This window comes from Amphibalanus amphitrite, unplaced genomic scaffold (assembly GCF_019059575.1).
Source record: "Amphibalanus amphitrite isolate SeventyFive unplaced genomic scaffold, NRLGWU_Aamphi_draft 000664F_arrow, whole genome shotgun sequence".
NCBI classification, from domain to species: Eukaryota; Metazoa; Arthropoda; class Thecostraca; order Balanomorpha; family Balanidae; genus Amphibalanus; species Amphibalanus amphitrite.
Genome location: NW_024882158.1, coordinates 5,846 through 76,509, shown reverse-complemented (window position 1 = coordinate 76,509; position 70,664 = coordinate 5,846). Strand labels below are relative to the sequence as shown.

Sequence of the window (70,664 nt, the reverse complement as noted above, 5' to 3'; positions counted from 1 at the left end):
CCCCCAGTCATGCGCGGGTTAACTCGCGTCCTGCTGGGGGTGTTTGAACCCCCCCCCCCCCCCCGGTGGTTTTTAGCAAATATCTCAAAAACGGCGGCGCTTTTGGCACACCTTATCATACATCTTTTCTACATATGTTGTGAAAATTTTAGACCCAGGTCACTTAAGGTCAGCTCACCAGGTCAGTTCAAGTGGCCTCACTTCATCAAAAGTTTCACTGCCTGCCAAAGCTACACCGGGTGACCGATGGCTTTGAAACTTTCAGAGTTTGATAAGAGCAGCATCATGTACAAAATGTAGGTATATCTTGGAATTTTGATATCGATGACCTAAGGTCAGGTCAATTTTGCGACCTCCCCATTATAAGTCAATGGGAGAAATTTGAAAAACGCCTTATTTAGACAGAAGTCATTATAAAGACTCTAAAACACTGAATTACTAGTATCTTTGACACCCTGAACATGAAAACGGCAGCCGTGACCCTTTTTTATGCCCCTGAGATCATCTCAGGTCACCAATGGTATCTGACTGTTTTTTTCGCGAATAACATTTGATAGGGGCATGCTAGAGCGATGAAAACACCTCACTTGTGTTTGGCTCGACGATACAGATCGACTGATATGCAACTTGAGACCCTTACCGGTCAGGTCATGACCTTGACCTGAGGTCAAATTTTCAAGTTGACCTTTCGAGGTCAAGTGATAGTTCATTCCACGCGTCTTGGCGAGAGGAACACGATGCTGGTAAAAGAAAGTTCGTGCAAGGTTTGAGTCATAAGTAATGGCAGACAAATCGGTTTCCGAAAAAAATCGGCTATTTTGGCAGTTTTTGTCCCCTGCAGGCAAAACCGTTGAGGTAGGTCAAATGCGAGAGAATTACTCAGAAAAAGCGTTAATAGGGCTATCAAATGCGGCGCTGTAGCTTCATTAGTTTCTGAGCTATGCGTGATTTGTTGAAAATTGTCGACAACTGACCTAAAAGTCGGCGAATTTGGGCCTTCAATGACCTCTGGTGACCTGACCTTTTGACCTGACCAAAAAAGTGACCGATGTGATTTTTCCTAATTTTTGACGCTCTTTCGAATGGCGCCTTTCCCGTATCGCTACGTGGCTCAGGAGCCGAGTTAGAAGGGGGTGTTCACCCCCCCCCCCCCCAGCAGGGCGTGGAAATCCAGGACCCCCAGCAGGGCGCACGTTAAACGTCTAGACGATTAACAAATGTTTAACATCTTGTAGACAGTTTGTCTAGTCTGAAACATGGCGTATTTTTCATATATTATGTATTTTGTTAACAATTTACTATAAGCGCCCGAAAGATATCGGCGGCACTGGATAAAATTATTAAACCGCTCGTAGGTAGAAAAATCTTTCAAACGCCTCGCCTATCGGCTCGACGTTCAAAAGATTTGTTCTACCTACTCCCGGTTAAATATATATTATCCCGCACCGTAGACAGTGTTTACAATTGCTTCGCGTGCAAAAAGAAAAAATTATCAGATGTGGCAGAAAAAAAATCTGATCAGAAAATTATCAGATGGCATAAGGGGTGAGTCAATATCCCTTCTTCCTCCAAGGTTTACGTCTCTTCGATACGCACTACTTTTAGACATTTCATGAGGCATAAGTAAAGAATTTGCATGCATATCAGTGCGGTAAAAAACAATAGCGGTCTGGTTGAACCCACGTTCTGTGACCAGCCGACTCAAAATTACCACGCAACTTACATAAACATGAAAAGTATTCATTAACCTTTAAGTGTGTCAAGAAATTATTTTAGTCACTCAAAACAGAGTAGTTTTAGAGGAAGTTTCAATTTGTCCCAATTTATCTGGAACACCCTGTAGTTAATTGGCTTCCCGGCAATATTTTCCAATAATGTCATTTATAAAGTGGTATTCAGTAAGCAAGTTAAAGGGACCCTCCCACCTTAACATTAGATTTGAGTTGAGATAGTCAAAATGGGGTCCCTGGCTCACAATTACCGGTTTCGGCACTCACAACATCGAGAAATGCCTTAAATCGGAAATATTGAATTTCAAAATTGCAGCATTTTGATTCAGAGGGGCTAATGCATAGGAATACCCCTCTGAATGTGTGACGTCAGCGCAGATATCTAACGATTTTTAAATGTTTGACTAAAACGTTTTGTAGCACGCGGTGGTATATGCTGCGTTGCGCGCAACAAATGCCGCACTTTTAAATAAAGTCGCTAGGAACAGCGGAGATCCCAAAAAGTAAACAAAAGTAAAAGTCTAATATCTTGAAAACCGGTGAATATTTTTCGGTGAAATTTGGTACATATTCGTTTTCGCTCTTTCTGAACCGAGCGACATCACTTTCATGCCAATTCATAAACTTTTTTGAAGGTGGGAGGCATAAGCGTAGGAACCATGGGTGCAAGGGTGCAGCTGCACCCACAATATTTCTCCAGTGGGTGCAGACAATGTATTCTGCACCCACAATAATCTGAACCAAAAACCCCTTTTCTCATCAATACTACTTTCCATGCAGCACGGCAAATTCAGGATATGTTGCCCGCTATCCATCTTTCGAAGCATTTGCTTTTGTGATGGTCTTCAAAACTTAGGTACATTTGTGCTGAAGAAAAAGGGAAATGGAGCATGTGATTGAACACATACCGAGCCGATGACCCACTGTCAAAATGTTTAGCCCGATATCTTCGAAAATGGCTAAGTTGGCCGCTTTTATGTACTTGTTACTGTAGTCAATATTGGCAATTTACTAACCCTCGCATGTGTGCGGCGTTTTCCAGCTTCTCATGTGTAGGGGGAGGGGGGGGGGACTGATCGAGCTAGAGCTTCGCGGAAGAAAACGAGGGTGGTGCCCGTGACGAGAGGAAGCCGATGATACCCAATTTTAAGGTCCTAGGTCATTGGTTGACCTTCCATGTCAGGTCAATGTTCCAAAATTCGGGAAAATCGGACCTGCTAGAACTGCGTAAAGTGAAGCTGTTATCGGGTTTTTCGGGGTGCTGATCACGAATATCATGTTAGTTTTTATCACAGATGATTTCTTCATGCATTTAGGCCAGATCAGGTCAGGTCAGGTCAGGTCAACCATTAGGCGTCCTACCGGCTATCCATAGCAGGTGTCAACTACCACTGACGGCGTCGTAGGCTAGCATGTTACGAAGGCACGAAAAATACTTCGTAAACGTTCAAATGGATGCTAAATTCGAAATCAGCCCGAAAAACTACCCTAGAAACATGTAATACTCGAAAAAGTGAACCGAGGCCATCAAAGGTCCAATGACCTGACCTGACCTTCAAGTGACCTTCACACCCACCGTGATGCATGGGGCAAACATCATTTCACATGTTTGTACGTCTACAATCACAAAAAGAGTGGAAACGCGCGGATAATGTGAGCTGACATACGCCAAATCGCGAATCCGGCCGAACATGGTCTCGAGAATCAGGTCACAGGTCAAAGGTCTTTTGGGTCAGGGTCATGAAATTTTCAGAGTAGGTGTAAAACTGATCAACTCGAGGGTACTTAAAGTTTCGTCGCGATCAGCCGCTTTTTGCGCGAGTTATGTGCGAAAAGCCACGGGGGGGGGGTTCATCCGAAACCCCTACACATGCGAGGGAATTAATGCTTCCAAATGCACTTATCGGTCGGTACCTTTTCGACATGGTATATGTACAGTATACACCCCCCTCAAAGCTCGTAATGAGCCTTCGCTCGGGTGTGTCGCTCCCTACCCCCCCCCCCCCCGCTTCACCGGCCATGGCTGGATTTCTGCACCCATGCACCCACAATGTTCCAGCCGTTCCTACGCCCATGGTGGGAGGGTCCCTTTAATTGAGGCTTTGCTGAAGTTTACAATTTATTTATTTATTTTTCATTTATTTGGCCCTCCTTCTAACGGGCAGCTTGGCGACCCATTTACATTGGAGAGCTTCTGCTTCTCCTGGTCCTTCCCCCCCCCCCTTCGCTATTAATGAGTTTCTACGTATCGCTGTGTTGCTGTATACTAATTAATTACTAAAAAGCGAAAGGTTATACAAGTAGGTGTCTGCATGCATAGCGAAAGTGCCTGTGCAGGCTAGATATCTCTGCTTTCATTTTACTGCATGAAATATGCAACAACATTGCAAGTTGCAAAAGCGGATAGGATGATGACCTGAAAGTGACAGCATATAAGACCTGCGCCGCTGCAGAAAATATTAGCCTCGTGTCGGCAGAGCCAGAGTATAAGGCTAGCTCGGACGCTACCAAGGGAGTGGAAAGAGACGAGAGAGAGAGAGAGAGAGAGAGAGAGAGAGAGAGCCGGAGAGAGGATAGGAAGAGGGATGGCCTCGTCTCGAAGACTGGTGACGGTGGTGCTAGTGATGATGGTGACGGCTGTTCACTGATCGGATGCTAGAAGTCTGGCAGCATCCCCTAAAGGTGAGTGGCAGCGGCGTAATAATGCTAGAAATGTGTGGTCCACAGGTTATAGATAAACGGGTTACCAATGTGGGACAAATGCCCTGCAGCGCTAGAAATTGATGGACAAATTAAAGTGACCATCCCACCTTAACATTAGTTTTGAGTTGAGATAGCCAAATTGGTGGCCATGGCCTGCAAATACCAGTTTGGGCACTCACAACATCGAAAATGCTTTAATTCGGAGATATGGTATTTAAAACTTGCAGTTTTTGGATTCTAAGGGGCTAATGCATTGGAATGCCCCCCTTAGAATTTGTGACGTCAGCAGAGATCCAACGATTTTTAAATCTTAGACTAAAACCATCGTTAACACGTGGTGGTATACGCTGCTTTGCGCGCAACGTTTGTCGCACTTCAAGGCTGCCAAATTATTGCTTCCAAATAAACTCGCTAGAAACAGGAGGGATCCAAAAAGTAAACAAAAGTCAAAGTCAAATTTCTTGAAAACCGGTAAATATTTTTCGGTGAAATTTGGTAGATATTCGTTTTCGCTCTTTCTGACCCGAGCGACATCACTTTCATGCCAATTCATTAACTTTTTTGAGGTGGGAGGGTCCCTTTAAGTATACATTTTTTGGGGGATCCGGTATATATTGGGCGGGAGGGTGCAGGCCGGCGCACTATTGGTGTCGGCAAAATACAGTAGAATCCGCTTAATAAATCCTCGGATAATAAATCCAGCCGCTTATTGTGGCCGCTTGAGCTGTTCACGGATTTTCTCCATAGATAACCATAGTTAATAAATCCGCTTAATAAATCCACGAACTCCGCTTAATAAATCCACTTGGGAGTTTCGAAGTCCGTAGTGACGTCTCCCCACTCGAAATGTGGCATCCAGCCCGCTCCCAAAGAACCGCTCTGGAGCAGTAGCGGCGGAACACCTTCAATTAAGGGGGGGGGGGGCACTGCCGACTTTTGGTCCCATTCTTTCCATGCAACGCCCATAGGGCTAATGTTAAAATGCCAAAATCAAAGGGGGGCACGGTGCCCCAATGCCCTCCCCGTTCCGCCGCCTATGCTCTGGAGCAGCGGTCAGCAGCAGTTGGAGTTCTAAAACAGAAGTTCAGGGCTATAAAAAGCGCAATCAACATACACCTCAAACTCTGAAACGCACGCCTTTATAAATTAGGCTGCATTACGAAAGTCAAATTATTCGAGGTCCGGAGTCCGGACCCCCGCGACCCCACCGATGACGGAGACCCTTGTCACTTTCATTGGAATAAGTACCTAAGGCAATTAAGAATCATGGTAGCCTATACGCTTATATTTCACGGGAACGGAACGTGCAGCTGAAATACATGTTTTTTTAATGAAAATAGCTGACTCCGGTTAATAAAGCCACCGCTTTAAAAAATCCAAAACATCTTGTCAACAACGTGGATTTATTAAGCGGATTCCACTGTATTTACAAGTTATTACAGCCGGCCGCGGCGTTAGCCGGCAGAGAAGCCTTCCTACAAAACAAAATCTACTGGCACTTTGAGGTCTCCATCCTTTGACCTTAGATTTGACATTGAAAGTCAAGGTTTAGAGCGAAACCGATGCGATTTTCGTAATCTTCTCAGTGCAATTGAGAATTGACTTAGCGCTATGCTGAAAGAAATCGGAATTCGTCACTGAAAAGGTCGCTGACGTCGACACCAACTTCACGCACATTATCATGTAGGTATGTCATGCATCACAATATCACAAATGTTCTGTCCTATTTTCAGGTCATGCTGGGCAACCCACGACCACGATTCGCCAAGTACCTACCATCGGAGGAGGGCTTCGTTGGGTACTTCGGGGTCTCTCCTCTGGGTGAGGGTACTGGTGTTCTCAGTAACCAGGCTCAAGCGACAGCTGAGCGGCTGAGCCGGGAGACTTTCTCCCCACCCAGTGGCCTCCGTTATTTGCCGGTGCCGCCAGTGCCACGCGTACGGGTACTGCAGCGACAGTTGAGCCGGGAGACTTTCCCTCCACTCCGCTGCCTGTGGAGGCATTGGCCGCCAGTGCCACGGGATACCCACCACCATCACCATGTGACAACTATTGCGACCCCCCAGACGCAATCAATCATCACATTTTTGACACATTGGCTGGGGAAACCGAGGCGTTGGCTTTCGCAAGACTGTGAATTTTCGCCGGCCGTCATAGCAGAGTTCACTTAGCAGCCCGAAACAACCTACGGTGCAATGGGATGTGACTGGGTCAATATCGGCGAGGTGTTATTGTAACAACGAAACTAACACATTTCTTGTGTATCACATGAAATACATGCCAGTGTAATCGGAGTTGTGGTTTAGGATGGTGTCATCGGAAAACAAAATGAAGGCGTGACGACTGCGTTTTAACTTATTTGCCTCATTTTAAAGTTGTTTCGAAAAAAGGTGATAACACCGCCGGTAGACCTAAGTTATCATATATTTAAGTTATTTTTAAGTTATTAAGTTATATTTAAGCTTATCATAGCTCACCTACAAATCACTCTTTGCAAAATCCATGTAAGTACCTATAGGGAGACTCGGGAGTTATGGGCCCCCGGGAGGTATGCGCCATGGCTGTTTTGAAGAAGTGTTGTGTATTTTTACACATTTGACCGCGTAAACTGGTAGCAGACATTCCGTTATACAACCCACGTGATTTCCAAAAGCAGCTCAGCCTTCTTTGGCAATGAGCGGTGATAAAGCGTTTTTGCCCTCTTCGAGTAAAATACGGTAGTTACATACAGAAAATTCGTGAAAATTTTGAACCAGGCTCGTTGTATGATGTCACCCATCGCTAACATAAAGTTAGCATGCAAATTAAGACTGGATAGACAATTTGAAGCTTTCTTGCAAGATTATGAGCTGAGCGCGCACATTCCGGCGTCCTAGCTGGGAGGTTCGGGCCACCCACCCCCGTTGATCCTAAATCAATAAAATGATGCTTTCATTGAATGTCGTCTTCAATAAGTTTTATTTTTGTCGCGCAAGGTCAAAAATCAAACTATAGTTCGTTTTTTTTCAAAAGGACGCTGGCTCCAAGTATGTTTTTCGAACAAGCACGTGTTTTAGCGGGCAAAACGAGCAAAAACTGAACCTGAGAAAATCGAACGTTGACTAATTTTAGCATGTGATTTCTTCCCCATAATTTCCATATGTGCGTTTCGGAACCAGATAGGAGAACAGTGGTGACGTCATGCTGTCGAGCATGTATTGCAATGTAACGTATAACTTTCATGGACGGAATCGCTCAATCGATTATAAGGTCGGCATCAGTGAAAAACTAAGCTTCACCCAAATTCGTTGACACTTGTCCCATTGCACGGACATTTGGGTGCCTGCTGCCACCAGTGACGTAATCATAGCATGTTCATTTTTAACCTTCGCCCCAGTGGGGGGGGGGCATATGTTACCACCCTGTCGCGTTTTTTTCGTATAAATAAAAAACCGCGGCGCGTAGCGCCGCGCCGCTTGGGGTAGCTTTTGGTACATCAATTTTGGACAATGTGTGAAATTTTTGACCCCAGGTCATGTCAGGTCAGGTCACTAGGTCAAGTTAGCTGACCAAGCCTAAAAAAAATTTGCAATCATGTCCAGCCTGCAGTGTTTGTCAGAGAGGTTTAAAACTTGGTGGATTACATGATGTTATGGGTGCCTACAATTTGTATATCTCGGATTTTTTATATGCGTGACCTAAGGTCAGGTCAGTGGCGTGACCTTTCCATTATAAGTCAATGGAGAAAAACGAAAATGCCTCTAGATCCGTGTGTACGCATAGGAACAGTCCAAATATTTCAGGATAACAATGATTTGGACCACCCGTGACGACCAAGGTGTCTTTTTTGCTGATAGCCTCTTGAAAGGTCATCCGAGGTCATTTGAGGCCACAAACAGTTTTTTTGCCAATAACTCTCGATTGGAAAGAGATAGAACGCTGGGGTTGGCCTCATTGTGTTTGTCTTGCCAAGACGCATCGACTGATATGCAACATGACCTTTTCCGGTCAGGTCATGACCTTGACCTGAGGTCAAATTTTGAAGTTGACCTTTCAAGGTCAAATTATAGTTCATTCGACGCGTCTCGGCGAGAGGAACACGATTTTGGCATTAGAAATGATCTAGCTTTTTTTAGTCAAAAGTTATTGTCGAAAAACACTTTTCTTAAAAACAGCTATTTTTGGAGTTTTTGCCCTCTAGAGGCTAAACCGTTGACCTGAGGTCATTTTAGATGATGACCTTATCAAAAGAAGAGTTCAAAAGCTATCGATTGCTTTTCCTAGCGTTTTTCTAGCTATCATAGTTCCTGAGATAATGGCATGTTTTCTGAAAAATATAATGACAATTCGCAAATTTTGACCTTTGATGACCTCTGGTGACCCCAATATTGCTCTAAGATGAAAAATGACCGAAATACTTTCAAACGTACGCATTAATTGCTATCGACTGCTTTTCACCGCGTCTTTCTAGCCCTCTTAGTTTTTGAGTTAGAGGTGGGTGGTAACATATGCCCCCCCTCACTAGGGCGAAGTTGGCGGAGACCGCCACTGGGGCGCGGGTTAAGCAACAATTTCCAGCTACTTACCGTGCACAATTTGAAATCGATTATTTTTTCGCTAAGAAATTCTTGACCAGACACTGAAGCTGCCAAAACTCACGTGAGAGCTTCGATATTGAACTTGGAGCCAGCGTCCTTTTGAAAATAAACGAACTATACATACAAATTTCATTCGAACAGAAATATATTATTTATCTTATTTCATGGAGCATGATTGAGTTTACCAAAATACATATGTGCCCAAGCGACCTCCTTGAAGTAAGCTGTCGGCCATTTATGCAGTTCCTGGGCTCTAAAAGAGAGCAAGGTAGATACCAGCTACGAGGAAAGAATATGAAACATGGCACCGGCCCATACCTCCCGGGCCATGGCCCATACCTCCCGGTGTATTTTGATGGAACGAAAAAGCGCATGATTGTTATCTCGAGACAAAATAGTTGATCCCAGATGCCTATAGTTCGTTTTTTTTCAAAAGGACGCTGGCTCCAAGTATGTTTTTCGAGCAAGCACGTGTTTTAGCGAGCAAAACCATAGAGATCTTATATACATAGAGATGACATGCACTTAAAATCGTGGCGATTCAGTGGGTCTTTTTAAGCAGCTTATTTTCAGCCAGTAGCGTGCCAATATGGCTGAGGCATTGTTAGTCTGAAGAAATTATTACGTAGCGAGCGAAGCAAGCGTAGTCTTTCGTAGATTAACGGAAATTTCTGAGTATGAGCGACCGGCCGGCCGTGGTTACGCTTTTGCGAGGCTTATATCTCAGCAACCACTTGACCGATTTACATTCGATGATTTTTTTAGGGTAGCTTCATTCATTCTACCAAGTATTGGACTATTCTCGATGCATGTGGGTGACCGCTTATGCACGTGCCACGTGCAAAACGAAGAGGTGTCAGTTTTGCAATTGTTGCAATATCTACTCTACAATATCTACTACTTGGCCGATTGCGCTGAAAGTTGGCATGTAGATAGGCACCCACTAGGCAATGCATATCCATGTGCCAGAGTTGGGGTGCTGCTGCACGTGCGCACGTGCAGGGGTCGATTCCAGATCTCGAGAACGGCTTGACCGATTGCGCTCAATTTGGTACACGGTTACGGAGCAGTTAGTAGGTTGCCGTGCACAAGTCAGTTGGGACCCATTTGGCACGTGCGCACGTGCAGGGTGCCGCTTCCAGATCTCGAGAACGGCTGGGCCGATTGTGCTCAAATTTGGCACATCGCTAGGGACCGGTTAGTAGCGTGCAGTGCACAAGTTAGTTGGAGGTGTCCCTTGCAAATTCGCTTGTCCAAGGCCCACCTTCTCGCTCGCTCCGTTGGTCGCCCCAAAAGGCGTTTTACTCGTTAAAAATATTGCTGTTCTTTCCTGGCTGATTTCATTCCTGAGGTAAGCAATGAAATTGGTAGCATGATTTCATTTTGTGTTTTTATTGAATTCATTAAAAGCTCGCCTAAAAACATTCTCTCTCATTCAGGCTCTCATCAACCCGGCAGGCGGTGGACCTCCCGTCCACCTTCCGCGCGGTGGGGGGGGGGGGGCATTTTTTTGCCCCCTCCCGTATCTCCGAAACTACTGGACGGATCCGTAACATTCAAACGATGTTCGATAGTCCTGTCAAATTTGTCGACGGAACTCCAATTTCATTGACCTCGGGGTCACCGATGACGTCACAGGTCAGGTCAAAGATAAAATGTTTCGCGTACGTTAAAAATAGGGCGTACGTTGCCTAGTATACAGGGTGATCCAAAAAAATTGGAACCCCTAACTTAAAATGTCCGTAAATTTGAAAGTTTTCACATTATTGACAAATTGCAAACACCATTAGAAAGAGCGTTCAATTCTCTATAAAACCAAGTTGGTTGAACTTAACTATTACTATAAATATTGCCCTAGTTATATGCCTATAAAATTTGTGTCACGAAACTCACTGAAACGGTTTTGAACATAATGCGCAAATCAGTGATTTGCGGTTTGCTGTTCTGACCATGTCGCATGTTGGAGGTTCATGAACAAAAATAGCTCATTCACGTGCTATTGTAAGGAATTTAAATTTCAACAGGAGCAAAAAAAAAAAAGTCATTCGGTGCTCCGTGCAGCTCCGTGCCACACGGCCCACTCAGTGGTCGAGTTTCTGGAACAGGCCTGCCCGGCCTTCATCGAGCCAGATGCCTGGCCACCGAAGAGTCCTGACCTAAACCCTTTGGACTTCTTCGTGTGGAGCGAACTGGAGCGAATTATGTATAGAGGTCAGAGGATCAGCACCATAGAGGAGCTGAAGGAAAGGCTGACGGCCTGCTGGGATCAGTTGTCCCAGAGACTGCTGGCCGGCGCCGTCGGAGCCGTCCCGAAGCGACTGCACAGTAGGCCGGCCGGCCGCCAGGAGCGCTAGAAATGCCGAAAAATGAAACGTGCTCAGGGTGCAAAAAATTAATACCCACAGACTCGAAATTGATCATAGGATACGATGCCGTGCCGTGAATAAGTATGAGACCGATGTCACGGCCAATATTCAGCTCCGAACACAGTCTAACTGACGGTTAGGGAATGAAGCGGCTATCTGAACGATTTCGACTAGATTTTGAATTGCTCTTTTCTCATGAATGAACATCTTATTGGTGAAAATAAACGACTGCACATGATGCACACGGTTATTGTGATCATGTTCATAACCAATTTCATTGGGCTCACTCATCTGATTGCACTCTAAATAGTGAGTTTGCAACATGTTGCAGACATCTACATAAGCTTATATTCAATTAGACTTATATAAAAACGTTATTTTTGGCACCTAATTCTGACGGCATAATAAGATTGGGCAAGTGTTGTACTTTCGAACCGTTGTCGATTTTTTCTGCTTTTCGCTGCTAGTTTAGGAGCTATACTGGCATTTGCTGGGGTATTTTTATACCATCTGGTTGGGAGAGGGGTAGTGAACGTCCTTAGCCTATAACTTGCGAACAAATGGTCGCAGCGAGATGCGCATGGCAGCGATCGAAAGGTCTCAACAAGATGTGTTCGATTAGCATTTAAAACTTGTTTTAACCCGGCATTTGCTGGGGTATTTTCATAACACCACTTGCTGGGGGGGGGGGGGGGGGGGCCGTCAGACGTCCCCAGCCCATAACTCGAGAACGGTTAGTCGCAGCGGGACAGGCGAGGCGGCACACGAAAGCTCTAAACAAGACGCATCTGATGAATACTTAAATTTGGTTCTCAGGTCAAACTTGAGGTCAAGGTCAGGTCAAAGGTAAAAAATAGGGGTTTTCATTTTGGGCCCCAGAGACCGAACTACCGACAGCAGCGAGCTCAAAATTTCTTGGCATGTGCCCAAAAGATGTAAGAAAAGTCTCATTGTGTCTAAAGCGAATTGGAGCACAGGTCAAGGTCAAGGTCAGGTCACCAAAGGTCACACAAAGTCGAATTTTCAAAATAACATTTAAATACCGTGTGACACATGTTTTTGGGGTAGTTTTGGACGTAGAACACGATGGTGGCAAGAATTTGGAGATTTGACCCCCGCAAAATGGTGAAAAAGTGAAAAAAGGGGTTAAAAATTCGAAATTTTCAAAATTCAAAATTTTGAATTCAAAACATGCTATCTGATGCAGTTTTATCTCAGGATTCCAAAAATGTCTTTTGTTTTGCTCTACGACCCCTATAAGTACCAAAAATTTGAGTTTGAAAAATGAAATTGGATATTTTGTTACTTTTTGCGCCCTCTATAGCAACCAAATATTGAGCTACGGACTTGAATTTTTGCATGCTGATTCTTCTTTTGGTGCCCGAGGACAACTTGTCTCATTTTTTTGAAAAATTCAAATTTTTGAAAAAATCAAATTTTCCTCAAAATTTGGTTTGACATTTTGGACCCCTAAAACTCAATATTTTGAAAATCCGAGATAACCATCTTGTAGAAAATTCAATTTTCTATCGTTTGAGCCCTGAAAATTGCAAATTGCTTCATTTATATATCCTACAATAGGCAGGGGAGGGTCGATGCGAAGCCTTATATTCGCGATGGTGCAAAAACGGGGATGCGCATCGCGCTGAACTTTACAATAGCTTCTACAGGGGCATATTGTGATCGTATTCATAACCGAATTCATTGGGATCACTCACTTGATCCTATATATAGTAAGCTTGCAGCATGTTTCAAAAATATCAGAGGACATATTAAGGATACATTGAATTATATTTTTTTCAAACATGTGATTTCGTGCACCTAATTCTGACGGCATAATAAGATTGCGCTGGTGTTGTAGTTTCCAACCGTAGTCGATTTCTTCTGCTTTTCCCTGCTAGTTTAAGAAATATAGCCTTCAATATGAGGGGTTCTATATCCTACAACAGGCAGGGGAGGGTCGATGCGAAACATTATTTTCGCGACAGTGCAAAAACGGGGTTGCCCAGCGCGCTGAACTTTACAATAGCTTCTACAGGGGCATGTTGTGATCGTATTCATAAACGAATTCATTGGGATCACTCACTTGATCCTATAAAAAGTGAGCTTGCAGCATTTTTCAAAAATATTAGAGAAAATACTAAGGATACATTGAGTTACATTTCTTTCAAACATGTGATTTCGGGCACCTAATTATGACGGCATAGTAAGATTGGGCTAGTGTTGTACTTTCCAACCGTAGTCGATTTTTTCTGCTTTTCCCTGCTAGTTTAAGAAATATAGCCTTCAATATGAGGGTTTCTATATCCTACAACAGGCAGGGGAGGGTCGATGCGAAACCTTATTTTCGCGACAGTGCAAAAACGGGGATGCCCAGCGCTCTGAACTTTACAATACCTTCTACAGGGGCATATTGTGATCGTATTCATAACCGAATTCATTGGGATCACTCACTTGATCCTATATATAGTAAGCTTGCAGCAGGTTTCAAAAATATTAGAGGAAATATTAAAGATGTATTAAATTATACGTTTATAAAAATGTAACTTCGGGCACCTAATTTTGACGGTATAAAAAGATTGGGCTAGTGTTACACTTTCCAACCGTAGTCGATTTTGTATGCTTTTCCCTGCTAGTTTAAGAAATATATCCTTCAATATGAGGGGTTCTATATCCTACAACAGGCAGGGGAGGGTCGATGCGAAGCCTCGACCCTCCGATGCGAAGCCTCGACCCTCAGATAGAGAGAGAGAGAGAGAGAGAGAGAGAGAGAGAGAGAGAGAGAGAGAGAGAGAGAGAGAAAGAGAGAGAGAGAGAGAGAGAGAGAGAGAGAGAGAGAGAAAGAGAGAGAGAGAGAGAGAGAGAGAGAGAGAGAGAGAGAGAGAGAGAGAGAGAGAGAGACAGGGAGACAGGGAGACAGGGAGACAGGGAGACAGAGAGACAGAGAGACAGAGAGACAGAGAGACAGAGAGACAGAGAGACAGAGAGACAGAGAGACAGAGAGACAGAGAGACAGAGAGACAGAGAGACAGAGAGAGAGAGAGAGAGAGAGAGAGAGAGAGAGAGAGAGAGAGAGACAGAGAGAGAGAGAGAGAGAGAAGATTGTATCCTTGACCAATTCATGTGTCGGTCATTAATGGAGAAACTGTGAGTGCCGGGAAGTGTGTTAAAATCTTACCAGGAATGACGCCTTTTGAACTCCTCAGTAAACTAAGTGCAGTGTATGCAAATTGCAACATGCATGCATGCATGGTATTAGAAGTCTTGAATTTACATCTTATTGGTGTGGTATCTCGCTAAACGTTGTAAATGAAATGTTTTCACAGTCAGTTGAACGATAACTCGAGCGCAAATAATTTCCAGCGCTCCTGGCGGCCGCCCGGCCCACTGTGGACTGCAGGCCTGCGTGACGGCCAACGGAGCTCGGTTTGAGCACATGCTGGGATGAACAGCGGAAGCTAGGACGCGTGTATCTGTTCTATTTTGTGCTTCTGTGTAAACTTTTATGCAATGAAATTGAAATTGGATGTGGTGTTATTCTAAAAAAAAAAACATCAGATGGAGTGCTAACGGACTTCAGTGCATTGTTAACAATTGGCGATTTCGTTTCACTCAGTTTTCTGACGCTTATTCCAAAAGCTAATAGTGTGTCAATGCTTTACAACATACATGCACTAATTTGACGTGATTTTATAGAGGATTTAATGCTCTTTCTAATGGTGTTTGCAATTTTTCAATAAAGTGAAAACTGTCGGACTTATAGGCATTTTAAGTTAGGGGTTCCAAATTTTTTGGATCACCCTGTATATGTTGCTATTAGAAGTCACTGATAATACCATGTCAGGTCACAGGTCAGGTCACCAAGGGTCAGCACATGAACCAACTTTACTATTTACTAGGGTTGTGCGATGCATGTTTTATGGCCCCCTGACATGGTCCCCCCCCCCAATAAAAGGTTACAGGTCTAAGGTCATTTGGGTCAGGTTCATGGAATTTCAGGGTAGGTTCCTTGAGATTTGGTCAAGTTTGGCGCTTTCGGTCAACCGTCGTGAAAACGGCTGTTCTGAACCTTTCTGAGCACGGTGCAAGCTCAAATACACATATGTTGCATGTTCCCATTCAATGATACATTAACCCTCGCCGGACCTATTGGTTTTCTACATACGCGCCGGCCGGGGGGGGGGGGGGGTTGGTTGGTACGATTTCCCTCGCCGTTTCGCCCCTGATGAAGCTAGAGCGTCGCGGAAAAAAAAACAAGCGTGTGCGCCGTTACAAGACGCAGGGACTGGTACCCGATTTTAAGGTCTCATGAGGTCAGGTCAAGTGACCAATGGCCAGGGTTCAGTTTTTCATAACTTCGCAAAAAAGCGGTCGGAGAGCCGCGATTTTGGCATCATCGTGTTCGCCTCGCTCAGGAGCGTCGAATGGTATACTTTTTGTTCGGGTGAGGTCAACTTGAGGTGTTGACCTCGGGTCAAGGGCAGGTCACCTCCCCCAGATCACGAAGCTGGTTGAAAGAGGTCATGTTACATATTACTCGAATCGACAGGTGTTCCTGAGTTCATTGGTGGCTTTCCCGACTCGCTAACTCAATTTGATGGGGAGTTATTGATGAAAAACTCTACATAATGACCCAAGTATATAACTGCAATGAAAACCGTAAGCCTCATGCTGATAATTATATTCAAAATAGGGCCAAGAAAATAAGACATGTTGGCCAAACTGACAAACTGACTTTTGTCAAACCGTCTTACGGTTTTCATTGCTCACTTCATTGCTCACATTGAGCACATATACCTGAGATACCAGCTTTTCAGGCTCCCATCATTTGTGACCACACATATGTATATATTTGTATTTGTCGCTGTAAAAGCGGTGCATAATAAAGAATGATGATGATGATGATGATTGCAGTTATATATGTAATCATGAGCCTCAAAACCGCGCTTTCTTTAATCAATGACCCAAGTGACCATAAATGACGCCACGCAATGTCAACAATGCAAAAGTGAAGCATCGGACCTTGCAAGGCGTGCAAGAAATCACTATTCCATGTGCTGGAGACAGTTTGAGATAGTTCTCGGCGCTAACATAGCAGTTTTCATTTTTCCCCATTGACTTATGCCTAATGGTGAGGTCACGTGGCCGACCTGACCTCATGTGATTTTTAGGGAAAATCCGAGATATATGTACAAGTTGTGAGACCTCTGGATGATACTACATCCTGTAAGTTTCATCTCCCTGTGAAAATTCCTCTGGCACTGACGGCGTGTTGCGACATCTGAGGACTGTGCAGAGGTTCACTTATGACGTCACAGGTCAGTGACCTGACCTGACCTGAAAATGCGGTTGGTGTCACAAGATGCGGCTCGGATCAAAGGTCAGGTATGCCAAGTTTCAGCTCTCTATCTCCTGCGTGTTCGGAGCTATCGTGAAAAACCCTATGGAGGCGGCACCCGCCCCCCCCCCCGCCCCCACGTCGGACGGCGAGGGTTAATGATACATGCAATTGCAGTAGGTACTTGATACGAGCATAAGGTTAAAACATGCCTAATTTCATTTCAATAATGACGCTCGAAAACGTCACAGCTAGACGAAAAAGAAAAACTGTACTTAAAGATAAGCGGATGTGAACACAATCTCCTTGACCGAATTCTTACAAAATGCAAGTCACGGGCCATGGCACCCCAGAAAACCTTGCTTAAAAAGACCCACTGAATCGCCACGAAATCAAGTGCTTTAACATAGGCGTGTCATCTCTATGTATATAAGATCTCTATGAGCAAAACGAGCAAAAACTGAACCTGAGTAAATCGAACGTCGACTAATTGTAACATGTGATTTCTTCCCGATAATTTCCATATGTGTGTTTTGGGACCATATATGAGAACAATGGTGACGTCATACTGTCGAACATGTATTGCAATGTAACTTATAACTATCATGGACGGAACTGCTTACTCGATTATAAGCTCGGCAACAGTGAAAAACTAAGTTTCACCCAAATTCGTTGACACTTGTTCCATTGCACGGACATTTGGGTGCCTGCTGCCACCAGTGACGTCATAATAGTATGTTCATTTTAAGAAACAATTTCCAGCTACTTACCGTGCACAATTTGACATCAGTTATTTTTTCGGTAAGAAATTCTTCGCCAGACACTGAAGCTGCCAAAACTCACGTGAGAGCTTCAATATTGAACTTTGAGCCAGCGTCCTTTTGAAAAAAAACGAACTATAATACCAGGCACACTTTGCAGGCGAAAGGCAATTTCACGTACACAGAGTGAAAAACCGGGTCTATAGCCATTGCCCACTGGAAGAAAATTGCCTTTTTACAAAACCGGCCCATACCTCCCTGGTCTCCCCTACGTATCACCAGTATAACGCCTTTTTGTTTTGGGGCGACTAACGGAGCGAGCGAGAGGGTGGGCCTTGCACGTGCGAAATTGCGAGAGGGTACCTCCAACTGACTTGTGCACGGCACCCTACTAACCGGTCTCTAGCGATGTGCCAAATTTGAGCACAATCGGCTCAGCCGTTCTCGAGATCTGGAAGCGGCACCCTGCACGTGCGCACGTACAAAACGGGTCCCAACTGACTTGTGCACGGCACCCTTCTAACTGCTCCGTAACCGTGTGCCAAATTTGAGCGCAATCGGTCCAGCCGTTCTCGAGATCTGGAATCGACCCCTGCACGTGCGCACGTGCAGCAGCACCCCAACTCTGGCACATGGATATGCATTGCCTAGTGGGTGCCTACCTACATGCCAACTTTCAGCGCAATCGGCCCAGTAGTTACCGAGATATTGCAACTATTACAAAAGTGACACCTCTTCGTTTTGCACGTGGCACGTGCATAAGGGGTCACCCACATGCATCGGGAATAGTCCAATACTTGGTAGAAGGAATGAAGCTACCCTACAAAAATTACCGCATGTAAATCGGTCAAGTGGTTGCTGAGATATAAGCGTCGCAGAATCGTGACCACGGCCGGCCGGCCGGCCGGCCGCTCATACTCAGAAATTTCCGTTATTCTACGTAAGACTCCGCTCGCTTCGCTCGCTCCGTAATAAAAATATCCATGAACACGTATTGAAGCAAGTTATCAGTGCGAAGCATCGACTAATATAATTTTACAATAAATAGTTTATAATACAACGTAGATCCATAAACAATGCGCACACTCAAGACGCTCAGCCTGGCAAACAAAATTAAAGAATTCGACATTTGCATAAAACATTGACTCTTGACATAACTAACATTTAAAGCTAATCGACCGCAGCATATGCTCAGCTGTAACGGTAGGAAACACGTGTGATGACGTCACATAAAAAGTAACAATAAGGCTACGGAGCGACTAGACGTTCAAATGTTGTCACTCACGAGCGTTTATAAAACGCCACTTATCTACAAGATCACATACGGATTGAATTACAAATATTCACACAGCAAGTTTCGGCACACGAAGTCCCATTCTATAACCACCATTGGAACCAGTGACGTCATGACTGACGTCATCATCAGGAACTGCCGTCAGTAGGGGAGCCCGAGGTCCTAAATGACCACCCCTAGCCGGCTCAGAAGCGCCGGACTTGATTCTAATGACATCATCAAAGTTAGCCAGGATCGGAACACGAAGTCTCGGATTAGCATCGTAATTCTTGCCTGAGGCGTCTTTCGTTTGTTGTTTTATGGCCAGCTGCGGTACCCGCACTCCAAGGCGATTGAAGGGCGGGGTGGTCCCTTTAGCTGTGGTCCGATCAACTGCGCTGTTTGCCGTGCGCAGAGGTGGCGCACGACCGTAAATGCCCCGAGGCGCCGCCGAGGTCACAGCCGAGGTCAGGGCCACAGCCATCGTGTAGACCAGAAGCGACTGCTGCATCATGCCGAGTAGTAGAAGAAAGCCTGAAAAGAGGGAAAAATGTATCAGTCATCAAACGAAAAGTTCCCTTTGGCATGCATTTAAAACGCAATACACATTACGCATGCTAAGCTACCTCGAAATTTCACTCGCCTTACGAATAAAAAGCTTAGTTCGTGAATTGCGTAAAACGGCTCTGGAAGGGGCAAAATCAAGTATCTGTATCTAATTACGTTTAGGTACACATTGTGATAAATTCTAGTCAGGTCAGGTTACTAAGGTCATTTTCGAATCCAGGCATAGCAGCTTTCACCATCTGCGCTAACTTCTCGGCCGAAACTATTTGACGATTCGCTTTCCCTTTGTGGAAGGCAAACGTGGGTCCCCTTACCGACCCACACTTCCAAGCTCAAGAACACTTTACAACTCGGGTAGATAATCAGTGATGCCCCCTTACGCTATGTCTCCACTAACCTGTGTAGACGTTGACTTATCACGGAGAGGATGTGTCAAATCTCTCCACTGCTTCCAATAGGGAGACCGAAGACCTTATTGGGAACTAGTGGCACACACGTTTAACTCTCCAAACCGACCAGCCGCGGTAGACTCTATCACTGACGATGCCAGTGCTCGATAAAACTGTGCTGTCTCCCCAGCCGACTATGTTGAGCGGACGGTATGCAAATCTTAAGTGACTGAGGGTCGCACAGGACTGTTTATATATTTGTGAAGCGTCTTCGCAGTGCCTTGGTCGGTAATTCCACCATGGAGAGTACGGTGGCGCATGTTTACAGTTTACTTACACGTCTCGTCCATCGGAAAGCACAAGATACGCGTGCGCAACGATCAAATAAACATTGACGAGGGTAACGGATTTCACTCAGTGGATTTTACGCTCACTTGCGTAATGATCGGACCACTTCGCTTCTTACAAAATGATCTACCCCATGCGTAGAAATTAGGCCGATATCCTTCGGTGATTTTTTTATTTAATGAGGGTGTGCCTCAAACATTTGGATTTGTCTGCATAATTTGCCCCGTTGATTTGTAAGTTGACTTGCGGTATCAAACAGGCTAAAACTTCAACATTTTAATGGCACCAGTAATGTTTTTATATACACCACTAATCCGTCCTATCCACGCACCACACTTCATCCGGGAAAGTCGTACCAACGAGCGTATACATTTATTGTTTATAAAACACATACAATCTGGTAACTGCACAGCACTATAACGCAACATTTAGAGGGCAACATAACAGCAGAACAATACATAGGGCCGACTTATGCCCGGCAATATCATGTGAGCTCCCCGCTCTATAAAAGGTGAATCTGGGCTCAATGGAATGTCTCTCCGTCCATCCTCTGTAGACGTGAAGGAGAGGGTGAACCTGCCTCTGAACTAGCCGTCCGTCTTCAGCATCACCGCCTGTCTTTCATCAGCAGCGATTTTCGGACCTGAAAAATCACACGGGACATTGTTAGTCACGCTGAAAGTACGTTAGACCATAGTCTACAGCGCTGAAGATTCCATAAATACGAAAACACAGCTTCTGACTATAAAATACATTACTCATTTGACGCCTTTGCGATATAACGTTTTGCGACTTAGAATTCGTACAGATTGAAACAAATGACTGGGTCAACTCAGCTCCTCTTCCCACCGACTCACAGTCAGGCCTGTCTGTGCCTGTAGTGATCCGGTACATACGAGCACAAGACCGGTACAGGCCAGTCACTGATTCCAGCTGACCTATCATCCGTGACCTCCTGTCCCAGCTTCTATCTGACCTCCTGAACATTACAGACAAGTGATCTCAACTACCGCACGTGAAAGTTTGACCCATGTCTGACCTGCAGGGCGGTACAGGTCAATACCGTGACCTCTAATTTATCCGTCGACCGTCAGTGAGCCCGTGACCCATCAGCCGCCGATCTGAGCTGGAGGTCGGCACATGGAGTCCTCTGACCCCCTTGTCAGAATCAGAGAACACGCGCATCCTCTGCCGTCCTCGACCCACCAAGCATGCTTTATCCTCCATTGATCACAATAGTTGATTCGCCCTGTATGACTCATTTCCGTCTTCAATGACCCCTGACCCGTATGTCCGACCTCCAGAAGGACACACGACAGTCCCCCGACCATCATTCCTGACCCCTCGCCGCCTCCGTTTGACCTGGAGGGCGTTGCAGGTCAATTCCCTGACCCGTGAGGCGACCCATCATCCCCGCCCCCTCGCCCCCTCCGTGTCACTGACCTGCAGGGCGTTGCAGGTCAGCCAGGATCGCGGCGTGCCCATCTCAGTGGCGTCCTCCCAGCGGTCGGTGGAAGGCGTGTAGCGCTCCACGCTCTTGTGGTACAGGTCCCAGCCCTCCTCGCCGCCTAGTACGTAGATGTGACCGTTCATCACGGCGGCTCCTGGCGGTGGGAGGGACGGGGGGGGGGGCGGCGTCAGATACCGGGGAGGAGGGGAGAGGGGTGACAAATGTATGAGAAAATACACAGGATAGACATAATGGACGGGGGGGGGGGTGGCGATGTCAGACATAGGGGTTGGAATCGAGCTCGATGGGTGGGGGCTTAGTAATGTGATGAGTGATGAAACTAGGTTAGACATTTTAGGCAGGAAAAAAAGACTGCCGAGGATACTTTTACACAGGAAGGTGACGGGACAAAGTTAAAAAATATGACACTGAGGGAGGAAACAATTACGACTACTTAGGCTGAGCAAGAAGCTAGTAGGTAATACATTTGACATAAACACTGATAGAGAAAGGTTCCTTTTTCGCACATACGCTATTCCACAGCCAAATATATGCTGTGCCCTGGCGCCTTTAGTGGGTGTTAACTTTTTATTTACTTTTTGCACAATAGCTAAGCGACGATGTTGGACGAAGCTTTGCGAGATACAGACAGACCACGTACCGGGCTGGTAGCGACACGCCCTCATTGGCGAGCACGGGTTCCACTGGTTCTTGTGTATGTCGTAGCACTCCACCTTGTTGGTGTTCTCCGTAGCGCCGTGCCACCCGCCTGGAACACAGAGGAACACGGGAGCACGGTCAGACGTTTTAGAGAACACTATATTTGATACACTGGCTGGCTAAGTATTCTTCACGAAGAAACATTTATGAGGATTTCATCTTGCTTATCAATCTCTAAAAGATGTGCAACCAAAATACAGTAAAACACATTTATCGGCAGGTCTAACGTTAGGTTAAGGCCAATGACGTATTTAGACCTGTCACACCAGATTAACACAAATGTCTTGTACTGTCACAATTTGGATGCATCATAGACCAGATGAAACATTCATTCTGATGAGACCAAAGGATTTCTTCATCGTCGCTTTCCTTCATCGCCGAAATAACCATCAATATTTGTATCATACATGAGCACCTCTTCAAGCACCAGTTCCCCCTCTAAACTTACCGATGATGTAGATTTTTCCGTCGAGCACACAGGCGGCGGATCCGCTGCGGGGAATGAGCATGGGCGCCAGCTCTGCCCAGGTGTGTGTGCGCGGGTCGAACCGCTGGACACAGGTGATGCCGTCCCCATCCTCACCGATCGCGCCGCCTGATAGGGCGAGAGGGGGGTGTGAGGGGTATGGGATAGAGAAATATAAACGGATAAACGATGAGAAGAAAAGTCAAGATAGGAGATGTAAGTTACTAAGGAAAATACACATAAAAGGAGGCAGGAAGTGGGAAAAATTGTAAAGAAAGAGAGATTGGTCAGGATTAAGGGGCCAGGAGAGGGAGAGGGAGCAAGAAAGCGGAAAAGAGAAATGGATAAAAAAATGCCACCATACAGTATGACTACACCACATATAGAAATCCGGCACCCATCAGTGAGTCCTTGACGGGCTGATTCAACGGTAATTCAGCCTCACCTGCTACGTAGAAGAAGCCGTCGTGGGCTGCCACGGCGGCAGACGTGATCCCGACCTTCAGCGGCGGCAGCTGCTCCCACGAGTTGGTCTCCGTGTTGTACCTGATGGCGGAGAGAATGTGTTGATAATATTGATCAGTCGAAATAAAGCACAGCACATGATTGGTTGGCCACTTGGAATTACCCGTTCTAATGGTTTAGAAGCTGCAGGTCTATAAAAGAGAACATTCCACTTTTTATAAGCTCCACAACTTACAATACATTTTATTGTAAAACACACAACTGCCGTCCAAAGCCAAAACACCGCATCCCAGGTTTTTCAAATTTTACAGGAGAACGATTTTAAGCTTTCTTACTTTGAGGTGTGATTTCTATGTGAAGGAATCAACATTCCGTGATAGGAAAAAGACCATTAGAATTGTCTGATCTTGCAGAATTGATACATTTATTCAAATTTCATAGTAATCATTATCATTTTACTTAGCATTCGATATGGTGTTTTGGCTTGGTTTGTATGTAAATTTCGTGCCTTTTCGCGAAGCAAAAACACCGTATCGCGTTTTATGCCCCAATACGGTGTTTTGGCTTGGATGACCTCCAAGTTACGGTAAAGTTGAAGCATACAGTTTACATGATGGAATGATCCATCGACAATTGCCAGCATTCGGAATCATCGATGCTGCATCATGTGTAGGAAATAGGCGGGTCTATATGGAGTTGGCGACAAAATTCACGAATAATTAGGGGAATGTTCTAGGGTCAAAAGCATTTCAGCAATACCTGCCAGACTATCACGTGGGCAAAGTAAATAAGATCGAAGCTACTTTGAATGCAGCAAACAGACGGCCCACCTCACTTTAGGCAAGGAAGCCAGTGGCGAATATCGAAGAGAGGCCGATCGTGATTGGGCTGACGACGGAGTGACGGTGACGGTGTCATTATGATGAAAGAGGTGATGATACATACGATTAGGTCTGGTCATGCTCCTTCGTCCCTGGCTTACGTGTCTTCAACTGAACAGCGTGGCAATGCCCGAGAACACCCGCAGCGTCAGAAAGGACTGTTATCATGTGGTGTCCGTTTGCATCGTCTGGGACGACGGGTGTAGCCGGACGTGGAACTGGTGGAGATATCTGGACGTGGCTGCATCACTTTTTTGCTTGAAACTTGGGACTTTCACCCAGTCTACAAAGGGGAGAGCGGAATGTGTTTGATGACGGAGAGTCGGAGACTGAAGACAAGCCGAGGGGGCGAACGTTTGATGCGTACATCGGGCTTTTCTACAAATTGGCTACAATAAGAAGACGGTGCTAAAAATAGTTAAATGAAGCAACGGAAGTTTTGCCATCTTCTAGTTATAGGACAGTCTTGAGTTCCACGCATATTCAAGCGTTCACTGGCCGCTTTCACAGGTACCGAAACCAACTGATTTCTGATTCGGTTTTGAGTTAACTTACCTGGCACGGCTAAGACATCGGCATTCATGCCGGTGTTTTCAGGTTAGATCGACTTTAGCGTCAGTCTGGATTGTGAGGTGGTTCGATTGCACACTGAACACTGAACAGCATCCATCAGCGGCCACTTTTGGACTGTGTGAAAGACCCAAGTTGCAAGCAAAAAGTAAATACCAGATACCTCCACCAGTTCAACGTCCGGCTACACCTCCCACTCCCAGACGATGCAAACGGACACCACATGATAACAGTCCTTTCTGACGCTGCGGGTGTTCTCGGGCATTGCCACGCTGTTCAGTTGAAGACACGTAAGCCAGGGACGAAGGAGCATGGCCAGACCTAATCGTATGTATCATCACCTCTTTCATCATAATGACACCGTCACCGTCACCCCGTCGTCAGCCCAATCACGATCGGCCTCTCTTCGATATTCGCCACTGGCTTCCTTGCCTGAAGTGAGGTGGACCGCCTGTTTGCTGCATTCAGAGCAGCCTCGATCTGAGCCACTTCGCCCACGTGATAGTGTGGCAGGTTAATTGCTCTAACGGCTTACATCTTTAAATATTATTCCTCTAAAAATTGTGTCGTTATTATTCTCGCCGTCAATTTTGTCATGAATTTCATATTGGGTAGCTTATTTCCGAAACACGTTGAATCATTCGTGCCAAAAGAGTGTATCTCAAGGTGATGGGGATTTACCGACACCAACCTATGCCAAAATACCGCATATCAGTCAATACGGTGTTTTTGTCACTGGTTTTGTCGGAAATCTCGTTCGAAATCAAAGCCAGAAGACCGCATCGCACGTGAAACGGTGGCATGAAGTGGCATAGGTTCAGCGTCCGCCAAGGCCAAAAGACCACATCGCTGTGATACGGTGTTTTGGCATGAGTTGACGACTTGAAACAACTGATGAATTTCACAATCACACTCCATACGGCATTTTGGTGGCACCAAGTAGCTAAATCATGGTTTATCCACAAAAGCCATAATACCTTATCGAATATAATAAAAAATATATTTTTGATACAAAACTATAAATGGTACAGCTAAACGCAGCGTCAAAAATAGATTGTCCTGGTATCAAAAACCATATTTCGGAAAAATGGCCCATACGGTGTTTTGGCTTTGGACGGCAGACAACTAGGCACTTCGTGAAGTTCCACAACATCTATGTCCCCCGAATCGTATATCACCTTTCGACGGAGTCAAGCCGTGCTGATCCGTCCCAGCCGCCTGCCGCGTACAGGAAACCGTCCAACACGGCTAGACCTGCCAGGCACCGGACATATATCAACATCATAATCCATTTCATGCATTCAGTACCGGAACTCATCCAAAAGAGATGTGGGATGGCACAAAGAAAATCATTTTTTACCTATCCAATATTAACAAAATGCGGCCAACATCGCCAGATCCGTCTTTGCAAAACTGATGTAAGGAACACGGTAAATCATTAACATCAATATTTTTATTTCTAATGATGAGTACCCATTAAAAAATGGCATGCAGGTGCAAATGTTCAAAATCAGACCGCGTACATTCGTTGCCACTGACTTCTATTCGATTACTCAGAAGACAAGTGGTGATTTTTTCGTGCTAATACCACCCACCTAGTTCTGATCGGGCGAACGCCATGCTGGCCATTTCCTCCCACTTGTTGAGCTGCGGGTCGAACCGCAGCAGCCGGTTACTGGCGTTACCGTCTGGAAACTCGCCGCCGGCGAAATAGAGCACGTTCTTACCCGTCACCACGGCGCCGTGCTTACTGTAAGAAACGGACGGGGAGGGGGAGTTGAGCTTACTGTAAGAAATGGAAGGGAATGGGGAGGGAGTCAGAGGATCTTACCAGTCCTTCGCCGAGCTTATTGTAAGACACCGCGGTAGGTAGACGAGAAATGAGATTAAGAAAAATCACAGAATCGGATAATCAGGGACTTATCATTCAGGGAGTCCGTAACCACCGCGATACCTAAGATGATAAACGGTGACGTGAGGGGCGGGGTTCGATCAACGATCCAGATGACTTTTGCTCGATTTAATTTTAATCTGGTTTTGGCCGAACCACTGAAACAAAGTGCACAGAGCCGATTCCATGCGATGAACGAGACGCGTAATGTCACGTTCGTTACGTTTACTGACAGACTAACAACCCTGACTGCGAACGGTACCTAGGTTTCCAAGCGAGGCCCACCGTCCGTTTGTCATGTAAAATCTCGCCAATGTCCACACAAAACTTGGTGAGGTCAGGACGTTCGGCCGGGTCAGGACAGATGGTTGGAACTCCCACTGACCTGACAGCGAACGGCAGGTTACCCAGTGAGGCCCACTGTCCGTCAGCCGGGTTGAATCCCTCCATGCAGCGGAGAACCACACGGTCATCCTCGCCTCCCGCGCACACAATCACCTGAGGGATGGGTACGAGCAAAGTCGGATATTGTGACAAATAAAAACACACTATCACCTACTATGGACGTCAAACCGCTTGAGACCCCACTTTTTTGCGATTATTTTAAAATGCGTCAACTCTCGTTGACAATATTCTGGCAATGTGTGTTTCAGAACCTGCCGAAACTTTTATTACTAAGGTATTTTGACGCCGAACGAGTATGAAAGGTACTTCTCATTCACTCGTAATGTTAAATTTCACGGAACGAATCTGCTGTTTGGGTAGAGGCTACGCGCTCATGGGGCGGAGCCACGTAATGACGTCAGCGCTAAGCTCCGCCCTACCCCTCCGGCGCTCCTTGCCCGGCGACCGGTCACTCGCGTCCCTCGCTCCATTCAGGCTTGATGGTGGTCGGTAGCTGGTAGCGGTAGCGGGCGCTGGTAGATGGCATTTAGAGCAGATGGCGCTGGTGGCGGGGCTCGAGTGTGGCCGAGCGCAAGCCTCTGCCCGGGCCTGAATTGACCTTAGCATTACGAGTGAATGAGAAGTACCTTCCATAATCGTTTGGCGTCAAAATACCTTAGTAATAAAAGTTTCGGCAGGTTCTGAAACATACATTGCCAGAATATTGTCAACGAATGTTGACGCATTTAAAAATTATCGCAAAAAAGTGGGGTCTCAAGCGGTTTGACGTTCATAGTAGAGATTGACACAGGACGTATAGGCGGGTATTGCGAGTAGAAGCAGGCAGTAAATGGGGATAGATCGGGTTTAAGATGCAAAGTTAGGCAATGAAACAGTCAGAAATAGCAACAAATTTGAGCACATAATGGATTGACGTGAATAAAGTCAGGCTTGACCATCACTAATCTAGGCTTCATCGATGAAAATTAATGCATATGCAAAACTGGGACACAATCAGTGTAATCTAGCCTGCTTAACGAAACCATTTCACTAACTCAACTCTACTCCACCTGCACAACAGACCCCTATAACTCACATCCACGAGTTCGGCGTTTTTCCGGGGCCGTGTCCTGGCCCCCTGCATGTCTCCCCGACGGTCCGGCAGTAAGTGATATAGCCTGAGAACAGAGACAGAAAACGTGCACAGAGGTCATGTCAATGTGAAGTGATATATTCTTATTAATTCGTCTACGAAGACGGTATTGAAAAGGTAAGATCATGGTGATGATGGAGTTGATGATTACGATCATGATACTTTGGTTTTATAATTCAAATTTTACAGGAATCAAGAAGCACGTGAAGATCAGTAACAAGCCGCATGGGCGTGCTGCGGCGCGGCCTGCAGACTCCGGAACGACTTCAAAGTCGCACACGTCCGCATTACACAGATAAAAATACACATTCCAGCCGTTGACAGCCACAGACGTACCTGGCCTCCTCGAGCAGTGTCTGACACTCTGGCGACGTTCGTACCACCTTCTGTTTGGAGACGCAGTCGTGAAGGAAGTACGGCGACAACAGCGGTAGGCGGACGTTCTCCAGAACCTGGCCAACACACAGAATGTACAACACATGCTACTGAGAGCCGAGGTAAACATGTAAGCTAGTGGAAAAGCTAAGGAAAAGACACAATATAATAATAGGTACTTAACCTAATTGGCAGAAACTTAAAGCGCATTTCGGTAGCTGGTTGGTATTAATATCATTAATCTAGGACATGTGTAACCTTTCTCACTCGACAAAGGCTGCAATGAGGACAAATTGAAATCATCAAGAGCAATGGTTTTAACCCTCATACATTCTGTATTTCTTTTAGAGCAAACTGTTCTCAATCGCGTTCAAATTCTTCCCATTCAATTTATCTAATTTTTCCACACCTTATCCCACGCCCGTGAACCAGCGTCACCTAGCTTCTCACAACTCCTCTCTCGACCGCGGGCCCACCTTATAAAATCCCTCCTTCCTCGCGTCCGGCTGATGGTTGAACCAGTTTAAAACGGCCGTAAATACGTCCTCCTCTCGCGCCACCTGCAGCTCGTCGGAGGAGACGAATTCGACCACCTTGGGCAGCGACAGGTTCAGAAACTCCTCGTGAGACGAGACGTCCGGGAAATTGCTGAAAGCGGGGGGGGGGCAGGACTGTGTGATACACCGGGGCTGATGTGGAAGCTAGCTGGCTGTGCAGCTGTGATAGCCTCTACACAGGGCCACTGACAAGCCACAGTCAAATCTTGATGATAAGTTGAAGTCAGTTGAGTGCAGGGTTGTGCTTGACTCATGAGTCGAGTCAGAAATTTGACTCAACTCTGATTCAAATGAGTCAGATTTGAGTCGAGTCGGATAAAATATTGAGCTGTTGAGTTGAGTCAGAGTTGAGTCGGACAAAAATATTAAGGCGTTGAGTTGAGTCAGAGTTGAGTCAGTAAAATAGCTTTTGACATTGAGTTGAGTCAAACATTTAGGAACATGAGTCAGCTGACTCAACTTTACATAAACACAAACAATATATATATATATATATATATATATATATATATATATATATATATATATATATATATATATATATATATATATATATATATATATATATATAAAAGCTTTTCATTCCCCCTCCCCCCCCCCCTACTTAACAACTTAGCCCTGGCCCTGCTGCCGGATTTTATTCACCCCTCCCCCCGCTCAACAACTTTTTTATCTGAGTCAATTTTGAGTCAACTCACTTGACTCAACATAAAATTTGAGTCAAGTTTGAGTCGACTCATATTTTCATTGAACCGCTTGAGTCATGAGTCAAGTCAAAGGAAAAAATCAGCTCCTTGTTTGAGTCAGAGTTGAGTCAGGGCTTTCTGAAGTTGAATGATGAGTCGAGTCGGCAAATTTTTTTGAGTCGAGCACAACCCTGGTTGAGTGGGACAGGCCGTGTCCGGCTTTGAAGGGCACGTTAAACTTTGGCATCTAAATTCTCCCGTTGCCCGGAATTGCGCGATCGGACGGTAGGGGTCGGGGTCTACGCAACAAGCTCTGCTTAAGGCCGCCCCACACTGAAACTCGCATGCGGGTTGCGGGTTTTTGAATTTTCGGGTTTCTTCAAAATTTAATTATACAATATATGCTGAGTGACCCACACTACCATCTGCCAAGTGAGTCTGCATGTTTTTAGCTTGCGAGCTACCTTGCATCGCATTCCAAAAGTTGGTTTTGAGTCAACTTTCGATTTTCCTCGCTGCGAGGTCTGCGAGTTCTGCGAGGTTTGCGGGTTTTTCGTTGGAGTCGAATTTTGGTTCGTTGCGCTGGTAGTGCGACTATATGTAAGTTTCTGAAGGTGTACCGGCTTCACTGCATTCATAAAGTTACCATAAGGGAACGGTCTAATCACTCTATGAATTAATATTATGCCCGCAAACTGAAAACCCGCAAACCCGCAACCCGCATGCGAGGTCCAGTGTGGGGCGGCCTTTAGCGTGGGCTCCGGCTCTGTCAATCCGTCCATTCAAACATTCGAGCTAAATTTATAAAAAAGGACCTCAAATACGTCAACATATCAATTCGAGCTTCCAAAGTCAAGCTACAAACTGCTTAGCGTAGCTCACCCAAACCGGGGCATTACCGTTGCAATAAATTGTCGTCATAATAAAGCGATGAGCACTATGGGCTGAAAGACAACCCTCTATGGTGTTGGAGATCCTCTGAAAAAAACACGTTTTAAACGGCTCGATTAACCTAAGCTACGATATAATTCACGTGGTACAAGACTGTTCTGTAGGGAAACGTCGTTCCCTCTCGAACTGTTACGTCCTTCTCCACTCGGTTCATCCGCCCACCTGAGCGCAAACTCCTTGGCGAGTCTCTGCAGTCGCTCGCAGTTCATCGTCTCGGCGAAACAGTGGATTCCCAAACAGTTGGACGCATCCATGTGTTTTTCCATAAACAGCGAGCACGCGTCGCGAACAGACAGCACCTGGCGGACGAAAATGGAAGCTAAGTTACCGGACACGGCCGTTAGGTGACACTAGTTTGACCCGATCTGTATAATCGTCTAACCGACCACAATGCTTGTTTACGGATATCCCCGTAGATAAAATACATCATCGACAGTGAAGCAAAGTGAACAGCGAAGATCAGATAAGCAGGGAACTTCTCAAGACTATCATTTTCCTCGACTGACGATCATATTTGCTACTAGCATGCGGACCACTTATCCCCGTACCTCTGACCCCTCACCCCAGGACGCGCCCTCTGACCCCGGGTGACTGTGACCATCATCCCTGACCTGCAGCAGGTTGGAGGCGGCCATCAGGTTCTGCACGTTGCCCTGCGTGATGCTGACGGAGCCAGTGTAGGCGAACTGCAGCAGCGTCTCCAGCATGATCGGTTCGATGTCCTTCAGCGTCACCTCCCGGTCGTGACACTCCTTCAGCTGGCTGGTGAACATCGCCTGGGGGCACACGGGTCAGCGAGGCTAGAGCGGCGGAATTTCAGGCACGGTAGAGTTCCGAATTCAGGTTTCGAAGTGTGCTCAAATTTCTAACAGTCCACAATGGACGAATTTCAAGCATGACAAAAAAAAAAATTAATTCCGTACGATCGTGAAACTGGGTAGACAATGAAGTTCTAATAGCAATAAGGTACGATATTGTGGAAAATTTTATAGGCCGACAGAGCGGAAAATATTCATTTACGATACATACAGTTCGGGGCGAATACCTTGCGTACCTCAAGAGACAACTCCTACCCAGACTAGCCTATGCAGATACGTTCCAAGCGCGATTAGAATATGTATACAGACTTTCGTTCGATCACCTAGAATGACGACTCTCGACACTGATATCCGTTTACAAGACAAGGTGCTATGTTCATCGTGCAGTGGGTGTTTTCAGACAGATCGGTCGAGCCCAAAGAGCAAAGTTCCAAACGTGGGAGAGTGACAAGTGGCGACGTTGACACCGTAAAAGTGCGAAGTTAGGACAATATCGATGTGGAGGTTGAGAGTCGACAGTCGCCGAACGCTTTCATTCCGGAGAAATAAAAGAGCAAATGCATCTTCCAGTGCACCAACAGTCTGTGGTGTAAAAGAACCTAAAGTGACGTTTGCTACGATGCGAACATTTATTCCCCTCCCTTCACCACAAATATCTATTTCCACCAATTAAACGAGATTTCAGAGTAAAATGATGCCACGGAAAAGGGAGACGAGATAATGTAGAAGCTCATATTCACTCACCTTGAAGTAGGGACTGAAGGCGGCGAGCACACACTTGTGCGCCGGAAACGTCTGCTCCCCGACACGGATGATGACGTCACAGAAGACGGCGTCATCGCGCAGCTCATTGAGCCCCTCCAGCACCTACCGTACGATATATGACGTCATACAGTGGCACAGAGGGTTCAACGGTCTTGACTGAGCCTGTGAGCCAACATGTGCCCAAATAAGCATTCGTTTCCAAATACATCTTGCATTTGCATTCTAGTGCATTCCAATTTTGATTATTTAATACATCGCAATATATGCCAACCACTGAGTTTTTATTCTTTTTGCATGATCTAACGGAAAAAAATCACGCGCCATTATGTTCAGCAAATCGAAGGATACGTACCGCATCAGTTGTATTATACAAATGAATCAAACACTAGCAATCATCCTATCTATACCAATACGACATGGCTCAGCATACACAAGTAACAAAAAAGTCGAATGACAACCTCCTGTGGCCTGTAAACTAGTGAACAGAAGTCTACAACGGAAAGAGACCTTCCAGATCAGTTGTCGCCACATCTCACAAGTAACGCGCTGATCTCCTTTCATTCCCATCAATCTCGCTCACACACACACAAGTGCATCTCACGCTGCCCAAGGCCCCAACACAACCGTGCTGACTGCCAAGCTCGTCGTTCAGAGCCAACAAGTTCAGTGTGTCTAAATACACGCCCATATTTCCTACACTGCCGACGCCGCTTGGGTACGAACGCACCGAACGACTCGGGGTATATTTTACCAATACTGACAAGGCCTGACCGACGGATAGATAGATAGACATATATGTACAAAAAAAGAGTGTAAAAGAGTGTGTAGATAAACAGAGAGACAAACCAGTATCAGAAAGACAGGAGGACCTGACGGACGGACAGACGGACGCACAGAATAACAGACTGCTGACGCGGGTAACACCGGGTCAAAGTTCGCCAACATCGTCAGGAGGCCGGACACAGACCCTCCCTAAACAGAGCCCATTCTCACTGCGACTCGAAATGCAAGCTGGGGAGGGGGAGCGAGGGGGAATAAACCTACAACCATCGTCCATATCAGCATAAAAAACTCAGTAAGCAACGAGATTTGCGCTAGTTAAGCCAACTCTGCCGCAAAAGACGAGAATGGTCTCGTGAATTTTTAAAAGGCCGAAAAACAAATTCGGTTAACTGCTAGCTAAGTTGAATTGATAACACAGAAAGACTGATAAAAATGAGTAGGTAGATATGTTAAAAGTATAAAACCATTCTTTATATGTTTGGCCAAATTTTAACCCTAGCCCGTATAGGGAGGGGGGGGGGTCCAACGGACCCAATCGGTATTCCGCGAATAACTCGCGTAAAAAGCGGCCGATCGCGACGAAACTTTCAGTACCCTCGAGTTGGTCAATTTTACACCTACCCTGAAAATGTCATGATCCTGACCCAAATGACCTTTGACCTGTGACATATTTCTTAAGGTCATGTTTGGCCGGAATCGCGATTCTGCGTATGTCGCCTCGCATTAGCCGTGCGTTTGCAGTCTTTTCGTGGTTTCGAGCATTTAAACATGTGATATGATGTTCCCATGCATTAGGGTGAGTGTCAAGGTCACCTGAAAGTCAGGTCAGGTCATTGACCTTTGATGACCTCGGTTCACTTTTTCGAGTTTTACATGTTTCTAGGCTAGTTTTTTAGCTGAATTCGAATTTAGAAAATATTTGAACATTTAAAGGGACCCTCCCACCTTCAAAAAAGTTAATGAATTGGCATGAAAGTGATGTCGCTCGGTTCAGAAAGAGCAAAAACGAATATCTACCAAATTTCATCGAAAAATATTCACCGGTTTTCAAGATATTAGACTTTTACTTTTGTTTACTTTTTGGGATCTCCGCTGTTCCTAGCGACTTTATTTGAAAGTGCGGCATTTGTTGCGCGCAAAGCAGCATATACCACCGCGTGCTACAAAACGTTTTAGTCAAACATTTAACGGACGTTCGAAAGCCTGATGACGTCATCAGATTCCCGTAATGGTTAAGAGATAGGGACCACGCTGGTCCCACCCTGCAAGTAAAGGGAAGAAATTTCTTGAACACCATAAAGCTGCGGGGGTTGCGACCAGGATAAATGGTGGTTTCTGAGCCTGGCCGCAAACTTGGCTATCTCAACTCAAAACTAATGTTAAGGTGGGAGGGTCCCTTTAAGAAGTAGCTTTGGTGCCTTCGTAACATGTTACGAAGCTGCCAGAGGCGGTTGACACGTACCTACTATGAATACCCGTCATGACCCCTACTGGTTGACCTGACCTGACCTGACCCGACCTGGTCTAAATGCCTAAAGACATCATCTGTGATCAAAACTAACACGATATTCGTGATCAGCACACCGGAAAAACCTTAGCAGCCACACTTTACGACTTTCTAACAGGTCCCGATTTTCCCGACTTTTGGGTCATTGACCTGACCTAGAAGGTCAACCAATGACTTAGGACCTTAAAATTGGGTATCATCGGCTTCCTCTCGTCACAGGCAGCACGCTCTCTTTTTCCCGCGAAGCTCTAACTCGATCAGGGGCGAAATTGCAAGAAGGGGTTCAACGGACCCCCCCCCCCCCTTATACGTTCGATGCTGGTTCCAATATTCCAGGGTTCCAGGGGGAGGGGGAGGTACTCGTCACATACCTAAATGATAAAGCGGCAAGATGTCAGAAAACTATGCCTGTAGAGAAAGAGTGCGCCCCACACAAAGAAAACAATCATCGATTTTATACAACCTTTGACTAAATCCCTCTCAGAAGCCAATGCCATACCTCAGTCCCTCACCAATGAAAACTATACACACAAGGTTGGGCTGTCTCCCACCATTTTCCCTATTCCCAGAACAGTTCTCAACGTGATACCAACTCACCGCCTTTGGATGTCCAATGTTGTTGTAGTTGTACTCATCGGCAGCAGCTAGATCGTGTTCCAAATCCTCCAGGGATCCTTCTGAGAGACACAGCGTAGACGAGACGCTGGCACGGCGCGGCAGCGTGTTGGACATCCAGGTGATTGGCCGGAATGGCTGGAGGAAGCTCCCACTCCAATCGTCCCACTGGGGCAGGGGTGCGGCGGCAGCAGCGCCCGCGGCACGAGCTGCATATGCGCCGCCCTGTGCGTGCCGCCTCTGCCGCACTGAACGGCCCGGGCTGGGCAGCATCTCAACAACTGTGGGCCAACAGAAGTCACATGAAGACAGGCAGTTGTGATGGACTCAAATTCCAAGTGACCAAATCTAGTAACAAAATTCAAACAAACGATTTTTTTTTCAATAAACAAAAACCAATTTGCTTTAGTATTTTTTACATTAATGATTAGCTGTGATGTTTGAGTTTTGACATTCCTGAAGTAATGACAAGGTTACATCCAAAACATAATTCAAATTAGTTTTGAAGGGTAGGTAGAGGTAGTTGTAAAGCAGGCGTCACACTTGTCTTTTTCCAACCAAGGAGAGGCGCTATACCCAAAGATGCTTTCTAATCAAACCAAACCAAACCAAAGGGCTGTTTGGCTGCACAGCCAAAATGAAATATACAGTATGCTGCAGCATGCATGCGCAGTGAGGGCTACATCACTCGTTAGTCCCGTCCACACCACTGCGTCATCACCTGTGTGACGTCACCTACTGAAGCATACTTCTCTTTCCTGCAGCCGGAAATTTGGTGCTGCAGGAGACGAAAGTGACGCGGATTAAAGTTTACTGTCCAATACTTCTTATTGTAAGCTGTTTGTATGCTGTTTTTTGGTATCATTATCACTCTTTTCAGTGGTACACTCGGGGGCAGATTGATGTTCCACCACTCCCTACCCATTGGGCTCCCATGGCTCAGCACTGGCTGCTGCCAGTGGCAGCACTGGCAGCACTGGCACTGGCAGGCAGTGCTGAGCAGTGCTGAGGGCAGGCAACACTGGCAGCAGCCAGGGCTAAGCCATGGGGGCCCGATGGGTAGGGAGTGGTGGAACATCAATCTGTCCCCGAGTGTACATTGCTGTTACCCACAATTCAATGCATTTAAACTGTTATTTTAACGACACAGCAGCGCTCGGCCTCTGCGTGCCGGTGGAGAGTGGGCGGTGCCAGACGGTGGATATCACCCAAGTATGATGCACGCAGCACAGATCTAGGTATACTGCTAGCTGCAGGGACCCGAAAAGCCCTCAAACCTAACCAAACCTTACCTACAACCTATAACCTAAAACCTATCACCTACAACTTAACCTACAGCATCTCTCCTAGTTCTTGGATGGAAAAAACAACTGTAATGACTAACGCCTGCTTTTAGGTACTACTTACTTACAACATGAAGTAGGAACCTATCTGATAAACAGTAGGTACGTACCTAGAACTACCTTGATTAGCTCTTCTCACCACCCAAAGGGCAAAGACCTGAATTATGCAAAATCAAACCAAGCGAATGAAATCTCGTAAATATCGCGGCAAAAATATCGCAGTTTCCCAATTCAACACATAACTCTCCTAACCGCTCCTGACTCTCCTCACTCCCAGTCCTCCCCGTCCTCCCAGTAGCCTTGCTCAAGGCTATGCCTTCCTCTCAGCATAAATAATGACGAATAGCGCACTTGAGACATTCACACATAGAAGTTACACAGATATTTTGCATACTTGGTTCCATGACGTATTTGTTGTATTTTACACTTCCACTGAATTTCACAATAGTTATCTATGATAGTTTTTATTCAATCGGAGCAGATGAACTCAAATACCAGGCAATTTTTTGGTGTTCATTTCATAAAAGCATAGTATCTATGCATACAAAGCTTTAAAACTCGTGTTTGCGTTCGTTGCCACCATAGTTACAACCAACAAAAGATAGCTTGTTTTTAATTTTTGCAAGCTCTGATAAATAAATAAAAGTGATATTGATCATCCATCAAAGATTCCCTTATATACCTAATAGGCAATGAATGCAGATATTGATACATTTTAAGTTTAACCCGTTTAAATTAATAATCAGTTGTAATTCTCATGACGTCATTATATTTGAACTTCACAGGTGTCATGCTCCGTTTGACGGCAACCTTAGCCCTGTTCAAGTGTCTGCGGCCGCCGCGGCTCCCGCGGCCAAAAAGGCGGAGCTTAGCTGGCGGCCAATCAGGCGAGAGCAGCATTCTGGGTAATGCGTAGCTCTTCCTGCGGCTCCCGCGGTCGCTCGGGAGCGACCGCAGGGAAACTTCGACATAAACTGCGCGCGTGAGACAAAACATTGCGGATTTCGCTCTTTGTTTCGGTTGATTTGATACGTTGTTTAGGAATAATTGCTTCAAAAAGGTACTAATTGAAGTGATAAAGCCATTATATAGCCATCACACACAAAATTTTGATCAGCATCTCCTTTCAAAATAACTGTGCCATTCTCGTCGCCGGCCGCAGCGGCCGCAGCCGCGAGGGTGTTCAACCTAACCGAAATTAGGCTCCGCCTCCCGGCCGCGGGAGCCGCGGCGGCCGCAGAGCACTTGAACAGGGCCCTTATTTCGTAAGTCTTCTGCTGCGAGGTTGGGGAAAAGAGGGCGGATGAAAATCTATTTAGAATATAGGTAATGATGCATGTGTTTTGCGGTGAATTAAAACTTTCATGTGTAGAATGGTGTCACATTCAGTGTGTGTCAATTTTCCTCAATTGCAAATTAACTTAACGTACACCAGGGCACTGCATCTTCACTGCGTCTTTTAAAAATCATTTTCAACACTGACACCCCGTAAAGCTAAAGCTTAGGACATCTGCTGAATTTGGCTGTTGTCTGTTTCAGACTGTGATAATTTGGATTCAGGTAAAAAGAGGAGCAGAGCAGTAATGGAGGTGGCCAGGGAGAGTATAGACATGTTCCTCAACAGCCGGATGGTGGAGGCCGAGGACTTGTTCCGACACCACCAGGATAACAGACAAGTCCGCATGGCCCAGTGCTACTGCAGTGTCATGGTGAGGAGTGGGAATCGGTCACAATCTGGCTATGCAAGAATGCTACCTTGCTACGTAATTGTGGAATCGGACCATAGCGCAACACCTGTAATGTTACGACCACGGCCCTGTAATGCAACTAGCTCTGCTTGGCGTGGGCTCTTGCTTTGTCAATCCATCCATCCAAATATTTGAGCAAAATTTTATTAAAGTAACTGCTGCCAACCCTACCTCTCCCATTTTCCTATCAGAGTGCGGTGGTGACGTTCGAGTCTGCCCAGCTGGAACGGACGCTGCAGCTGCTGAAGGCCACGGAGAAGGCCATGACGCCCGACACTGGCCTGGTGAACCAGCTGCGGACAAAGCTGAAGGCGCCCGAACAGCTGGAGGTGAGCACCGAGCTTTGATCACTGACAATAACCAGTGATCAAAGCTAGGTTAGGTGAAGGCAGGGTAGGGTAGGGGCAGGTTGAGGTGGACAATGGACATTTATCAATGCTTTGGTACTGTAATTTGATATCGTAATACGATAATACCACAGGCACACATAATATATTGCTCATAAATTAAATTCATGTCCAGTATGAAAAGTGGTCATAGCGATGTCAAAAGCCGGGCGTAAGAACAACAGACTTTGTATCAAGATACCTATAAGAAACAGGTAGATCCGATGTTTGAAAGTAAAGCCCCAGTCACAAATTTGACGCACCTGTGACATTTCCTGACACCCACGTGACTATTGTATTAACTTTTGTGTTTTGCGATGTTTTGACCTTATTTAAAGTACTGAAAGCTCAAAATGTATGATTAATGTTGTTTAAAGCAGCATATTAATAATTATGTTTGTAAATTATCGATAAGCTGCTTATAGCAGGTCACGTGATTGCTACCAGATTATGTGCTCAGAAAGCATCTTTTCAACTTCGATTTTGAACAATTTTTACCTCCTTTGAGGCCAAATGATGGACGGTTTGAGGCACACGATGAAATGCTGAATCTGTTGATGCCAAAATTTGTTCGTTTTTTGCATTTTTAGACTAGTATATCCTGGCTCAAACTTTGACCAATTTGTGTGTAAACCCTATGGTGAAGGGAAAACTTCACGCCCAGCAGGCGTCATTACAGTGCTGCCAAATCGTGTTTGGTGGGGGTCGCTTTGTATGACCATTTCACTTTAAAAGTCACGTTTGGCCAAACATACCAACGGAAAGAGTCGTGCATACCTATCGCGTCGCGGACGGGCCCTGTCGTGTGTTGTGCCGTTTGTACTTTGTAGTCTGACTACGTTACCTATCGTGTCACGAACGTACCGTTCCCGACCATGTCGTGTGTTGTGCCGTTAGGAGTCGGAGTACGTTACTTATCGTGTCACGGGCTTACCGTTCCCGACCGTGTCGTGTGTTGTGCCGTCAGGAGTCTGAGGTGGTCGGACTGCTGGAGCGACAGATCGCCGTGGCCGACTGCCAGGTCTGCGCCGCCGTCATCAACTTCCTGCAGCAGGTGAGACGGAGAGACATCTTACGATCTCACCAGATTGAAAGACGATGAAGGAGGATATGTAAGACCACAGACGGAAACTCTGAGATCAGCAACATACTGATACTGTCGGATTTTGGAAACACCGTGAGTCCTAGACGACCTGACCCTTACCTACTCTGACCATACCTCTAACTCGACCAACTCTGAAGTCCAACCGACATGATTCCGACCTGAGCCCTCTACTCCTCCACTGGCCGTGGCAAGCTGTGACCTTTATGACCTGACCTGACCCGATCTGTCCCCGCTCCATCCCTCCACAGGACGTGGGCAGCTGTGTGCGAGGCAGCTGGGGCCTGCGCCGCGCCTGGAAAACCTACGACAGAATATACGGTCAGATCAGCTCCCTGTATCGAGAGGGACGACAGGATCGACTGGAAAATGGTAAGAAACTATAAGAGCTGCTTCTCGTGCTTTGATATTGGGCAGTGATTGATGTACATTGTTGTTTAGGGCTACGGGCAGAAAATAAAAGCGTTAAAGGGACTATCCCACCTTTAACATGGGGTTTGAGTTGAGATAGCCAAGTTTTCGGCGAGGTTCAGAAACCACTATCTATCTAGGTTGCAACCCCCGCGGCCTCTTGGTGTTGAAGAAATTCGTTTCCTTCATTTGAAAATGGGCCTTGTACAAGGCCCTATCTTCAACATGGAGCGACCGTTAGTGTGACGTCACCTCGTTTAGTCATTCTGATTTAAATGGGTTTGTTCGTTGAAAAATCGCTTAAAACTTGGTCTGAACATTGTTGTGGTGCCTACAGAGTAAAAAGAATCAGCTTTATGACAGTAACGTGGCCTGGGGAAGGAGGTAATTTTGGGCTGTGACGTCACATATTTGAAAGTTTGTGTTTGGAATATGAGAAGCCTAAGATGTTTAATGAAAAATAAATGCCAGAACCGTGTTCCTGGTCATCCAATCTATAAAGTCGGGCACAATTTAACTGGTTTTAACAACATTTTAGAAGGTGGGATAGTCCCTTTAAAGTGGTGAGTTTGTAAGTATAATTTTAGCGGAAGGTAAGGAAAAGGCTGAGATACATTATGCAGTTCGAAGATATTGGGTAGCGACTAGCGAAGACCCAAAAGTGAGTATGTTTCTGTCGAATATTTGATTTTGTTTGAGTGATGCTCTCAGTCTTGAACTGTCATCGTTAAAGCAGCTGCCTTTGACGTAAGCTAATCAGCATCGTCAATAACAGTGCAACTGAAGATGTTCTTCATGGCTGGGGAAGTAACTACATTTTACTGCCTTATTGATGCGGGTTTTACATCCCTGTATATCGCTCCGCGTTGACCGCCCGTCCCCGCGTTAGCTGCCGAGCCGGGCGAGGGCAGAGCGGCGGAGCCGGCGGCCCGACCCCTCCTCCCGTCCTCTGCCTCCTCTCCCAACCTGGCCGCCCCCGCGGCGCCCTCCGGTCTCCGCCGCTCCGCCACCCGGCTCCATGTGGACCAGGCCAGGTGAGCGGCTCAGTACCCGGAGGTACCGGGTTCGGTTCTATAGTTCGTTTTTTTTCAAAAGGACGCTGGCTCCAAGTATGTTTTTCGAAAAGCACGTATTTTAGCGAGCAAAACGAGCAAAAACCAGGGGGAGGCACTCGCCTTGGCCGTATATGGGCCAGAATGTCTAACGATTTCCGCCATGTTGTGTATACCAAAGTCTTGAAAAGTTGATCACTGCAATCAAACTGCAGGCATGAAGCAGCAGCACTTTTGAGTAGTGTACCTCTCACTAAACTGCACCTCTGCTACCGTACATGCAATTTATATTTCTGGTATACACAACATGGCGGAAATCGATAGACAAAAACAAGTCACCAATGCTCCTTCCAGTATATATTAGAGTTCAGTGGCAAAAACTGAACCTGAGAAAATCGAACGTCAACTAATTTTGACATGTGATTTCTTCCTGATAATTTCCATATGTGCGTTTTGGAACCATATATGAGAACAGTGGTGACGTCATACTGTCGAACATGTATTGCAATGTAACTTATAACTATCATGGACGGAACTGCTTACTCGATTATAAGCTCGGCAACAGTGAAAAACTAAGTTTCACCCAAATTCGTTGACACTTGTCCCATTGCACGGACATTTGGGTGCCTGCTGCCACCAGTGACGTCATCATAGTATGTTCATTTTTAAGAAAGAATGTCCAGCTACTTACCGTGCAGAATTTGAAATCGGTTATTTTTTCGGTAAGAAATTCTTCGCCAGACGCTGAAGCTGCCAAAACTCACGTGAGAGCTTCGATATTGAACTTTGAGCCAGCGTCCTTTTGAAAAAAAAAACGAACTATAGGTACAGGTGGATTTCTTCCTTGCATCAACAACACGGGGCAACATATTTCAGCTCTACCTTCACTCTACAGTTTCTGGGTATACGTGAATGAAGTTAATCAAACTTTACTTAAGTTTACTTTCAAACTGTGCTACATCGATTAAGCCCCGATGCATGTCAACAAACACGAAACCAACAAAAGACGCGCTAGCGCTCGTGGAAACTTCGAACGCCTCCGGTGAGAAGGACCACACGGGTTCGGTGTCTGGGTCATTTGTAACCCAGCCAACATGAACGAGTTCAATGAAAGCCTCGAAGTGAATTCAGCACCTGGTTGCCGCTTCTGCCATCGCCGCCCTACACGGTGCACCGGCTGTGCCTTTTTCGTTTGGCTCATGGCTGTGCAGTTTAAGTTGTCCTTTGGTCTGTAGCTAAAGCCGAAATGTCAGCTTGTGAGTTTGTTGCCCCGTCACACCACTGTTATGGCCGATGTTACAACGTGGCGCCCCGGCTGGCTAGGCGTGGGTTCACACCAGATGACCAGCAAAAAGACGCTGTTGTGCCGTTATTCAAAAATCGACCACACTGCCCCGTTATGCTCTGCAACACCGACTTTTAGACTCATATGTATCTCTCGGCTCGGATGAAACAGCCACCCCTTAGCGAGCACAGCCGCTATTACAGACTACAGTGCGAACATACTTGTCTCGCGTGTGCTGGAAAGTGGAAAGACTGCTATATGAACTTGCAGTCATGCCCGGCCTGCATACCCCATCCTTGTTTCTGGCAAAGGTATTTTCATGCTGCTGATGTCTGTATAATTTATAGACTAGCCAGTGCATTATGTATTCATGAGCCGGGAGCGCCGCAAACCACTTAAGATCGAATATCGATTCCTTTTCGCTTTTCTTTCTGGCCAGGCCGGTGTCGACAGAAAGTGACGGAACCAATCATTGTCTGGTGTGATAACGAACTGGTGCGATAACGAGCCATCAGCTGAAGATCGACTTCTTTCCGTTTTGTGTTGTATCCGTCAGGCGTGTAGCAAGATTACTATAACGTAGAAGGTAGCGTGAGCATAGAAGATAGGAACATAGAACTGATAGAACTGCATAGAAGATAGGATCATAGTAAACACAGTGTGTAGTTTTAGGGCCTTGGTCAGGACGGTGTTGGTGTAAACTGACCAATATCCCGTGTAACTACGAACCCGTTACCTTCAGCTAAAGATCGACTCAGTTCCGTTTTGTGTCCTTCAGGCCGGTGTCGGCAGAGGCGGCCGAGGCGCTGATGGGGTCTGTGTCGCTCGGCTACGGCCTGTTTCAGCTCACAGTGTCACTGCTGCCCGCCAAATTTGTCAAGGTACGTGTCAGACTGTCATCGCGTCGTAGCTCACTGTGTCATCGCCTCATACTGGAATACGTGTCATCGAGTTACAAGTCTGGTGTGGCTTGTGGGACACGGTGTTTCGTGATTCTTTCGTGATATCGTTAATCGTGATTTCGGGTGTCGCGGCCTTTTTTGTTATCATTTTATTATTTTGTTAGAGCTCTTGCCTCACGGTTTCGAGGCGATTGATGACTGAAGATGTCGTACCTTCCGCGGTCTACGGAACAATATCAAGCATTGTCAAACACTACGCACATGCTTTATGAATGTTCTGCGACTCGGGCCTGCGCTGACGCCTGTTGCCATCTGTTGGCAGGTGGTGCAGCTGCTGGGTTTCCAGAGTGACCGCTCGGCGGCGCTGGCGGCGCTCATGTTCTGCCGCACCAGCCGCGACATGCGTGCTCCGCTCGCCAGGTATTTGGACAAGTGCTGGCGAATTTACAAAAAAAAATGTTTTGACTTTAATTCGATGTACGTAGTGTAATGAAGGGCTTCCAGGAAATGCTATCGGGGCAAGCTGGCTGGGTATCTGGGGAATATACTTGTCAAGCCCAGCAGCAGCCTTGTGTTTTTTTTTCTTCTTAATTCATCAACAGTTGAGGTTGGGGTGACTTAAAGTTCTGCTACACCGCTTTCAACCCCGTAATTACCATCATCACAGATAACAGTAGTACTACTGTTATCTGTGCCATCATATATCCCCCCTCAGCCTGGCGCTGCTCTGGTACCACTCTGTCGTCCGCCCCCTGCTGTCTCTGGACGGGCGGGCGGTCTCCGCCGGTGTGGCCGTTCTCCTCCCTCTGCTGTGATATCACTCTATAGTCTATACTATGTCCTCCGTCCCCCAGCCTGGCGCTGCTGTGGTACCACTCAGTGGTGCGCCCCCTGCTTTCCCTGGACGGCCGGGCGGTCTCCGCCGGGGTGGCCGTCTGCCACCAGCTGCTCCGAGAGACCGAGGGACGCTACGGACAGGCGGCGCTGTTCCAGTTCTTCAGGGGACGACTGCTCAGACTCGAGGTCCGTGGTTTAACCGAGGAGTGATAATATCTACCCTGTGAAACGAGTTGGCATGGCATTATTTATTTCAGTTAATTTTCTTCCATTTTCTCTTTTTTATTGTACGTTGTGGGATCATCAAAAGACAGGAAGGCGGTTAGATGTGAATTGAAGAAATAAATGTTTTTGCATTTAGCACCTCAAATCATAGTGATTGAAGTAACTTAAATGAGTTCTGATCATTGCATATTCACTTACAACATTCTTGATGAACGGTTTATTTCGAGTACATATTGAGGTAGATGCATATCACCCACATAATATTTAGCATCCGGAGTATTCCACTGTCATCAATAATTTCATAATATGTCCAGCGGTGCTATCATCTATCTCACTGTCTCCGATCGTCTGTCACCTGACAGTCGGACTTGTCCGGTGCCATCGGCGCGTACGAGGTGGCCGCCAGTCAGGGACAGCAGGGGGAGGTGCGGCTCCTCTGTCTGCACGAGATAGGTGAGTTTTGACACAGACAGCCCGCTCAATTACTTCGAGATTTAGTCGGGGTTTGAACGTCCACAAATGAATTGATCGTTATTGCAGGATATTATACTTTTTCCAGGAGCAAAAATAATACTCTACTGTGTAGTGATCTGAGTGTTTATACAGGTGCTATCACTTGCAGGATGTATCTAAGCAATTAATTAACTAAGTAACACCCTAAACTCTGCCGATACAGCCTAGTGTCACGTCTTACTGATAATTGACCAATGGAATATGCCCCTAACCCTTCTTCTCAGGCTGGTGCCGCCTCCTTCAGCTGGACTGGGTGGAGGCTTTCGTGGCCTTTTCGGAGTTGGCCGAGCAGTCGCGCTGGTCAAAGGCCTTCTACCAGTACCTGAGTGCCCGTGAGTGGCCATTGGGGAGACGGTGGCGAGACGGGGGAGGGCATGGATAGGCTGGGATGGATATCGACTGTGACTCGACTAAATCGAGACAGTGGACTGTCGCTGCCGTTTGACCATCGCTAATGCGTTATTCACGTGTAATGTGGTAAGATATAAGTTTTGTTACGTTCTTCTGCACATACCCAGATGTACCCAGTACATTTATAAATACACAGCGTAGTGCATTTCACTACCTGAGACCTCACTTTGCAAAGACCCTTTCCTCCCTCCTCCTCCCCCCCCATTGTGTAATTTTGTCTTTGATGACGTCACCCCCCCCCCCCCCCTCCCACAGTATGCACCGGTGCCTCTGGTGACATCACCCTGGCCTCCGCGCTCCTCAAAGACATCCCTCCCCCCGGTCGTGGCCGCTCCGAACTGGATACCTTCCTGGAGAGTCGCGCGGCGGCGCTGCGCGAGCCGCGCGCCCCTCCGGCCGCCCAGCTGGCCTGCCGACTGCACGCCTACGAGCTGCTCTACCTGTGGAACGCGCTGCCGTCGTGTCCGCAGGACGTGTGGAAGGCGGTAGTGGAGGGTAAGTGGAAGGGAGGGATGAGTTCAATGGAGTGGGATGGGCTCCCGCTCAATTAATGCGGAGGTCGGGAAAGGGTCAAAGTGGAGGATGGGACTGAGGGATGTGTCATGGCTCAGAAAATGGTGTGCTAGCCGGTAGTGTTTCGACATTTGGTTTGCTATGAAAGTTAGCAATGCAGCTGCTTCCAAAAGCAGAAATTGTATTATTGTCGACCCCAAAACGACGTCCATCATAACGGAAGACTGAATGAATGATAATGTAAGGTAACGGCACGAACGAGTCGAACTTCAAGTAACCATGCGTGCGTAAACTCCCTTCGTAGATTTTACATAGCACCCTCATCATCCCTCCGTGGGCTGTGAATGGAGTGTTCACTGCACACCACTAACCCTCTAACCCCGCTACCGTCCCCCTTCCCGTCAGACTGCGAGCGCGCCGCGCTGGAGCTCCCTCCGCTGGCCGCCGTGGCGCACCTGGTCTGTGGCGGCGTGTTTGACAACACTTGTCTGCGGGAGGCGGAGAGACACTACATCCGAGCCCTCCACCTGGGGAAGGGTGACTCGCGGCGGGCGTATGTGGCGCCGCACGCCAGCTATGAGCTGGCGGCCATGTACTGCGCGCAGGCTAAGGTAGGGAGGGGAGGGAAAGGTGAAGGGGGAGTGAGGGGAGGAAGGGACTAAGGGAGGTACTAGTGAACCGACTTATAAGGACCTTACGATTTGTCAGCATTACCGAGGCTGTACTTTATTATCTGCTCGTGCTAGCCTTACTATCACGGTATTTTTAAGACGTGATAGATGAAAATTAAGAATATCTTACCTTACTATAGATTAACTTTGAAGCGACCTTCTCCTTGATATTATGTCAAAAATGAAAGAATTATTTTATAGGTGTGTTTAATATAGGTTATACAGGTGAATATAGGTTATAGGTGTGTTTTATATAGATAGGTACCATACGGCGCGAAGGATACTGATGTGTCATTTTCACGAGCTGAATTTGAAATGTCGATTCTTGTTTTTGTGACGATGTATCCGATGTATATGCTGTCTTTTCAAATATACATCTGATGATGGGCTGTGCCCGAATGCACATGTAAATAATTCTTTCATTTTTGACATAATATCAAGGAGAAGGTCGCTTCAAAGTTAATCTATAGTATTATCAATGCTCCTTGCAAAAGCACTACACGAAATATCTTACCTTTATCACGTTCCCATGCGACAGCTAAAAATATCCACATTTACAGCACTCAATTATTTTGTTACATTATCCTCCGCCTTCGGTTCCTTATCTAACCATCTCTAATACTCTGCCTTCCCACCCACAGCGCCGCGCGGAGGGGCGCACATTCTCTTTCTCACTCCTCTCTAATTCTCTCCACCCTCCCTCTTTTCCCAGCGCCGCGCGGAGGGTCGCGCCCTCCTGCTGACCGCCCGGGACGACTACAAGGACTACGACTTCGAGTCGCGACTCGCCGTGCGCATCCAGGCGGCGCTCAAACGGCTTGAAAAGACCGGCCGCGAACAGAAGAGCAAGTAAGAACGAGAAGGAGACGACGAGGAAAAGTAAGATGGAAAAGAGAAGGAGACGTCGAGTTGACAAGGCAAGAAAGGGACTTAAGGAAAGAAAGGGCGAGAAGATTTGAGAAGAGTGAACGAGCTCTTATGGGGAAGGATAGTGGAAGGAAGGTTGGAGGGACTGCGAGGGAATCACGGTAGATCTGACGATAGCGATTGAGTTTTTTGAGTCTCATATTGAATCTCGCAGCTGAGATGTTTACTCTGAAATCATCGTTTTTGGCTGTTTCTGTTTATTTTTTGTGTCGATTGTCTGGTTTGTTGATAATCTCAGGTGTTTTGCTCTGGGGAGTATTTGACAACAAGCTGGCTTTTAGGGCATGTCTTGACGTTTCGTCGTGTTTTGTTGGAATATTCAAAGTGTTTTATGCTGGAGCCTTGTTGGCAGAGAGTTTTTCTCGTCCATTTTGCGGTCTATGAGCTTAGATGCCGATACCTAGCGGGCGATTTAAGAACAATAGAGCTCGACATAGTAGGAGGAGAGGTGAAATTAAGCATAGAGCTCGAAGGTCTACTTAGGAGTTGACATTGGCACCGAATTAGTTGAGTTTAACGGGGCTGGCAACGCAGTCAAGGGAAATAGGACCCTGTAGGTTATGATTCTAATGTAAGTTTCGTCAGCGGTTGTATAAAATTACGGCCGATTTACAGTCAGTTGGGCTAAAAAATATTTGACAGCCTAAGACAGTGACGCCTTAATGCGCGTAGAAAAGCTTTACATGGCCGACCTAGCTAGAGTCTAGAGAAGACAACTACCTATATCGCGAGTCTATTTTAGTGTCCAAATGTATATCGTGCCAGTACTATTAGTGCCTAGCTCGCCAAAAGCTACCGGTGATACCTCATATAACCAATCAGATAAATAATCGCGTGGCATTATGAAATGTCACTGACTAGAAGAAAATGTAGGGAGTTATATAGAAAATACATTTAAGAACTGTAGGAGAGCTCATGTAATCGTGATTGAGACGAGTTATTAGTTTAAACATATCGTGGCAATCAGCGCCCAGCGGTTATTTTAGATTAGTGCTGTTTGTGAGGTATAGAGATATAGGTATTTAGGGTGAAGAGCCACCCCTCACTAGTTAGAAATGTGCCGCTGGGGCGGGAGAATATTGTATGTTTGTCGTTTTCTGTTCTTTAATATCTGACAGATTTTTTGTCTGACAAGTACCGTTCCGAGTCACGGCACTTTGAAAAAATTGGTTACTTTTATCAGAGGCTACTGTACTGATATGGATAGTCTATGCTTTTATCTGTGTTTTTTTTTTCGATGTTTGTTTGACTCTTCGGTATTTAACTCGCTCGCGATCAGGGTATTACTTTTGTGTCTGTGTTCACTTTGGCTTAGTGTTGGTGCACGCCGGCAGCTTGGAAGCAGCACCCATGTACCATGCACCATGTAACGGTATAATCAGAACGGGTCGTGCGCTCGATGTGAGTCCCGTGGCACCACAATGGCACGTGTTTGTGCGTCTCGCGATCTCGCAAGATTTTAGCTGTGATTACTAAACAAAGGGTAGATCATATGGCCTTGGGTAGATCGGGTAGATGGCATACCGAATTCACCTGGTTTCGCTGTGAGTGGGATGTGTGGTAGTGGTGGAAAATGGTAGATCTAATAGCGCAATAAATTGATTCGGCAATCATATCCTTGTTTGGTCTATCGTCAGCTATGCTAACGAGTTGGAGAGGGAAGGCCGTTTGAGGTTGATTTTTTCATGCAACTTGGATACGGCAAAACATAAGCGTAACTCGTGACGGAAATTGCACCTTTAGTATGTCGAGGAATTTAACACTAATCTTCTATTCATCGTCTAATGAACGGGGACATGCAATTATGTAAAACAAGAACCGACAAGGCCAACCGCCGACTCCATGCGTTGAAATGTTCATTTTTATGTCGTTTTAATGAGTTTACTGGGTTCGGGTTTCAGCAGGCACGATGTCGTTAGGCGCGTTTACGCCGTATTTAGGGTCCTGCCGGGAAATACAACTGGTTTGGTGAAATTTGACACTGGGAATTCGGACCATCATGTAAAGGAGTATGGATGAAAATGGTCGAGTCTCGTATTTTTTCCGATACAAACACTTGTAACAAAACTCGTAAAGGAAAATGTGGCGTTGTAAAATGGCACGATGAAATGTATAAGTTCTTCACATTTTAACCCTGCCAACTTCTTAAATCAGCTCGTCTTTACTCAGCTCGTGGAAATTCCTATCCTCTTCCCACAACCTACGTGCCCAAACCTGTTTCTACAAACCCACACTGCAGATGAGCTTGTTAGGATTTTGGGAAACCGGGTAAATGTATTAGGCACCGTCTTCAGTCTGGATATGCCAGACACTTATCACAGAAAAACACTGATCCCGTATTCACACGTTTACTTACAACAATGCATATTGACGTGAATACACAGAAGGCACATATTTTACTTCTCTGTATGTTTAATTAGCACCAAAAAAGTTGCGTTCTTATTTTTATCTTCGCCTGCTCCTTGTCATTGGTACCCAAAAGTGAAGTTAGGGCTCAAATCCTTCAATAATTGGCATACTTTTTTTCTTTGTAAATCTTACACGAAAAGTAGCATGCACATTTTGAAAATATTTTGTAACGGAATTCGACAGCGGATACCTAATGATGTATGTATTTTCCTCCAAATAATTAGTTTCGAGGACACGCACCTTAAATGAATTTATCTTTACCTACATCACCACATAGCCCTTGCCAATGGCGACAAAAGGCAAAGACCTGTCACGAAGTTATGTAAGAAAGCGCGATTGTGGGTATCCCTAGAATAAAATGTACAGAAAAATGATACTCGCAAAACACCCACCATAGTAAGTATGTATGATCCTATCACCTAGGATAACTGTATCCCCTGTCAAACAATACACATAGCCTACCGTGACACCAACCCACCCCTCCCCTCCTCTCACGGACACACCTCATACCTCACAACCTCTCCCTCTTCCTCTTTCCTCCTCCTGCCTCTATCCACCCTCTCCCAAATCTCCTCACGAACCACAGCCAGCCCGACCACCATGAAAAACGACACGGGAACCGCGATCACCAGATCGAACGCGAATAAACCGGTGGCGACAGGCTGCCGACGCCAGTCGAGAACCGGGTAGAAGGCGGTGTTGTCGCGTTCGGTCAGACCTCCCAGCTCTGTGTAGGTGATGGTGAAGATGAGGTAGATGGCAGCGACCAGAGCGGGCTGCCAGACGTGCAGAGGTCGACGGGGTACCCTGGGGGAGAGCAGAAGTTAGTTAGGGGGAATTTGAAGAGGAGAGGAATTTAGAGTTTTGGATTGGAAACTCTAACCTTCGCTAGCCTTGAGGGACGTTACTGATCAGAAGAGTACGTACATGAAAGAGAGAGATAAGGAATGAGAGAGTAAGAGAGAGAGAAAGAGAGAGAGAGAGAGAGAGAGAGAGAGAGAGAGAGAGAGAGAGACCGACAGACAAACACACAGCCACACAGATAGATTGAGCCAGAGGGAACGAATGGAGTGATCCGGCCCCAACATACGCACAATATCCAAAAACGCACCTGCGACCAACATTTAGCGAGCAGCAACGCATCAGGTCCCGGCTTCACGCCCACAGTGCATACTCACCTTTAGTGCTAGAATACAAAACAGAAGCAACGAAAGTCAAACAGCAAACAAGCCCATGACAGCAAACAAGCCAAGAAGCACCAAACCAGCCCCCCCCCCCCCCATCTCACCTATGCACGGCAAGCAGCAGCAGCAGATACAGCCCGTTCCCGCCGTGAGAGGAGACGGTAAAGTAGTTGATAGAGTTCGGTCCGCTCTCCTCGGCAAAGAACACGCTGGGCCAGAAGGCTATCGAGACGGTGAAGATCAGCGCGGCGCTGATGTTGTGTAGGAGCCAGCTGAGGCGGTAGCGTAGCGGTAGTATAGTGCCGTCTAGTAGACGACCTGGGGAATATCGGTATGTGAGGGCACCGACGGGGGGAGGGGGACTATGGCTCTTCGCGCTGGTTGAAATTATACTGAATCTACAGGATTTTTTGCTGGTGACGATTGACTTTTAAATCGGCTTGGATACGGTCAAAGACTTTAAATTTTCTTTATAAGAATAATTTCTTCATTTCTCATGACCCTGACCTCCCTATCTCTTTACTCTCGTTCTGACTCTCCTGAGCTAGCCTCACCATGTGACCTGTCTCTGACCTCTCCTGGCGCTGACCCCACCATATGACCTTTCTCTAACCCTTGACCTCACCCTATGACCCCTCTCTGACCTCTGCCGACCCTGAGCGCGTGCTCCAGCGCCAGTGCCGCCGCCGCCGTACTGTTGGCGGCCACCAGCAGCTGCGTCCAGTTGGTAAGGTAGATGAAGAAATGGGAGGCGTGGTGGGCGCCGTCCCACCAGCCGCCGGACTCCACGGGGGTCAGGAGCTGAGGTAGAGGGGTCGAAAAGGGGTCAACAGCTGAGGTAGAGGGGTCGAAAAGGGTCAGCAGCTGAGGTAGATGGGTCGAAAAGGGGTCAGCAGCTGAGGCAGAGGGGTCGAAAAGGGGTCAGCAGCTGAGGTAGAGGGGTCGAAAAGGGGTCAGCAGCTGAGGTAGAGGGGTCGAAAAGGGGTCAGCACTGCTGACAAACAAATGTCAACAGGGGTCGGTAGCTAAGTCGGAGAGGTCGCCAATGCTATGTAGTGCTAGGATAGCTGAATTCATCTATATTTGTTTCACGCCGTCCAAAATGTTGTTCGCATTGTGACGAGTAACTGCTTGAGCGTTGAGACTTAAAAACGTGCCTTTTTAAGTTGTTTATTAAACATTGTAGGCTGACTTTCATATATCGTCTGTGTTTGAACTTCCTAATCTACGATGAAAGCAACAGGCCCTTTCCGTCACGCTGGGGGACTCGGAGCCTGCATCTCATGGTGTTGTGCTCTGGTTTGTGGTTAGGCTGTGCCGCCATACACCAAGGATTCCGGCGCAGCATAACTTTATCGTCGTTTGTCGGATACGCAAAGCCCCGTCAAATTGAGGGCCAGGAAGGAAAAAAAGAAGGTGGATCACCTTTTTAATTTTAAAATATGTGTCTACTTATTGCTTTTATTGACCATGTTCAGCAGCTGTTCGCAACGACATTCATGTTTTGGTACCTACCTATCCCAGATGACGATTTCCAGTCCATCAAAAATACAAGTTTAACGATCGAATGCATCATTTACAGCATGTTTTTACAGGAATATGAGGAGGAAGCTCGCTCTCCATAGTGTTTCCATACCTTGACGCCGATCTCGACGTTGAGATACAGAGCGCTGACGCAGCTGAAGGCCACGTACCACCAGGACGCGCCGCTCGGGTCCTGCCACTGGCTGGTACCGAAGTCGGCCGGAGTGCCCACAGCCAGGTCATACTGGCCGTAGAAGGTCGCCAGAGACATGCTGACGACGGACGGGGGGGGGGGCATCTCATAGACGTGAGCTGTGTTTATTGGCTGGGGTTACTTTGGAACCCGGACATTCGTACATGATTCAATTGCTCATTAGATTCATAACACCAACCGTTTACCAAAATTATCAACAGTATTTCATGGCACATCTTGTGAGCTGGTACATACATACGAGGGTCATCTCGATTTCGTAGATCTATATTACGATTATCAAATTCGAAACTTGCGGTACACTAACGTTTGTATGTAAATGGTAAGACCTATAAATGGATGCACGACAAATGCTCAGCAGTTACGAATGACAGAATCCGCCAATCTCATTAGCATTGGAAAGTTGACTTCCGCTAACCAGAAAATAGAAATGTCTATTTTCACTCTTACCTGTCGCTATCTCCGGCAAACAAACGTGGCCAGAAAACCTGCAGCACTAGAGTTTCTTCTCAGTCCGGACTATGACTAACCCAAACCGGAACTGCAGCGTCTGAGCCCCTCTATCAGGCTACCGACTGACCAACTACCAAGCTCCGAGCCACCGGCATAGAGCGACCTCATGATCGTTTGTCAAGGGTGCCAGATCGTGTGTCAGGTGTTTGTCAGCGGGAGTTTGTCAGTGTTTGTCTGTCTAGGGGATGTGCTCTCCACGGGAGGTATACAGCTGGACCTCCTGGGTTGTAGCATGGTGATGAGTCCCGTGGTAATGAAAGTCGAAGTAGATCATCAGTTTATGAGACGGATGCATCCGCATGCTCCCGTCTGTTCAGAAAATGGAGACATACATACAAGCTAGCAGTAAGATGGCATTATATTTCATTTCACTCGTCGCAGATTTTCCCGGCCGACGTGACAGAAATATTGGATCAGTAGGGAAGTAAAAGCGGTCAAACGTTTCGATTCCGCATACTAAATCAATTTTACTAAATCGGCGAGCCTTTGCCAGGAAATACTTCAACAATCAGCTTGATGCAAAAAGCTCGACACTGCTTGTTGCATCTGTCCGAGGGCATGTTTCGAGTTGAAGGTTCTTCCTTATATGTGATTGTGTAACCCGTTATCAATTTCCAGCGCATCGCTTGCCGTTAATGGGAATTCGCACGCACGGGTCTGGTCATTGTCCGCTTAAGGTCGACCACAAAAATGCTTCGCTAGCTTGATTATGAAGATGACAACGCGACAGTCAATTTTACCCTGTCAGGCATTCGTTTTTGGTTTTAGTTGCACTTGGCGGCGAGCTGACTCTCTTTCACTCTCACTCGCTTCCTCATCAAACCATAGGGACTGTCGAGCTTTCTGGGGTGTTTTCTTATGACTGACGGGACCACTTCCGTTATTCTTGTCTCTCCTAATTCCGTTGCTGTGTTGGAAAGTATTTCTGTCGCTGTGCTTGACGTAGTCCTCCACGAGAAATATCCCTGTCCATCTGCCAGCGGAGACGACCGCTCGAGCTCTCCTGGGACCCCTCGCGCCGCGAGAGAAAGGGTCTCCGGGCCCGTGGGTCTTAGCCGGAGGTCAGCAAGGGTCTCTGGGCCCGCGGGCCCGCCTCCGGGTGCCGGGAGATGGAGTGAAGAAGTCGGATCATCATATGAGTGTGCGTATCGTTGTCGATCACTTGTACCAGGTTGTAGCGCGTTATCGTGAACTTGGAGCGGTGCATGGTGGATTCTGGAATAGGAAATCACGCAGAGGATTGATAGGAAATGCAGCCAGACGGAAGAAAGCATCCACTATTTGCGCCGCAAAAATAATTTAGCCGCCAAGAGTAGCAAATTAAACACAGACAAAAAGCGTGGACTTCCTACAGAAATTTAATGAGTTCTACAAACAATTTTAAGATCGCACCGAAATTTATCCGAATTCGTCTTGTCAGCGCAAAAGTGCAGGGAACAGGTCAAAGGGGTCAGTCAAATTTTCCATCGAATAAAAAAGCACGTGTTCGGGTTGCACGGATACCGCAGTCAGGTGTGTAGTTCATAGAGATCTTATATACATAGAGATGACACGCCTATGTTAAAGCACTTGATTTCGTGGCGATTCAGTGGGTCTTTTTAAGCAAAGTTTCTGGGCTGCCATGGCCCGTGACTTGCATTTTGTAAGGATTCGGTCAAGGAGATTGTGTTCACATCCGCTTATTTTTAAGTAGGTACAGCTTTTCTTTTTTGTCTAGCTGTGACGCTTTCGAGCGTTATTATTGAAATGAAATTAGGTATGTTTTAACCTTATGCTCGTATCAGGTACTACATGTATCATTTACCCCGCCGGCCGACGGGGGGGGGGGTGCCGCCCCCATAGGGTTTTCACGATAGCTCCGAACACGCCGGCGATAGACAGCTGAAACTTGCATACCTGACCTTTGATCCAAGCCGCATTTTGTGACACCAGCTGCATTTTCAGGTCAGGTCAGGTCACTGACCTGTGACGTCATAAGTGAACCTCTGCACAGTCCTCATGGTCGCAACTTCGCAACGCCGTCAGTGCCAGAGGAACTTTCACAGGGAGATGAAAGTTCGCGAGCGGCGGAACACCTTCAATTAAAGGGGGGCACTGCCGACTTTTGGTCTCATTCTTTCCATGCAACGCCCATAGGGCTAATGTTAAAATGCCAAAATCAAAGGGGACACGGTGTCCCGGTGCCCTCCCCGTTGCGCCGCCTATGGACCCGTAACCTTTTTTGGCAACGTACGCCCTATTGCTGATTTTCGACAAAATGCGTTTTACTCTTTGTTATAGCGCATTCCCTAGAAGACCTGTGAACGGCGAAACATTTATCTTTGACCTGACCTGTGACGTCATCGGTGACCCCGAGGTCAATGAAGTTGGAGTTCCGTCGACAAATTTGACAGGGCTATCGAACATCGTTTGAATGTTACGGATCCGTCAAGTAGTTTCGGAGATACGGGAGGGGGCAAAAAAAATGCCTCCCCCACCGCGCGGAAGGTGGCCGGGAGGTCCACCGCCTGCCCGGTTGATGAGAGCCTGAATGAGAGAGAATGTTTTTAGGCGAGCTTTTAAGGAATTCAATAAAAACACAAAATGAAATCATGCTACAAATTTCATTGCTTACCTTAGGGATGAAATCACTAATCAGCGAGGAAAGAACAGCAATATTTTTAACCAGTAAAACGTCTTTTGGGGCGACCAACAGAGCGAGCGAGAGGGTGGGCCTTGGATAAGCGAAATTGCAAGGGACACCTCCAACTAACTTATGCACTGCACCCTACTAACCGGTCCCTAGCGATGTGCCAAATGTGAGCGCAATCGGCCTAGCCGTTCTCGAGATCTGGAAGCGGCACCCTGCACGTGCGCACGTGCAAAGTGGGTCCCAACTGACTTTTGCACGGCACCCTACTAACTGGTTCCTAACCATGTACCAACTATTTCAAAACAATCGGTTCAGCCGTTCTCGAGATCTGGAATCGACCCCTGCACGTGCGCACGTGCAGCAGCACCCCAACTGTGGCACATGGATATGCATTGCCTAGTGGGTACTGGGTGCCTACCTACATACCAAGTTTCAGCGCAATCGGCCAAATAGTTACCAAGATATTGCAACAATTACAAAACTGACACCTCTTCGTTTTGCACGTGGCACGTGCATAAGCGGTCACCCACATGCATCGAGAATAGTCCAATACTTAGTAGGAGGAATGAAGCTACCCTACAAAAATTATCGCATGTAAATCGGTCAAGTGATTGTTGGGATATAAGCCTCGCAAAAGCGTAACCACGGCCGGCCGGCCGCTCATACTCAGAAATTTCCGTTAATCTACGAAAGACTACGCTCGCTTCGCTCGCTCCGTAATGATTTCTTCAGACTAACAATGCCTCAGCCATATTGGCACGCTTACTGGCTGAAGATAAGTTGCTTAAAAAGACCCACTGAATCGCCACGATTTTAAGTGCATGTCATCTCTATGTATATAAGATCTCTATGGTGTAGTTTACAAATATACCGAACTGACAAAGGGTTTCACGTCATGGCATTCGCGACTTCGCTATATAGGTGACGTGGCCTCATCTAAAAATGGCATATGGTAGGCAAGAAGGACCCACATTGATTCCGAATTCAGGGAGTAAACGTTTCATTTTTTTCTCTCAATGCTTAAGTTATAACGAAAAACACATGCTCACATGGTTTATAAGCTCTCATCTGCCCATTTATATCTTATGCTGTTGTACACGTAACACGGGTACACTGTATAAATGATGATGATTTTTCAACATTCATGTAATGCAAGGATGACATTTTACCAGCTTTAACACACTTGCTACGTATGTCGTACGTAAGTATGGCTTTATCATTTTTTTCTACCTAACCTTGCGAAAGAAACCTGTCAAGGATCATCATGCAGTGTTTATGATTCAGCGTGTCGCATGTGCAGCTGTCGCAATACCTCCTGGCTTAACAGCATAACTGAAATTTATTAGACGTACCGGAAAACGTTGCATAACGCACGATGTTACCGTATAATACATAAACCGTATTATTTTAAATGTAAACGCCATACAGGGCTGCGGAGTCGATGGATTTTCGGCGACTCCGACTCCGACTCCGACTCCGGCTTTCAAAAACCAGCTCCGACTCCGACTCCGACTCCGGGCAGAATTGTCGACTCCGACCGACTCCAACTCCCGACTCCGACTCCGCAGACCTAGCAGGGCTGCGGAGTCGACAGATTTTCGGTGACTCCGACTCCGACTCCGGCTCGGGTTTCTAAAATCGACTCCGACTCCGACTCCGACTCCGGTCACAACTGTCGACTCCGACCGACTCCGACTCCGACTCCGACTCCGACTCCGCAGCCCTGGCCATATATGATTTTTTTTTAACATAATTTATAAGGTGCCAATGCGATTTGTTTGGTAGGCGACCCATTATTCATTAGACCGGATGGCATGTCACTTCTTATGTCGTTTTCCTGCGTTCGATTTATATGATAGGCACACCAAGCGACATGATCAAGTGTCATCATGATAAATGAATTTTGTTCAAGGATGTTAATCAACGATGTTCATCGGTTAGCAAGGATGTTTATCGTTTCGATCACACTGTTCTATGAAGTTACCTATTTCCGGACAACGATACAGAGTGAATTCCATCTTCCCTGCCAATTTTTCGTCGAGACCGTTTAAATTTCAAAAATTGAAATGTGTCTTTTTATCGAACTAAGAGTGAACCTATATCGAGCATAAAGAACTGAAGGTTGATGTTTGGTTGTTTATGCAACAGCGCGCAGAATAAAGATAGTGATGCTAGATCATCGACAGAAAAGTTACTGACTTGAGAACCTTTGGAATGAAGCCAGTTGAGTTTCTGTGATGATAGATGGATTTGATGGGATAGAAAATTATAAACAAGGACCAAGCTGATCTGATATAAGTAGTTGATCTATAGATCTAAACGGTCGGGAGTTGCACGAAATGTGACAATTTTCGATCCATTGGGAAGGAGACAGCATAGACGGACAAACAGAGGAATTTCACACTTCATGCATCGCCTGAAAAACAGTGCAGATTGTCGCACTTAGCTTTGTCAGAACAAGAACGGAATGAGCGACCGTGGCGACCCGAAATCGTAATCCGCAGCAATCAGCGGCTGTAATCCGTGGCTAGGGGGTCCTAAGTCGCAGTGGTACGAATCCTAAGCTGATTAGAACCCCGAAGATGATTGTAACATCTCTACACACTGACCCGAATGTAGCGATGTTGTTAATGGTAAACCAAGGTTCTTGGGCCTCCTGTTTTGATCGCGATTCTAGGGAAAGCAGTGTAGTATTTTGTTTCGGTAGCTGGTAGAGTTATGTTGATGTGGCAACTTATCCTTGGAGTCAGCCTACCTCTATGCCTTCACGAAGAATACGACACTAGTTACGGCATACGAAAAAGTTGTCTAAATTTGCTTGGGAGAGAAAACACACGTTTACCTCACTTCTAATTAATGAATGAATCTTACTATCAGGAAATGTTGCCCAGCGTGAAACTCTATACCCAACAGGCACGAATATTTACCTACCTGTCGTTCGCTCATTATCACTCGATCATGGCTGCTAAATTCCTCCGCTTCATTAGGACATTTTGCAATGTCCGTCAAGACAGCCCATATTCAGCCCAGATTCAGCCCGGATTCAGCCCAGATTCGAGACACCTCCGATCAAGCTGAAACTCGCACACAATGTAGGCCATGGCATGCCCAATCCACAGTCCAAGTCATTCGGTGGCACTCCCAGCCGTTTGACCTACAGAGGTCAGCAAAGGTCACGTGGCCAAAATTTGCACAGCAGATTGTGGCCCACCCAGAAGAGCTAGAGCGCTAAAAATGGCACCAATCGACTCGCCAGCATCTAATCTTACTTTCCCAACATCCCTTTGACCTCTCAAGGTCTTGCGATGACCTAAGGTCATTTGTGGGCTATGTCGAAAATACACTTGCACAGCAGTTTTCGAGTAGATGGATTGACCGAATTCCAAATCAAAGCACATCATCGGGTAGCCCATAGGCCGTAGTAACTTTCCTTGAAAACTGCTTTTCGATATGTGACCCCGTTTGACCTCGGCAGGTCAAAATGTGCAAATAAACGACACTCAATACGTCGCAGCCCGGATTCAGCCCAGATTCGGGACACCTCCGATCAAGCTGAAACTCGCACACAATGTAGGCCATGACATGCCCAATCCACAGTCCAAGTCATTCGGTGGCACTCCCAGCCGTTTGACCTACAGAGGTCAGCAAAGGTCACGTGGCCCAAATTTGCACAGCAGATTGTGGCCCACCCAGTAGAGCTAGAGCGCTAAAAATGGCACCAATCGACTCGCCAGCATCTAATCTTACTTTCCCAACACTCATTTAACCTCTCAAGGTCATGCGATGACCTAAGGTCATTTGTGGGCTATGTCGAAAATACACTTGCACAGCAGTTTTCGAGTAGATGGATTGATGGAATTCCAAATCAAAGCACATCATCGGGTAGCCCATAGGCCGTAGTAACTTTCCTTGAAACCGCTTTTCTATATGTGACCCCGTTTGACCTCGGTAGGTCAAAATGTGCAAATAAACGACACTCAATACGTCGCAGCCCGGATTCAGCCCAGATTCGGGACACCTTCGATCAAGCTGAAACTCGCACACAATGTAGGTAATGACATGCCTAATCCACAGTCCAAGTCATTCGGTGGCACTCCCAGCCGTTTGACCTACAGAGGTCAGCAAAGGTCACGTGGCCCAAATTTGCACAGCAGATTGTGGCCCACCCAGTAGAGCTAGAGCGCTAAAAATGGCACCAATCGACTCGCCAGCATCTAACCTTACTTTCCCAACACTCATTTGACCTCTCAAGGTCATGCGATGACCTAAGGTCATTTGTGGGCTATGTCGAAAATACAATTGCACAGCAGTTTTCGAGTAGATGGATTGACCGAATTCCAAATCAAAGCACATCATCGGGTAGCCCATAGGCCGTAGTAACTTTCCTTGAAAACCGCTTTTCGATATATGACCCCGTTTGACCTCGGTAGGTCAAAATGTGCAAATAAACGACACTCAATACGTCGCAGCCCGGATTCAGCCCAGATTCGGGACACCTCCGATCAAGCTGAAACTCGCACACAATGTAGGTAATGACATGCCTAATCCACAGTCCAAGTCATTCGGTGGCACTCCCAGCCGTTTGACCTACAGAGGTCAGCAAAGGTCACGTGGCCCAAATTTGCACAGCAGATTGTGGCCCACCCAGTAGAGCTAGAGCGCTAAAAATGGCACCAATCGACTCGCCAGCATCTAATCTTACTTTCCCAACACTCATTTGACCTCTCAAGGTCATGCGATGACCTAAGGTCATTTGTGGGCTATGTCGAAAATACACTTGCACAGCAGTTTTCGAGTAGTTGGATTGACCGAATTCCAAATCAAAGCACATCATCGGGTAGCCCATAGGCCGTAGTAACTTTCCTTGAAAACTGTTTTTCGATTTGTGACCCCGTTTGATTTCGGCAGGTCAACATGTGCAAATTAACGACACTCAATACGTCGCAGCCCGGATTCAGCCCAGATTCGGGACACCTCCGATCAAGCTGAAACTCGCACACAATGTAGGCCATGACATGCCCAATCCACAGTCCAAGTCATTCGGTGGTACTCCCAGCCGTTTGACCTACAGAGGTCAGCAAAGGTCACGTGGCCCAAATTTGCACAGCAGATTGTGGCCCACCCAGTAGAGCTAGAGCGCTAAAAATGGCACCAATCGACTCGCCAGCATCTAATCTTACTTTCCCAACATCCCTTTGACCTCTCAAGGTCTTGCGATGACCTAAGGTCATTTGTGGGCTATGTCGAAAATACACTTGCACAGCAGTTTTCGAGTAGATGGATTGACCGAATTCCAAATCAAAGCACATCATCGGGTAGCCCATAGGCCGTAGTAACTTTCCTTAAAATTCGCTTTTCGATATGTGACCCCGTTTTACCTCGGCAGGTCGAAATGTGCAAATAATCGACACTCAATACGTCGCAGCCCGGATTCAGCCCAGATTCGGGACACCTCCGATCAAGCTGAAACTCGCACACAATGTAGGCCATGACATGCCCAATCCACAGTCCAAGTCATTCGGTGGCACTCCCAGCCGTTTGACCTACAGAGGTCAGCAAATGTCACGTGGCCCAAATTTGCACAGCAGATTGTGGCCCACCCAGTAGAGCTAGAGCGCTAAAAATGGCACCAATCGACTCGCCAGCATCTAATCTTACTTTCCCAACACTCATTTAACCTCTCAAGGTCATGCGATGACCTAAGGTCATTTGTGGGCTATGTCGAAAATACACTTGCACAGCAGTTTTCGAGTAGATGGATTGACCGAATTCAAAATCAAAGCACATCATCGGGTAGCCCATAGGCCGTAGTAACTCTCCTTGGATTGGGCATGTCATGGCCTACATTGTGTGCGAGTTTCAGCTTGATCGGAGGTGTCCCGAATCTGGGCTGAATCCGGGCTGCGACGTATTGAGTGTCGTTTATTTGCACATTTTGACCTGCCGAGGTCAAACGGGGTCACATATCGAAAAGCAGTTTTTAAGGGAAGTTACTACGGCCTATGGGCTACCCGATGATGTGCTTTGATCTGGAATTCGGTCAATCCATCTACTCGAAAACTGCTGTGCAAGTGTATTTTCGACATAGCCCACAAATGACCTTAGGTCATCGCATGACCTTGAGAGGTCAAATGAGTGATGGGAAAGTAAGATTAGATGCTGGCGAGTCGATTGGTGCCATTTTTAGCGCTGTAGCTCTACGGGGGGCCACAATCTGCTGTGCAAATTTGGGCCACGTGACCTTTGCTGACCTCTGTAGGTCAAACGGCTGGGAGTGCCACCGAATGACTTGGACTGTGGATTGGGCATGTCATGGCCTACATTGTGTGCGAGTTTCAGCTTGATCGGAGGTGTCCCGAATCTGGGCTGAATCCGGGCTGCGACGTATTGTGTGTCGTTTATTTGCACATTTTGACCTGCCGAGGTCAAACGGGGTCACATATCGAAAAGCGGTTTTTTAAGGAAAGTTACTATGGCCTATGGGCTACCCGATGATTTGCTTTGATTTTGAATTCGGTCAATCCATCTACTCGAAAACTGCTGTGCAAGTGTATTTCGACATAGCCCACAAATGACCTTAGGTCATCGCATGACCTTGAAAGGTCAAATGAGTGTTGGGAAAGTAAGATTAGATGCTGGCGAGTCGATTGGTGCCATTTTTAGCGCTCTAGCTCTACTGGGTGGGCCACAATCTGCTGTGCAAATTTGGGCCACGTGACCTTTGCTGACCTCTGTAGGTCAAACGGGGGAGTGCCACCGAATGACTTGGACTGTGGATTGGGCGTCATGTCATGGCCTACATTGTGTGCGAGTTTCAGCTTGATCGGAGGTGTCCCGAATCTGGGCTGAATCCGGGCTGCGACGTATTGAGTGTCGTTTATTTGCACATTTGACCTGCCGAGGTCAAACGGGGTCACATATCGAAAAGCGGTTTTTAAGGAAAGTTACTACGGCCTATGGGCTACCCGATGTGCTTTGATTTGGAATTCGGTCAATCCATCTACTCGAAAACTGCTGTGCAAGTGTATTTTCGACATAGCCCACAAATGACCTTAGGTCATCGCATGACCTTGAGAGGTCAAATGAGTGTTGGGAAAATAAGATGAGATGCTGGCGAGTCGATTGGTGCCATTTTTAGCGCTCTATCTCTACTGGGTGGGCCACAATCTGCTGTGCAAATTTGGGCCACGTGACCTTTGCTGACCTCTGTAGGTCAAACGGCTGGGAGTGCCACCACATGACTGGACTGTGGATTGGGCATGTAATGGGTTTACATTGTGTGCGAGTTTCAGCTTGATCGGAGGTGTCCCGAATCTGGGCTGAATCCGGGCTGCGACGTATTGAGTGTCGTTTATTTGCACAGTTTGACCTGCCGAGGTCAAACGGGGTCACATATCGAAAAGCAGTTTTAAGGAAAGTTACTACGGTCTATGGGCTACCGTGATTTGCTTTGATTTTGAATTCGGTCAATCCATCTACTCGAAAACTGCTGTGCAAGTGTATTTTCGACATAGCCCACAAATGACCTTAGGTCATCGCATGACCTTGAAAGGTCAAATGAGTGTTGGGAAAGTAAGATTAGATGCTGGCGAGTCGATTGGTGCCATTTTAGCGCTCTAGCTCTACTGGGTGGGCCACAATCTGCTGTGCAAATTTGGGCCACGTGACCTTTGCTGACCTCTGTAGGTCAAACGGCTGGGAGTGCCACCGAATGACTTGGACTGTGGATTGGGCGGCATGTCATGGCTACATGTGTGCGAGTTTCAGCTTGATCGGAGGTGTCCCGAATCTGGGCTGAATCCGGGCTGCGACGTATTGAGTGTCGTTTATTTGCACATTTTGACCTGCCGAGGTCAAACGGGGTCACATATCGAAAAGCGGTTTTAAGGAAAGTTACTACGGCCTATTGGCTACCCGATGATGTGCTTTGATTTGGAATTCGGTCAATCAATCTACTCGAAAACTGCTGTGCAAGTGTATTTTCGACATAGCCCACAAATGACCTTAGGTCATCGCATGACCTTGAGAGGTCAAATGAGTGTTGTGAAAATAAGATTAGATGCTGGCGAGTCGATTGGTGCCATTTTTAACGCTCTATCTCTACTGGGTGGGCCACAATCTGCTGTGCAAATTTGGGCCACGTGACCTTTGCTGACCTCTGTAGGTCAAACGGCTGGGAGTGCCACCGAATGACTTGGACTGTGGATTGGGCATGTAATGGGTTTACAGTGTGCGAGTTTCAGCTTGATCGGAGGTGTCCCGAATCTGGGCTGAATCCGGGCTGCGACGTATTGAGTGTCGTTTATTTGCACGTTTGACCTGCCGAGGTCAAACGGGGTCACATATCGAAGAGCAGTTTTTAAGGAAAGTTACTACGGTCTATGGGCTACCCGATGATGTGCTTTGATCTGGAATTCGGTCAATCCATCTACTCGAAAACTGCTGTGCAAGTGTATTTTCGACAAAGCCCCTAATGACCTTAGGTCATCGCATGACCTTGAGAGGTCAAATGAGTGTTGGGAAAGTAAGATTAGATGCTGGCGAGTCGATTGGTGCCATTTTTAGCGCTCTAGCTCTACTGGGTGGGCCACAATCTGCTGTGCAAATTTGGGCCAGGTGACCTTTGCTGACTCTGTAGGTCAAACGGCTTGGAGTGCCATCGAATGACTTGAACTTTGGATTGGGCATGTCATGGCCTACATTGTGTGCGAGTTTCAGCTTGATCGGAGGTGTCCCGAATCTGGGCTGAATCCGGGCTGCGACGTATGAGTGTCGTTTATTTGCACATTTTGACCTGCCGAGGTCAACGGGGTCACATATCGAAAAGCAGTTTTTAAGGAAAGTTACTACGGCCTATGGGCTACCCGATGATGTGCTTTGATTTGGAATTCGGTCAATCCTTCTACTCGAAAACTGTTGTGCAAATGTATTTTCGACATAGCCCACAAATGACCTTAGGTCATCGCATGACTTGAGAGGTCAAATGAGTGTTGGGAAAGTAAGATTAGATGCTGGCGAGTCGATTGGTGACATTTTTAGCGCTGTAGCTTACTGGGTGGGCCACAATCTGCTGTGCAAATTTGGGCCACGTGACATTTGCTGACCTCTATGTCAAACGGCTGGGAGTGCCACCGAATGACTGGACTGTGGATTGGGCATGTCATGGCCTACATTGTGTGCGAGTTTCAGCTGATCGGTGGTGTCCCGAATCTCGGCTGAATCCGGGCTGCGACGTATTGTGTGTCGTTTATTTGCACATTTTGACCTGCCGAGGTCAAACGGGGTCACATATCGGAAAGCGGTTTTTAAGGAAAGTTATTACGGCCTATGGGCTACCCGATGATTTGCTTTGATTTTGAATTCGGTCAATCCATCTACTCGAAAACTGCTGTGCAAGTGTATTTTCGACATAGCCCACAAAGACCTTAGGTCATCGCATGACCTTGAGAGGTCAAAGGAGTGTTGGGAAAGTAAGATTAGAGCTGGCGAGTCGATTGGTGCCATTTGTAGCGCTCTAGCTCTACTGGGTGGGCCACAATCTGCTGTGCAAATTTGGGCCACGTGACCTTTGCTGACCTCTGTAGGTCAAACGGCTGGGAGTGCCACGAATGACTTGGACTGTGGATTGGGCATGTCATGGCTTACATTGTGTGCGAGTTTCAGCTTGATCGGAGGTGTTCCGAATCTGGGCTGAATCCGGGCTGCGACGTATTGATTGTCGTTTATTTGCACTTTTGACCTGCCGAGGTCAAACGGGGTCACATATCGAAAGCGGTTTTTAAGGAAAGTTACTACGGCCTATGGGCTACCCGATGAGTGCTTTGATTTGGAATTCGGTCAATCCATCTACTCGAAAACTGCTGTGCAAGTGTATTTTCGACATAGCCCACAAATGACCTTAGGTCATCGCATGACCTTGAGAGGTCAAATGAGTGTTGGGAAAGTAAGATTAGATGGCGAGTCGATTGGTGCCATTTTTAGCGCTCTACCTCTACTGGGTGGGCCACAATCTGCTGTGCAAATTTGGGCCACGTGACCTTTGCTGACCTCTGTAGGTCAAACGGCTGGGAGTGCCACCGAATGACTTGGACTGTGGATTGGGCATGTCATGGCTACATTGTGTGCGAGTTTCAGCTTGGTCGGAGGTGTCCGAATCTGGGCTGAATCCGGGCAGCGACGTATTGAGTGTCGATTATTTGCACATTTTGACCTGCCGAGGTCAAACGGGGTCACATATCGGAAAGCGGTTTTCAAGGAAAGTTATACGGCTATGGGCTACCCGATGATTTGCTTTGATTTTGAATTCGGTCAATCCATCTACTCGAAAATGCTGTGCAAGTGATTTTCGACATAGCCCCACAATGACTTAGGTCATCGCATGACCTTGAGAGGTCAAAGGAGTGTTGGGAAAGTAAGATTAGATGCTGGCGAGTCGATTGGTGCCCATTTGTAGCGCTCTAGCTCTACTGGGTGGGCCACAATCTGCTGTGCAAATTTGGGCCACGTGACCTTTGCTGACCTCTGTAGGTCAACGGCTGGGAGTGCCACCGAATGACTTGGACTGTGGATTGGGCATGTCATGGCCTACATTGTGTGCGAGTTTCAGCTTGATCGGAGGTGTCCCGAATCGGGCTGAATCCGGGCTGCACGTATTGAGTGTCGATTATTTGCACATTTCGACTGCCGAGGTAAAAACGGGGTCATATCGAAAAGCGAATTTAAGGAAAGTTACTACGGCCTATGGGTACCCGATGATGTGCTCTGATTTGGAATTCGGTCAATCCATCTACTCGAAAAGGCTGTGCAAGTGTATTTCGACATAGCCCACAAATGACCTTAGGTCATCGCATGACCTTGAGGTAAAGGAGTGTTGGGAAAGTAAGATTAGATGCTGGCGAGTCGATTGGTGCCATTTTAGCGCTCTAGCTCTACTGGGTGGGCCACAATCTGCTGTGCAAATTTGGAACACGTGACCTTTGCTGACCTCTGTAGGTCAAACGGCTGGGAGTGCCACCGAATGACTTAAACTGTGGATTGGGGATGTCATAGCCTACATTGTGTGCGAGTTTCAGCTTGAGGAGGTGTCCCGAATCGGGCTGAATCCGGGCTGCGACGTATTGAGTGTCGTATTTGCACATTTTGACCTGCCGAGGTCAAACGGGGTCACATATCGAAAAGCGGTTTTCAAGGAAAGTTACTACGGCCTATGGGCTACCCGATGATGTGCTTTGATTTGGAATTCGGTCAATCCACTACTCGAAAAAGCTGTGCAAGGTATTTTCGACATAGCCCACAAATGACCTTAGGTCATCGCATGACTTGAGAGGTCAAATGAGTGTTGGGAAAGTAAGATTAGATGCTGGCGAGTCGATTGGTGCATTTTTAGCGCTCTAGCTCTACTGGGGGGGCCACACTCTGCTGTGCAAATTTGGGCCACGGACCTTTGCTGACCTCTGTAGGTCAACGGCTGGGAGTGCCACCGAATGATTGGACTGGGATTGGGCATGTCATGGCTACATTGTGTGCGAGTTTCAGCTTGGTCGGAGGTGTCGAATCTGGGCTGAATCCGGGCAGCGACGTATTGAGTGTCGATATTTGCACATTTTGACCTGCCGAGGTCAAAACAGGGTCACATATCGGAAAGCGGTGTTAAGGAAAGTTACTACGGCCTATGGGCTACCCGATGATTTGCTCTGATTTGGAATTCGGTCAATCCATCTACTCGAAAACTGCTGTGCAAGTGTATTTTCGACATAGCCACAAAGACCTAGGTCATCGCATGACCTGAGAGGTCAAAGGAGTGTTGGGAAAGTAGATTAGATGCTGGCGAGTCGATTGGTGCCATTTTTAGCGCTCTAGCTCTACTGGTGGGCCACAATTGCTGTGCAAATTTGGACCACGTGACCTTTGCTGACCTCTGTAGGTCAAACGGCTGGGAGTGCCACGAGACTTAAACTGGGATTGGGGATGTCATAGCCTACATTGTGTGCGAGTTTCAGCTTGATCGGAGGTGTCCCGAATCTGGGCTGAATCGGGCTGCGACGTATTGAGTGTCGTTTATTTGCACATTTTGACCTGCCGAGGTCAAACGGGGTCACATATCGAAAAGCGGTTTTCAAGGAAAGTTACTACGGCCTATGGGCTACCCGATGATGTGCTTTGATTTGGAATTCGGTCAATCCATCTACTCGAAAACTGCTGTGCAAGTGTATTTTCGACATAGCCCACAAATGACCTTAGGTCATCGCATGACCTTGAGAGGTCAAATGAGTGTTGGGAAAGTAAGATTAGATGCTGGCGAGTCGATTGGTGCCATTTTTAGCGCTCTAGCTCTACTGGGTGGGCCACAATCTGCTGTGCAAATTTGGGCCACGTGACCTTTGCTGACCTCTGTAGGTCAAACGGCTGGGAGTGCCACCGAATGACTTGGACTGTGGATTGGGCATGTCATGGCCTACATTGTGTGCGAGTTTCAGCTTGGTCGGAGGTGTCCCGAATCTGGGCTGAATCCGGGCAGCGACGTATTGAGTGTCGATTATTTGCACATTTTGACCTGCCGAGGTCAAACAGGGTCACATATCGGAAAGCGGTGTTTAAGGAAAGTTACTACGGCCTATGGGCTACCCGATGATTTGCTTTGATTTTGAATTCGGTCAATCCATCTACTCGAAAACTGCTGTGCAAGTGTATTTTCGACATAGCCCACAAATGACCTTAGGTCATCGCATGACCTTGAGAGGTCAAATGAGTGTTGGGAAAGTAAGATTAGATGCTGGCGAGTCGATTGGTGCCATTTGTAGCGCTCTAGCTCTACTGGGTGGGCCACAATCTGCTGTGCAAATTTGGGCCACGTGACCTTTGCTGACCTCTGTAGGTCAAACGGCTGGGAGTGCCACCGAATGACTTGGACTGTGGATTGGGCATGTCATGGCCTACATTGTGTGCGAGTTTCAGCTTGGTCGGAGGTGTTCCGAATCTGGGCTGAATCCGGGCTGCGACGTATTGAGTGTCGATTATTTGCACATTTTGACCTGCCGAGGTCAAACGGGGTCACATATCGAAAAGCGGTTTTCAAGGAAAGTTACTACGGCCTATGGGCTACCCGATGATGTGCTCTGATTTGGAATTCGGTCAATCCATCTACTCGAAAACTGCTGTGCAACTGTATTTTCGACATAGCCCACAAATGACCTTAGGTCATCGCATGACCTTGAGAGGTCAAATGAGTGTTGGGAAAGTAAGATTAGATGCTGGCGAGTCGATTGGTGCCATTTTTAGCGCTCTAGCTCTACTGGGTGGGCCACAATCTGCTGTGCAAATTTGGGCTACGTGACCTTTGCTGACCTCTGTAGGTCAAACGGCTGAGAGTGCCACCGAATGACTTGGACTGTGGATTGGGCATGTCATGGCCTACATTATGTGCGAGTTTCAGCTTGATCGGAGGTGTCCCGAATCTGGGCTGAATCCGGGCTGCGACGTATTGAGTGTCGTTTATTTGCACATTTTGACCTGCCGAGGTCAAACGGGGTCACATATCGAAAAGCGGTTTTCAAGGAAAGTTACTACGGCCTATGGGCTACCCGATGTGCTTTGATTTGGAATTCGGTCAATCCATCTACTCGAAAACTGCTGTGCAAGTGTATTTTCGACATAGCCCACAAATGACCTTAGGTCATCGCATGACCTTGAGAGGTCAAATGAGTGTTGGGAAGAGTAAGATTAGATGCTGGCGAGTCGATTGGTGCCATTTTTAGCGCTCTAGCTCTACTGGGTGGGCCACAATCTGCTGTGCAAATTTGGGCCACGTGACCTTTGCTGACCTCTGTAGGTCAAACGGCTGGGAGTGCCACCGAATGACTTGGACTGTGGATTGGGCATGTCATGGCCTACATTGTGTGCGAGTTTCAGCTTGGTCGGAGGTGTCCCGAATCTGGGCTGAATCCGGGCTGAATCTGGGCTGAATATGGGCTGTCTTGATCAACATCATTTTGCATGACCTTTCCGGCCGTCCGCCCGCTATCTCCCGAAAAATGACACCGCGTGCCGCCTCGTGCCCGTTGTGCTGGTGTTCTCTCCTTCCGGCCAGGTGACTCGCAGTGACCCATTTACCATCCCGCCCCCGCCCTCTCCCCTCTCCCCCTCACAGCCTCTGCCCAGCCGGTCAACTCACACTGAAAACAAATCTACTCGTATATGGAGAGTAAAGGTCATTTTACCAGCCGCTAATGAGTTTCAACCGCTGGTTTACTCGTGTATGAAGCATTCCAAGCCCTGAGTTCTGGTTTACTCATTACAAAAACTCATACAAAGAAATCAATGACCTGCCATCCATGAGTAAGGCGGCCCCAAACGCATGAAATAATGGTTGTCTGTCAGGAAATGCGAGTTTCTTGACTCATGTATTGCGCGTAATTATCGTACTCACGAATCATGCATTCACTAAATCTGTAGAAAGCGAGTTCTGAAAATGAGTTATGAGTAAATAAAATCACAAATCGTGCGCAAAAAGCGTACTCACAGCCGACCGGTTATCAAACTCGTTTTTGACGTGTTTCTTTACCGATGGATCATAGGCCGCCTCGCCGCCATTTTTGTTCCGGCCGGATCCGTGTGTGCAGGGGGATCGCGTGCTGCAAGTTAAGGTGAGTAAATTACCAGATATTTTGCGTTATTAAGGGTATTGTGCGTGGAAAATACCGGAGAATTAAACGACAGCTCTCTTTGCTAACCTACATGCAGGCCTGGGACATTGATATACAGTAAAGGGGCCAGGAAG

At 46.8% G+C, this 70,664-nt stretch overlaps 3 protein-coding genes and 3 long non-coding RNA genes across 9 annotated transcripts in view; 3 read left to right on the top strand and 3 right to left on the bottom strand.

Moving 5' to 3' along the window:
• Positions 1–4,188: 4,188 nt before the first annotated feature.
• On the top strand, positions 4,189–6,727 carry LOC122364262. Its single transcript, XR_006253531.1, has 2 exons — positions 4,189–4,412; positions 6,167–6,727. It is a non-coding gene; the product is annotated as an uncharacterized LOC122364262 (long non-coding RNA).
• Positions 6,728–18,505: 11,778 nt separating this feature from the next.
• Positions 18,506–19,935, bottom strand: LOC122364247. The gene is made up of 2 exons (XR_006253528.1): positions 19,713–19,935; positions 18,506–19,282 (listed from the first exon to the last, which is right to left on the bottom strand). It is a non-coding gene; the product is annotated as an uncharacterized LOC122364247 (long non-coding RNA).
• A 474-nt stretch (positions 19,936–20,409) lies between these two features.
• Positions 20,410–36,792, bottom strand: LOC122364246 (kelch-like protein diablo). 4 transcript variants are annotated; one of them, XM_043334447.1, is made up of 16 exons: positions 36,543–36,792; positions 35,072–35,370; positions 32,164–32,286; positions 31,213–31,377; positions 30,764–30,900; positions 28,884–29,055; positions 28,369–28,484; positions 27,976–28,057; positions 26,881–26,993; positions 26,200–26,354; positions 25,783–25,858; positions 23,134–23,234; positions 22,671–22,817; positions 22,164–22,271; positions 21,496–21,656; positions 20,410–20,695 (listed from the first exon to the last, which is right to left on the bottom strand). In XM_043334447.1, the coding sequence occupies exons 2-16, from the start codon at positions 35,360–35,362 to the stop codon at positions 20,660–20,662; spliced, it is 1,983 nt and encodes a 660-aa protein (XP_043190382.1). In that variant the 5' UTR covers positions 35,363–35,370; positions 36,543–36,792; the 3' UTR covers positions 20,410–20,659. The 4 variants fall into 4 exon arrangements, with proteins under 4 accessions (XP_043190382.1, XP_043190380.1, XP_043190381.1 ...); XM_043334445.1 differs by having other exon boundaries at positions 36,497–36,735; XM_043334446.1 differs by having other exon boundaries at positions 36,685–36,711.
• A 912-nt stretch (positions 36,793–37,704) lies between these two features.
• LOC122364245 (tetratricopeptide repeat protein 39C-like) lies at positions 37,705–49,030 on the top strand. The gene is made up of 14 exons (XM_043334442.1): positions 37,705–37,758; positions 37,972–38,141; positions 38,372–38,509; positions 39,534–39,620; positions 39,920–40,040; positions 40,969–41,113; positions 43,195–43,297; positions 43,641–43,738; positions 44,173–44,341; positions 44,743–44,833; positions 45,118–45,225; positions 45,560–45,799; positions 46,223–46,428; positions 47,201–49,030. Exons 2-14 carry the CDS (start codon positions 38,016–38,018, stop codon positions 47,339–47,341), a joined length of 1,773 nt encoding a protein of 590 aa, XP_043190377.1. The 5' UTR covers positions 37,705–37,758; positions 37,972–38,015; the 3' UTR covers positions 47,342–49,030.
• A 717-nt stretch (positions 49,031–49,747) lies between these two features.
• LOC122364259 lies at positions 49,748–53,423 on the bottom strand. Its single transcript, XM_043334470.1, has 5 exons — positions 53,194–53,423; positions 52,645–52,804; positions 51,653–51,809; positions 51,113–51,326; positions 49,748–50,631 (listed from the first exon to the last, which is right to left on the bottom strand). Exons 2-5 carry the CDS (start codon positions 52,801–52,803, stop codon positions 50,316–50,318), a joined length of 846 nt encoding a protein of 281 aa, XP_043190405.1. The 5' UTR covers position 52,804; positions 53,194–53,423; the 3' UTR covers positions 49,748–50,315.
• A 17,088-nt stretch (positions 53,424–70,511) lies between these two features.
• Positions 70,512–70,664, top strand: part of LOC122364244 — a 2,040-nt gene continuing 1,887 nt past the window's right edge. The window contains exon 1 of the long non-coding RNA XR_006253527.1: positions 70,512–70,530. This is a non-coding gene — a long non-coding RNA (uncharacterized LOC122364244). The remainder of the gene's footprint in view (positions 70,531–70,664) is intronic.

Bases quoted from the DNA above. Each gene is read 5' to 3' on its own strand.
- LOC122364259 (XM_043334470.1), bottom strand. From the start codon at position 52,803: ATGTCTCTGGCGACCTTCTACGGCCAGTATGACCTGGCTGTGGGCACT. The intron at 51,810-52,644 runs GTATGGAAACAC...CCTCTACCTCAG, and splicing joins ACGTCGAGATCGGCGTCAAG to CTCCTGACCCCCGTGGAGTC. The intron at 51,327-51,652 runs GTCAGAGAGGGG...GATATTCCCCAG, and splicing joins CGCGCTCAGGGTCGGCAGAG to GTCGTCTACTAGACGGCACT.
- LOC122364246 (XM_043334447.1), bottom strand. From the start codon at position 35,362: ATGCTGCCCAGCCCGGGCCGTTCAGTGCGGCAGAGGCGGCACGCACAG. The intron at 29,056-30,763 runs GTGGGCGGATGA...CCCCGCTTTCAG, and splicing joins GCCAAGGAGTTTGCGCTCAG to CAATTTCCCGGACGTCTCGT. The intron at 20,696-21,495 runs GTCAGTGACACG...GTGATTTTTCAG, and splicing joins TGACCTGCAACGCCCTGCAG to GTCCGAAAATCGCTGCTGAT.
- LOC122364245 (XM_043334442.1), top strand. From the start codon at position 38,016: ATGGAGGTGGCCAGGGAGAGTATAGACATGTTCCTCAACAGCCGGATG. The intron at 43,739-44,172 runs GTATTTGGACAA...TCCGTCCCCCAG, and splicing joins ATGCGTGCTCCGCTCGCCAG to CCTGGCGCTGCTGTGGTACC. The intron at 45,800-46,222 runs GTAAGTGGAAGG...CCTTCCCGTCAG, and splicing joins GTGGAAGGCGGTAGTGGAGG to ACTGCGAGCGCGCCGCGCTG.